The sequence below is a fragment of the Benincasa hispida genome, chromosome 11 (genome assembly GCF_027475165.1).
Source record: "Benincasa hispida cultivar pf3 chromosome 11, pf3_genome.v1.1, whole genome shotgun sequence".
NCBI lineage: Eukaryota > Viridiplantae > Streptophyta > Magnoliopsida > Cucurbitales > Cucurbitaceae > Benincasa > Benincasa hispida.
Window position 1 is genome coordinate 84452856 of NC_143488.1, and position 72089 is coordinate 84524944.

Sequence of the window (72089 nt, forward strand, 5' to 3'; positions counted from 1 at the left end):
GGTCATCCTAGTGAAATGAAGTATCTTTTATGAACGGTGTTACATAATGAGATGTTAACACTTCGTGGTCAGGTCTTATACAAACTCTTTGTATAGGACGCCCCCGCTCGCATGTCTCCAATACGAATGATTAGGATCAAACCATCTGTGACAAGTCACAATACTTGTGACCATTCCACAAAACAGGTCGTATCCGTAGCGTTACCAGGATAAAGTTTCCCTCCTATATCCATATTCTACAGACCATTTTGGTTATCACTCAAGACATGATCCACTTGTATGTCACCACATACATGCTTGAGTCACATATAGATAACCATGAATTTTATTTTTATTGGTTTGTGGTAAAGCAAATAAAAACAAGTAACCAAGCAAAAATACAAGATGTGAAGTAAATATCATATATTAACAACACAAGCGTTCGTACAAACTGTTTATAAACTACAGGACACGAGACTTTAGGGCATCAACCCCAACATAATACAACATAGTCCTAATATGTGTGGACACCTCTCGGACCATGAAAAGGTGTGCGGGGTCACATTGTTCAAGCCCCGGAATCAGCCTTTAAGGGAGCAATCTACTTACCCCTACTACGGGGAAGGAGTGAAACCATATTGTGTAGCTGAGTTCCTAGCTCCCGAATCAGACGAATCACCAAAGTGTTAGGTTTGAGTCGGCAATCTGGCCACTCCTACCCATGCAAATCAAAGGACTACCCCTAAAGGCAGAAGTTCCCAACTCACTTAGGATTATGTCATGTTACCTATGGTAATCCTAGTGAAGTGAAGTCTCTGTCATGAACGACGTTATATAACGAGACTATAACACTACGTGGTCCGGTCTTATACAAACTCTTTTATATAGGACGTCTCTGCTCGCATGTCTTCACATGAATGATCAGAATTAGACCATCTGTAGCAAGTCACAACACTTGTAACTATTCTACAAAGCGGGCTGCATCCGTAGTGTCACCAGGATAAGGTTTCCCTCCTATTTCCATATACTACAGACTATTTTGGTTATCACTTAAGGCATGATCCACCTATATGTCTCCACATACATGCTTAAGTTACAACAACAACCAGGGATCTTAGTTTATTGGTTTGTGGTAAAGCAAATAAAACATCCCATGTTTCATAGACAATAGTGAAGAAAAATATTATATATTATTACATCACAAGCGTTTGTTCAATACAGTGTTTACAAACTACAGGACCTAACGAGAGTTTAGGGCTTCAACCCTAACAATATGAGATGGGTCAAATATATCAGTATCCTAATATGCAAAATTTGCTTCCACATTTTTTCTTTTCTTTTTTTCTTTCATGGAGGTTTGATAGAGGTCAACTAAGTGTTTTGACGTACGACAGGTACGTGATCAATGCCCAGTCATTCCGCATCAAAAGCATTTATTTTCAACACTTTTTGAACTCTTATCTTGTGGAGTTTTTCCTTTGTGATCATCATCTTACGTGGTTGTTTTGAAATTTCAATGATTAACACGAACACCACGAAAATAATAATTATTTTTTATTCTTCCACGGTCACGGCCTCAACCACAATTATTATTAGAATTCACAGCATTCACTTCAGGGAATGGTGTCGTTCCGGTTGGTCGAGATTCATGATTTTTCATCAATAACTCGTTATTTTGTTCGGCCATAAGAAGATATGAAATTAATTCAGAATACTGTTTAAAACCTTTCTCTCGATATTGCTACTGCAGGAGCAAATTTGAGACATGAAATGTAGAAAATGTATTCTTTAACATATCATAATCAATAATTTTCTCTCCAAACTGATTTTAAATAATGCAGAGTTGTAATCACTTACTGATTCGAAATCTTTTAGCCTCAAGTGCATCTACTCATAACGAGCTTTAAGAACAATAACTGTTTTTTTTATGATCATACATCTCTTTCAAAATTTTCATAAAATACGGGGAACCTTTTATTTTAAGATACTCCATTTTCAATCCCTCGTGGATACGATGACGAAGAAAAATCATAGCTTTTGTTTTGTCCTGACTGGATGTCGTATTTCCTTCTTTAATAGTTTCCCCAAGATTCATAGCATCTAGGTAGATTTCGATATCAAGTACTCATGACAAATAATTATTGCCGCTAATATCAAGGGCGAAAAATTCTAATTTTGTGAGATTCATCCTAGCGGCACTATCATAAAATATTGTAATTATGTTAGAAATTTAATAGATATTGAATATACAAAGTAACATGAAATTTATTGATTATAAGGAAGGGGAAAAAACCGACATACCTTTAGGACCTACCTTTACCAGGGAAAACGACAAGAGCTCGTGCTGATAACGTGTTGTGAAATTGAGGAGCACAACGAAAACACGGATATGGAGAAAATATAATATAGTAATAATAATAAAATATAATCATAAAATACCTAAAATTATAAAATTGTATAATATAAAATTTAGTGGAATTTGAAGTGAATTTTTTACCAATGGATGTGTAATTTTAAGTTCTACCAAATACCACTATTTATAGGCAAAGTGGCAAGTAGAATGTGGACTTACATGGACATTAACTACAAAGCACATGGACAATATGAACGATGACACATAACTTTTGAGACACTAAACCATTGACATCTATTTATTATTATAATATTCATAATAACCTCCGATTTTATTATTTTTCTCCTCAGCCTTTTCAATAAATAGTTTGGCAAGTGTCCATACTTTTAACATTTTTTTTTATTAGATAACTTTGATTGAGCACCTAATCCCATTACCGAGCATATCCACACAATCTCACTTCGATAATAAATTTTATTTATTTGTTTTTAAATACACGTGTTTTCATTGATCAATCATATACTCAAATACAATTTAAAAAGATACTGCTTTTTATAAATGATGGTAAACAAGAAATGCCTTATTAATTTATTTAACTAATAAAAATAAATCAAACCCCGAGGAAAATAGTAGCATTTGAATATAAAATAATACCTCGATTTTGATTGCACTTACTTTAAATTATAGTTTTGTCAAATTTATTGTTACCATTGCCTCTACCTCTACCTCTGAAGGTCAAGCGATAATGATAACGATAGAAGTAAATATGTCAAAATTGATAATTTTTTAGATATAACAATAACAATAATGGTAACTGTAACAGTAACTATGCGGTAACAGTAACGATAGGACGTAATTTTCAAGTGTAATCGAATTGAATACTTTTTATTCAGCAATCAAATTGCATTATTTCATTACAGATTTGGATGTGAAGCCCATGTGTTAGTACAAATGCATAACACAAGTAAACAACACCAAAAGTAATTAACCATTTTTTTTATTTCCATTCATCTGTTACGTTTTGGATAAACGTGGCCTTATATTTTTATGTTGAAATTTTGACTAATACTCACTTTGGTTTTTGAGCCGAATCTTTTGTTAAAATTAATTAATCGAATTTAAATTAATTGCTAAATAAAAAATATAATTATTACATCACACGCTTTAAAAATTATTAAATATATAATTATTTAAAAAAAATTGTAAGTGAAAAAATCATTCACTGTGAATTAGAAGATAAATGAATGGATGCCCAAAATAAACGTAAAACTCATGAACCTTAATGCAAATGCAATCTAAATCAAAAACCAAAAAATGTATTTTTTCAAAAAATCAATAGACATTAAAACTAATTACTCAAATTCTCCTCAAGAGGGAAAAAAAACACTAATGACTCAAATTGATTATTTATTGAAAAACAAAAGTTAAAAACGTAATCTTGAAATTAGGGATTAAACAGAAAAAAGACTAAAAAAGATATAAGTAAAGAAAAAAATGTAACATTTTTTATACGCAGAAACAAAATAAAAATTAAACTCATAATTTAGAAGCATGATTTTCCGCATGTGTTTTTAGAGAAACGTGTTTCAAGGTTGAATTTGCATTTATATATATTTATGTTGTGCAGACATGGTTCAATCTCGGTACTTAATCTTTTAAGTCTCTATGTTGAATGTGTAAGTCTGATTTGAGGAAATAGAATATATTGATGTTCTTTAAGTTAAAGTCTTAGAAAATTATTCGTATCCCCAAGAATTTTAATCTTCGAGTGTAATTCGGATTCACGAGTTAGGTAGTCTTTTGATTGTTGAAAGAGTTCTCTTTAGCTATATGAAGTTTAAATTTATGAACCTTTAAATGAAGAATAACTTCTCTATTTATATAGTTCTCGCGTAGCTTGTGGGATTGAGCTTGGTTGGTCCATAGACATAGCCCTTGGGTCCAACGAATTGTATTTTGGGCTAGGTTGCCATTTGGGTCAAATTAACCATATTTTTTGCTCAATTGAAACCAAATTGGACCAAATTAGTTTATTTTATCTAATGGTCATGACGAAAACATGTGACATTTACCAACTTATGGCTTTTATTTCAATTTGACACACATATAAATTTCAGTTAATCCAAAATCCAATCGTTGTAATTTTATTGACGTGATAATAGGTGATTGATCCAAAATTGATTGTGGAACAATAACATTTTAAAACCTTGAAATCATCTAAATCTCAAGGACACGTAATGTATCAATGATGGCTAAAGCGAGCATAGTGGCATACAAGTGTGACCATGAGATTTGTGGTTCAAATTTTTCTGTCTCTAATTGTACTTATAAAAAGTATCAATCATTAAAAAAGGGGGGAAATAAGATTGAGTAAAATAAATGCTAAATTATAAAAAATGTCATTAGACTTTGTACTTTTTGTAAAGAATATCACTTAAAAAATGTTAGAGTTTATGTCCTAAAACTTGTGGTTTTGTAAAACAATAAACTTATTCTGTAAATTAATAAAGTATTTATTGAAGTGTGGATTCAATAAAATTAATATTGAATATATGAATTGCTTATTTTGTTTCAGAAATAAATTTAATAAACTAAAAGATCCATGACTATTACAGGAGTACTTGAACTTTATGTGGTGACGTAAGAGTGGATCGGATTCGAATAAATAGTCAAAACGATCTATAGTATATGAATAAGGTTGGGTGTCTTATTTTGGTAACATTATTGGATGCGGCCCACCCTGTAGCTGTTATAATGAGTTGTAAAATGCTACAAACTAAATGATCCTAATTCGTTCGCGTGGTGACATGAGGAGTGGGGACATCCCGTGCAATGAGTTTGCATAAGATCTGACCAAGAAATAAGTCACTCTTACTTTATAACGATGTTTACTGTTTAAGACTAACTATTTCATAGCGATGACCTAGGTAACTTGACATTAATTCTGAGCTAACCATGGATTCCTATTTATTTGGGATTATTCTTAGATTTTCATATATGAGGGTTGGCTCAACAGCGCCGGCTCAATAAGCCTCCCATTTCAGGGATAAGACCGAGTATATAACTGGGGACATATAGTGCAAGATGGAATTCACTCCTACCCGTTTTCAGAGATAGTAGAGAGGTTCCAAGTGTTGATTCAAAGTCTTGAACAAGGGCCCCCATCCTCTCATTGGCCGGAGGGGGATTATGTTTATTGAAGAGATCACAAAAAAATTGTTCATTAGAGGATCAAGATAGTCATTTGACCCACCCGTTATTATGAACAACTTGTGGATGGTTAACTTACTAATCATGGTTATATGGAGTGAACACAATATATCTATAATGATGAGAGTGCAACTACTAGGCTTCAGTGGAGTGACTTGATAGTTAACAAATGTGTTTCAGTGTAAAAAGTTTAACCAATTAATTTCGGATCGTTGGAGTCCATGATTTGTAGGTCTATTAGGCCCCTCTACTAGCTCACAAACGGAATAAGCTTTAGAACAATATGATAAGTTGATTTAAAATGTTCAAATTCGAATTAAGGGAATTAGTAATTATATGTGATATAATTACATGTTTAATTTTTGAATTAAACGATATTGGAAAATTGATCAGTACTTAAATATATTTTAAATATTAGTTTCATGATTAGAGATTCATGGTGGTGGAATAGTGACAAATTAATTTAATATTTGATATTTTAATAAATAATTAATAATTAACCATTACTTTTATTATAAAATTAATTATCGAATTAATTTTTGGAAGATTAATAAAATTTCAGTTTTAATTAAAGATTAAAATTGAGATTTTTGTTTTTGTTTTTTTTTTTTTAATTTTAAAAAGTATCAAAATAGAAAAATAAATTGGAAGTTGGAAAGACCCCAAAAGTGGGATTTTCCCACATTCAAAAGCTAACTACTTAGTCATCTTCCACTTCAAATTCCACACAAAAATTGAAGTAGGAGCTGAATCTTTGTGAAGCAATCTAATTTCATGTCTATCCTGCATAAAAAACACAAAAATTCAACTTAAAAGCTCATGCAAGATAGTTGATTTTGCTGAGAAAAGATTGAGTTCTTCAGCAGCAGTGATACCAGTGATCTTCTCCCTCAAATTTCTTAAATTCTTACTTGTTTTGAGTTTCACAACTCAATCTAAGGCTCCTAGATGATATTAGGGAAGCTCTAGCGGTGGTCTATAGCAAAAATTGAAAAAGATTGCAGCTGAATTTCGAGTTTGAAGAAGATCTTCAACTGTATGTTTGAAACCATTTTATCATTTGATGAACATACTTAATTCAAAACCAAAAGTGATGAATTATAATACTTTATGATCATATTTTCTTATGTTGCATGTTTTTCGAAACTAACAAAAAATACCCTTAAATAAAAAATAAAAAATAAAAAAAATCCTTTACTATTAGTTTTGGCTACTTTTGACATAAAACACTCATGATTTCCATCAAAACTAACCACAAAGATATTTTTAAACTCATTTTGGAAGCTTAAGGGGGTGTTTGACAACCAAAAAGAGTTGAGTTTGACATTTTTTACCAACTCAATGTTTGACAACCAACTTTAAATGTTGGTAGGGTTGAGTTGGTTATTTTACCAACTCACCCAAACTTTCCCCAATTCTCTCTCCCTCCAATGTTTTAATGGTTTTACCAATCGATCTTTGATAACATATTTCGATGACCACCTTCAGGTGCCCAACTCCGACGACCAACTTCGAGTTCCGACAACCACCTCTGACGAAACTCCAACAAACCACCTTGGTAAAAAAAAACTTGACTTCCATATTCACACGATCAACTTCAACAAAGAACTCCAAGCTCTACCAATCACCTCCGACGACAACTCTAGTGACTAACTCCAACGACTACCTTCGCACAAGCAACTTCGGTGACATACTCTACCTACAATCTTCGTGTGCTTAGCTTTGAAGACCATTGATAAAAATAAAATAGTGGGTTTAATTGCCCACCATTCTATCATTCTCACTGTCACCCGTTTTCCCATGCGTTTTCGTTACTCTCCTAATTCCCTCAATTACTTTGTCGTTTCTCTCTCCCGTGCTCTCTTCACACTTACTCCCATTCTCTCATCTTCTCTCTTCTTGCGTCGTCTAGTTCGTCTTTCTCATCTTCTTTCTTTTTCTGGCTCGTATGGGCTTTATTTTCCTTTTCTTTCTCAACTCATCATTTTTCTTTGTTGACTTTCTTTATATAGTTGTTCTTTTAGATTTAATTATTCTTCTTCTATTTCATTTTTTTTCTTAGTTCTAAACAATATTACATACGACGTCCTATTATTGTTTCACTAAACAAAAGTTCAACAATATGTTTTAAACAACATATCCCTTGATGTTTTCAAATATTACATAATTCTAATGAAATAGTAAAATTTAAAATTATGGCTCAAGTTTTTTTTTTTAAAAGATAGTTTGTACACCGATGAAACATAATAGTAGAAAAAATAGACATTAATATTTCAAAATCATTTCATTGGTTTTAGAAGAAGGTAAATCCATATTCCACAAATTGTAAAAAAAAAAAAAAACTATTAGTTGGTCTTATGATTTAAATTGTAAGATTTTGGTCTTTTTTTTTTTTTTTTTAGATTAATATTTAAGTGTCATCCATTCTATCTAAAACAATGTAAATAGTTTCATTTGATGACACTAATCCTTTCAATTTTTCTTTTTTTAATTTTTACGGTAATTAATGACTAAGATGGGTTTTCGAATGGAATAATCACTTATATTTGAGTATTTAAAAAATTGAATTCAAATTTTTTTGTTATATATATGAATACTTTGTAGATAATTTATTACGTTTTGAGAATAGAAAATAATTGGAAGTTTTTTTAATTTTTATCTTAGAAAAGTAAGAAAAATATATGTATAGTTGAAAATTAAAATCAACAATAGGAAGAAAAATAATAAATTTCATTTACAAAAACACCACTAGATACCCCAACTCAACTAAACCCTACATCCAAACACATATAATAATTACCAACTAAACTAAACTCTCAGCTTTTATTGTGCACCAGAAGCCCCCTAAGAGTATTTGAAACTTTTGAAAGTTTAATAATATTTTTAATAAAGGTAAAAGTTTTCTCTCTATATATATGTATGTATAATCTAGTCTAAAATAAAAAAGAAAAAAAAGTAAAGCATTAAAAGCTATGAAACATAGATAGTTTATGTGAGACAAAGAATCCGTATCATGTATCGGATACCGATACTTCCCACATATGTATCTGACACGCGATTTGACGTATCTATTTCTAAGCATACATTTTTTAAAATAAAAAACAAATAACTCGAGTGTCTTCTGCGTGCTTTGTTCCCCATAAAGGAATAACAGCTTTGTCTTGATGGGCCTCTCAAAACAAAGTTGGCAGGCAACCCAATCTATGAGTAGGTACATCTAATATTTTCCAATCTAAAACTAGGCAACCTATTTAGAAAACTCACTACCCGAGTCCAAAACTAAAAGAAAAAAAATAAATTTCATCTTCACATTTGAGTCCCCATAAATGTACCAAAATATAAACTATTTGGATATCTTCAACAATTAAATGAAGAAGTTATTCGTTTATTTTCATACTTCTCCCTATAATCTTCTTATTATTCTTTGTAGTATGAGTCACTTTTCTATTGCATTTTTGCATTTTATTAACTATTGTACTTCAACATCTTAGATGTTTTTTTTATTATATTTCAATGTTTGTATTTTATTTTGTGCTATTATTATTAACTTATATTCTAAATTTATCTATATCCTAAATTTTTTTAAGAAAAAGAAAATGTATCTTCAATGTATCAACATCTTCGTTTTTTAAAAATATATATATTAAAAAGAAAATGATGTATCTTTACATTTTCGTATATTAATTTTTTAGAAACTAACAAATCAGCTGTATTTAATCGTATCTGTATCGTGTAGCCGTTTTTGTGCTTCATAAATTAAAGGAAATTATGTTGGAAGAGAGAGGGGAGAGAAATTATCTTTACATATCCTCATTTTGGTTCACACTGTGTAATTTTGTGGACTCTGTACAGAACTTCTGGTCTGGAAAGCCTCTCCGTCGGTCTAATAAGTTTATTTTTCCTTCCTTTTTCAACTTTCTCTGATCTGCTCGGAACAACGCCGAGAAAGGCGACAGAAACGGTTTCCAGGCTATTGAAAACAAAAATCAAAGAACATTTAATTTTCCTCTTCTCTGTTTCGCTTTTTTTAACAGCGAGCGGCAATGAATATCGAGCAGTATCTTCTGAAGGACTTCGAAGTTGAGCCAAAACATCCTTCAGAGCAAGCCTTGAGGAGATGGAGATCCGCCGTCTCAATCGTCAGAAATCGACGCCGGAGGTTCCGAAATATTGCAGATCTCGACAAACGCTCTGAGGCCGAGAAAAAGAAGCTCAAAATCCAGGTGTGATTTCCTAATCCTCTCTCTTGTCAAGCTATTCGAATCTCACGATTCATATTCATATTCCTGATTTCAATCTCCACAATGTGGATTTCTTTTATGCCTTTTACCGAGAAAATGCTAGAAAAGTAGATTACGTTTAAACAGTGAACGATGCATAATAGTTTCATTCAAGCAAACTCGAGCAGGTTTTAGGATTTTGAGTTCGTTTTTCCCTTCGATTTCTTCCATTCCTTTTCTACTCAAAGTTAGGGTTTCTTGACGAAATAGCTCTGAGAAAGAAGGTGAGTTTATTACGTCCATTAATGGTCGTAGTGAATTTCTTAGAAAAATCTCCAGCCAACGAGAAATGCCGATGCGGATGCCAAACGGCAATGATAAAAATTTCTGTGGGCCCTTTCCAAAATAAATAAATATATGAAAAATATATGCCCATTCAATGACCACCCATCTTTTAAGGCCATTCCACAAAATCATTCAAATTTTTAATTTGCACTTTCTTTTATATTTTAATTTCTTTGATGTGTTTTGTGAATGCGTGAAAACGCACTTGAGTATTACTTGATAAATAATACTATTGAATTATTATTTTTATTTATCTATTTATTTATTCAAACTAAAGGTAAGAGATTTTTTTTTTAGAAGCTTTACTAAAAAAAAAAGGTTAAGCTCATATTTACTCATAATAACTTTGGAAAGGAGGCTGAGTGCCCAGCTTATTATTAAATTTAATATAGGTTTAAATCCTATTGATTTTTGAATTTTTAAGTTTATTTTATCTTGATTTCTTATTTTTCAAAATGCATTTATTTATTTTTCATTTTTTTAAGTTTGTTTCATTTTGGTTTCCAAATCTTAAAATTATTTTATCTAAATTTTGAACTTAAAAAAATAAAAATTTGGCCCTTACTTTAGTTTAATTTTAACTAATTCGTAATACAACTTGAGTATGTACACTAACATATTCGTATGAGTATAACTTTATGTCAAATAAGTTTGAGGCGAACATTGAGAAAAAGAGATTAAAAATAGAAAAGTAACATAACAAGGGTTAAAATGTTAATATTCCTAATTTTAATACATATTTTAAAGTTTATTTACTATATTAATAGTCCTAATTTTCAAGAACCAAATAGAATTAAAATGTTTTAGGAATAAGACAAACATTTTGGAAGTTTTTAGGAGTCAAAATAGAACAAACTTGAAGGGACTAAAAGGAAATTTAAATTTACCATTTAAAAATTATTCAAATGTTCAACTATATATTTCAAATGTTTTAAAATATCTAAGTCATTAAATATAAATTATTAATATAATAAGGATAAATATCATTTTGTTCCAATTTCTTTGGGTTTCATTCCATTTTAGTTTACATATATTCAATTGTTCAATTCTATTCCTTGTACTTTTTCAATAATCCTAATTTATCCATGTGTTTTCAATAATTTTAAATTTACTCATCTAAAGTTATATATATATATATATATATATTATTGGATTTGGTTAAATCATAATTATGTTTTCCAGGCAAGAAAGGCACTACACCAATATCTTTAGCAAATTATAAAGGAAATGATAAAACAAACTTTTTTTCTTTAAAAGAAATTAACAATATTTTAAAATTGATTTGGAAGTACATAGACCAAAATGGAATGAAATTCAAAATATAAGGACTAAAATGATATTTTATCTTAATAATAATACTAATATTAATAAACATTATAGATTGAATTAGTGGTAAATAAGAGACATGATATTAGTAAAGAGTTCAATCCAAGATGATGTTTTGATATTGTTTTTAAAAATATTTAGCTAGCTTATATTTAATATCTTTCAAAAAGTTTTCAACTCTTAATTGATATTGTTTTTAAAAATATTTAGCTAGCTTATATTTAATATCTTTCAAAAAGTTTTCAACTCTTAATTGATATTGTTTTTAAAAATATTTAGCTAGATTATACTTAATATCTTTCAAAAAGTTTTCAACTCTTAGTTGATATTTTATAATTTTCAATCAAAATATATTTTGAAAAATAATTACTATCTCATTGGACGACTATATTGAACTCGAAAGAAAAATAAAATGCCCTTTCGCAATTGGTCGGTCATGTGACGCCCATTTGTCTGGTTGGCTTTTGGCATAAATTTAGCCGATTAGATCGTGACACACAATATCGAAACTTTTCTAACGAATCATTTTTTTTTTTTGAGTAATTCTATTTAATATATTTGATCATTTAAATCTACCTTTTTCTTAGAAAGCCGCCGTTAAATAGAATAATACTTTTTGTAAAGATGGCATTTAATAGAAAAATACCTTTTAAAAAGCTTTCAAATGTGAGATATTTTATTTTATTATATGAATTTAATTTTTAAAATATGGTAATAAAACAGAAAAAGATGCGTCTTCAATATGAGGTTTACGAGGGAGGACTTTTCTTGACACTGTTTTTATAGATGTAATAAACTCAAACGATTTATTGGTTTTTTATTACATTACCAAATAATTTATACATCTTTTGTTGACTTTTCACCCGACTTTCTATTAAAATTCAAAGCATATTTATAGATATAAATTACAAAATGGCAAGGAAAGGGAGAAAATTGAAATGGGTTTAATTGTCAACCATAGAAAATATCTACCCGAGTGAGAGAATATGGACAATTCTTCCTCTTTGATTTTATCAAATTGATGTCAGCAACATCTAAAAATGAGGCAAGTTTAATTGTAAAGATATATTTATTAATCTATTTTTTAGCCCAATTCTAGGAGAGTCTTCCTCGAAAGAAAATTCTAGAAGAGTTGTACAAATTTTGAAAATGATGGGCCAATATGGAGAGAGAATTAAAAAAAAAAGTCCATTTGAAAAAAAAAGAAAAAAGAATAAAAAAGTCAAAATATTGAGGGAAAGTAGTTGGAAATGGGAACCGCTTTCGTTGGAAACGTTGAAAGGCGCGTGAAAGGAGAAATTTCGTGGAAGTTTCGTGGGGACAGTTTGAAAGGAGAGAAAAATTTGTAAGGATAGGACGGGACTTCAGTGGGAGCTTCGTGGTGTGGGATCCCTGTTGCATTTTATTTGTTCTCCTTATAATTATTGTCAACTTTATTTATTCTTCCCGCCCTTTTAACTTTTTGGTTGGACTCTCGGATTAGGTGTTTAATAACTCAATTTTAATATATTTATCATTCAACTTTGTGCATTTAGAAATTTCATTTCTCTCTTTTACACATTTATAAAAAGATTTCAACTTTCCACTTTTACTTCGAATACAGACTTTTAACTCTTAACATATTAATTTTAAACTTTAAGATTGAACTCAGTATCTCAAACAACTACATGTGATTTTCTAAGTTGTAGAAAAATATTTTTAATTATTTAAAATCAATTTTAATAGCATGAAAATTACATATAAAAGTACAAAATCAAAGACTTATTATAAATACGTTTTGGAGGGGTCAATTGGAGAACCAAGGCTGTTTCTAAAAAAATTGGGAGAAACGGGTTGTTTGAAAGTTATTTAGATAAATAGGGTTTTTTTTTTTGTCATTTGGTGCATTTCACCATTTTAGTACAATTTTTATTTTTATTTATTTTTTATTAGTTTTTTTAATGTCTTCTTATTAACCCTTTGTTTACCTCTTTTTCCTTTTCCTTTTAAATTATTTTTTCGTTGTACTTAGATTGTCTAAGATTATTTTTTTTACGAGAAAAACATATTTTTTATTTCTAGATTTTAGGTCTAATTACTATTTGGTTCATATGTTTCAAAATATTATATTTTTGATTATTCAATTTTGAGTAATTATTTTTAATTTAGTTTTGACATTTCTTAATGTTAAAAATTTACCTTTTCAAATTTGAATTTTATTTGAATTTGTTCTATTGATTTCAATTTAGTTCTTAGGTTTTAAAATATTACAATTTTATCATTTAGTTATATATATATATATATATATATTTACAATATGAGTGAGAAAAAGTTATAGTTAATATATCGACCAAAATTTAAAATATTGATGTTGATGAAAATATGAATATCTTAATTTTATGGAAATATTGATAAAAATATCAATGTCATTAGATACTCTTGAAAAATTCTGAATTATTTCTCATTATATTTCTAAAGTGACAATATATAAAAAGTAATAATCAATATATTAAGAAATTTTATAATTTTATTTACAATAAAAAAAGAAAATTATTTTAAATATCAAAACCGCTGAAAATATTTACAAATGGTAGCAAAATTTCACTGTCTATCTGCGATAGACTATCTATCTATCAATAGACTGCGATACAATAAAATTTTGTTATTTTTATAAATATTTTAGTTTATTTTTCTATATTTGAAAACAGTCCTAAAAAGTCTATAATAACATCTTTTCATCACAAAGATGTATAATTAGTGGATCAAGTTTATATAATTTTAGTTTAATTATAATCATTTTATTTTTATTAAAAGTGTTCGAGTATTTTTATTTATAAAACAAGATATATTAATGGCACTTTGGTTTATTTGAATGATATATTAAATTTTTTGTGTTACACTTTAAAATGATTGATATTGTAGTATTTAAATTGTAATTTAATTATTAATTATATTTTTTTTTATCGTTAGACTACTTTTAGAGTTGAGAATTCAAAATTTGGTTTTCTAATCTATAGCACATACTAATAAAGAAAATATTTTTAAGAATAAAAGAATTAAATAGTTTTCAAATTTGTATTGAGTATTTAAATTAAATTTTAACTATTACTAAAAATATGATTTTAGCTATTATAGTATTAAATAAAAATGATGGACTAATTATTTTTTTTATTGCAAAATTATTAGATTCTTAATATTTAAGATTAAAATTTCCATAAATAAAATGTAAATATTTTTGAAAATTTTCTATTTATAAGAATTTTCAATATTTGTATATCCTAGCAAGGAAGAGACTAGTTATGAAAGTTAGATGGGAGAATTTTAGAGGCAGAATAATCAAAGTGAAGAGATTAGTTTTAGAGGAAGAAAGGCTAGGCACATTATAGGATGTTTGGATTAACTTCCTTATAATCACTTTAACGGATTATCTATAGTCATTGTAAAGGGATTGACAGAGAACTCCTTTGTGTTAATTTTATTATATCGTTATTAAAATATTTTGAATAATATGTTTATTTTAGTAATTGTAAGAAAATCACGATATGAATTAATCTTTTTCCTTTTTTTCTTTTGAAAAAACACGATATTAATTTACTAACTTTCCATTTGGTTTAAATTTTATTTTGGTCTTGAATTTTGAATCTTATTTTATTTTGATCCCTAAATTTTAGAAAAGGTCAATTTTAGTTCTTGAACTTTGGAAAAGTGATTATTTTGGTCATTAAGATTATGTTAACTCTTTAAAAATGAAATCTGTTTAAGAATGAAATTGCATCTAACCTGATTTGAGCAGGATAAAAGTGAATTAAAATATCAATAACCAACGTGCCAAGCCAACATGAGCGTAACTCAACTGACATAGTGTTTGTACTATCGACCTCAATGTTAGAGGTTTGATAATTAGACTTTACCAGCTAATTGAAAATTAAAACTTAGATTTTTTAGCATAACTAACTTATTTGGTAACTTAATCATTCAAAAATACAAGTCATCTCACCATTATATTCAAGAGTTAATAAAATCTTAATAATAAGGACGAAAATAAATCCTTTTTAAAAATTCGGACCTATAATGGACGTTTTTGAAAGTTTAGGGACCAAAATAGGATTTATACCCTTTCCTTTTCAAATTAATATTTGAATTAATTAACATGATTGTATTTCATATTATAATTATTTTTTTTTCCTAAAATAAAATTTCCCGCCATTGTTTTAGAAATCGTAAAAATTTTGAACTTTCTTTTAATTCAACTCTATTTTAAATCTTGAATCTGTATATGCCTAAACCAGTTGTAGCCATTTTTAAATATACCTCTTAGAAAGTGGAAAGAAAAAAAGTTAGGTAGGGAAATTAATTTTAGAGTGGAAAAGAAATTTAGAGTATCCTTTCTAGAGAGAGATTAGAAAAACACAAAGTTTAGGGAGTGAAAAGCAGGATGGATGGGTGAAATTAAAGAGAGAACATGTTTTGATTTTTTTTTTCTTTTTTTGTTTTGATTTTTTCCCCAAGTGAGAGAGAGAAAACATGTTAAAATTAGGAGATAGTGTCAAGAATGTAAGAGTTAAGAGTTTGAAGAAAAGATGATCAAAACCACATTTCTTTCCAATCACCTCACAAAATTAGGCCCACTTTTTTTTTTTTTTTTTAAATTATAATTATTATTATTAGAATAGTAAAATTTGTCCCATTTATGTAATGATATTTTTTAAGGACGGTTCAAATATAGTAAAATGAACCAACTTATTTATAAATATAGCAAGATGTCATTATCTATCAGTAATAGACATCTATTAATAATAATGACACTGATAGATGTCATTTAAAATTTTGATAGACAATGATAATTTGCCGTATTTAAAAATATTTCTAATAGTTGAACCATTTAAAATAATTATCTGATTTTTTAAACAAAAAATATCAATTTTTGTAATTTGGTCCCTCTAAAATCATCCACTAAATATTTTGTTTTAGTTTCTCAAACTTACAAATACTTATAAATTCTGCCAAACATACTGTTTTAGTCGTTATTTATTTTTCATTATTGATTTAGTACAAAATTCAGTTGAATTTCAAAAGTTAAATATTGTTCTACTTTAGATGTAGCTTTCAATTTGTCCAAATTAATAGTTTTGCAGACATGTATTTGTATATTGGATAATTTACTAAATATTAATTGTAAGGATTAAAGTATGATTTTACGCGAAACGTAGAAATGAAAATAAAACTTCTGAAAATTTAGAGATGAAAAAGAAAGGGTTACAATCTAAACAATTAGATTGAGTTTAAAGTCTACCTTAACTTTATTTTTTCGTTTCTTTTTCTCTTTTCTTTTAATAAGAAACAACTTCTCAACCGAACACTGCTATGATGCTATCTAACCCAATCTAAGGCCACGATAATTCTACCAACATAAAATGCTAAGGAAGATAAACTTTCCTATCATGGAATGCATGAGCAGTATGACTATTACTTGAATTTTATGGTCCTAAAATATGATCTACCTTACAAAGATTTCCATTCAGGTAAAGTTAGAAATATTCATATTAGATGATACAAAATTATCATCGATTTTTTTGTTCCATTGATGTTTTAACCATTCATAAAATTTATGATCATAACTTTTAAAATTCGATAAGGATGAATCCTCATTTCATCTCTTTATTCAGAAATAATAGGGAGGGGATCCATTTTGATTTTTGTTCAATCTAGAAACTTAGCTTTTAGCAAATAAACAACTTTGAGTCGCAGGACTTCAGGTTTACTTTTTATATTCGACCAAGTAAACTGCACATTATTAACATGGTGGTTTAACAAAACCGTCTTTAATCAACTTGTTGAAAAGTTTCATACTTTTAGTAGGAGCTAAAGAGTGGAAAAAGGGAACATTATATTGAAGAAGCCAGCTTTCGAAATCCATGAATGGAAAAAGGGAAGGCCGCAAGGTTTTCAGACTCCTTTCAAAATAACTTGCTTAATTGGGTCAAGGAGAGGGGCTTGTACGCATGTGAACCAAAAGAAAGAACAATCAACAAACAAAATATCGTGGGGCATTGTGAGGGAGTTGGTGAATAAGTTGAGGAAGGATTTGGCTAATAGGATTATGATTCTAGAATGTTTGGGCGCCTTTTTTATTGGGCGTCAAATTTTGGACTACGTTTTGATTGTTAACGAGGTTGTTGAAGATTATCGGAGGAAAAAGCAAGAAAGCTTCATTTTAAAGTTGATTTTGAGAAAGGCTATTGGTGGATTGGGACTTCCTGAATAAGGTTTTGGGTTTAAAGGGAGGATTACCTCTCTTGCTATCTTGTAGAACATTTGACTTATTGGTTATTTCTTTTTAATTAAATAGAAATTTTTGTTTTTGTTTTGAATTTTCTGTATTATATTACTTTTAATTATATGTACGTGATTTCTAGATTATTCCTTATTTGTAATGGATGTTTTGAAGAAACTCTATTTGGAAAAATCTAGAACCTCTAGAAGAGAGTTTGACCGGGTTGGGAGTCCTTGAGAGAGATGGACATTATACAATACGGCTTGTGAAAATACCTTCCTTTAGCGTTTATGACCAAGGAGTTCTATGTTGATATTTTCTCTTTTTTGCTTTACGATTTGGTTGCTTTTTATGGCAGGCCAATTCTTTTTTGTATTCATTGTGTGAGTTTTTTCCTTTTTCATAATATAGATCTTAGTTTCTCATAAAAAAATTGCATATTCATGAGTTTTTAAGTGGTCACTTATTTATTTGCAGGTTCAAGTTATATAAGCTCCAGAATTTTCAATAGACACCTTTAAGAACCTTAGTTATATATCGATCTATTCCATTAATAAAAAGAAAAAAGGGAAAACTTTTTAGAAACAAGAAGCACTCTCTACTTATTCGGTAGGGAGTACATCGAATTGCAGCCACAAAAGAGGTATACTAGAGAAGGCAAAATATCCCATTTAAAGTACGTCACTAATTCTCTATATCTAGTCTACCCTCTTAGAGTTCACAAAACAATACAAAACTTGGATTAATTAGATGTAGGGAGTAATTACAAAAAGCAGATGAGGAGCTCCACAATAAACAATCATGCCTAACCAACTCTACCAGAGCTTCCCTCCCTTTACTTTTGACCATTAGACAACCTTTGCTTTCGTCACTTTATTCCACACTCCCAAAAATCACTTCTACATCCTTCTTTTTTTGGTTGCAAATTGGGTAGATCAAACAGAATCTAACCATAAGATGTCCATCTGAAGAGAATGTTCTCCTGCCATTCCTAGTTCTGTTTACTCTCTTTGATAGATGCTTGTAATCATTTTTCAATAAACAATAGTTTAAAGTTAATCTTTCAATTATGTCCTTCCAAAGGCATCTCCAACTAAGTTATTCTCAACGCATTAGCTTTGCACCAGGACCTTTCTGCTATGTCACCCTTTCCATGGGAAATTGATTGAATTGAAGAATTGCTTAGGCTGGAGGCTAGTTTTAAGTCTATAGGTTACTTCATAGATCTCGATGGCCGTGAATACATTTCCATTGCCTTTTCGATCTTGTAGACAGGAAGGGACAGCTTTAATGCCTGTGATGTTCTTTAGTCAAATATACTGCTTGATTTATTTCTCCATGGAACTGTACTACAAATTTGCAGCAATCACTTTATACATAAGAGTATTTTGTCCTTTTCTTTTCATCTTTTTCATCTTTTTGCCTTCCATTTTCTTTACCAGGAAAAAATCCGAGTTGCTCTTTATGTTCAGAAGGCAGCATTACAGTTTATTGATGGTAATGGCTTATGCTTGTTCTCAATCCTTTGATATTATCCTTTCCTTTATGTACGTTGTACTCTTGTGCAGCCATGAATCGGGATGAGTACCATCTATCAGATGAGGCTAGGAGTGCTGGCTATTGCATTCATCCAGATGAGCTTGCATCCATAGTCCGTAGCCATGATTACAAGGCATTGAGATTCCATGGTGGTGTGGAAGGACTTTCAAGGAAAGTTTCTGTTGCACTAGACGCAGGTGTCAGCGAAAAGGATACATCCAAGAGACAAGAAATATATGGTTACAATCGTTACACAGAGAAACCCTCCAGATCCTTTTGGGTGTTTGTATGGGAAGCATTACACGATGTGACATTAATCATCCTAATATTTTGTGCACTAATTTCTTTAGGCGTTGGAGTTGCCACAGAAGGATGGCCGAAGGGAACATATGATGGTTTGGGAATTCTACTCAGTATATTATTGGTCGTCTTGGTTACTTCTATTAGTGATTACAAGCAGTCTTTGCAGTTCAAGGATCTTGACAGAGAGAAGAAAAAAATTTATGTTGATGTCACTAGGGATGGGCTGAGGAAAAAAGTTCCGATTTATGACTTGGTTGTTGGAGATATTGTTCATCTATCCATTGGAGATCAGGTTCCTGCTGATGGGGTTTTCATATCAGGATATAGTCTACTAATTGATGAATCCAGCTTATCAGGTGAGAGTGAACCAATGAACATAGATGAAGAGAAACCATTTCTTCTATCAGGAACCAAAGTGCAAGATGGATCTGGAAAGATGATGGTAACAACAGTTGGTATGAGAACTGAATGGGGAAAATTGATGGAAACTCTCAGCGAGGGAGGAGAAGATGAGACTCCACTGCAGGTCAAGCTGAATGGTGTAGCAACTCTTATTGGTAAAATTGGTTTGACTTTTGCTGTATTGACATTCCTGGTGATGACAGGAAGGTTTCTCGGAGAGAAAGCTGCTCACCATCAATTTACGAAGTGGACTTCAAGTGATGCACTTAAACTCTTAGATTTCTTTGCCGTTGCAGTTACCATAATAGTTGTTGCAGTTCCTGAAGGTTTACCACTGGCAGTGACATTAAGCCTTGCCTTTGCTATGAAGAAATTAATGGATGAAAGAGCACTAGTTAGGCATCTGTCTGCATGTGAAACAATGGGTTCAGCCAGTTGCATTTGCACAGATAAGACGGGGACATTAACCACAAACCATATGATAGTTAGCCGTGCATGGGTATGTGAAAATTTTATGGAGAATAAAGACCATGGAAGTGTAGACAAACTGAAATCAGAGATCTCTGAAGAAGTTCTAGGCATACTTTTGCAGTCCATATTTCAAAATACTAGCTGCGAAGTGACTAAAGATAAAGATGGGAAGAACTCAATCGTTGGTGGAACACCAACAGAATCAGCACTGTTAGAGTTCGGGATTCATTTGGGTGGGGATTTTCGTATGCAACGTACTGAATATAAGATACTTAAGGTTGAGCCTTTCAATTCTGTTAAGAAGAAGATGTCTGTACTAGTAGGACTTCCTAACGGTGGGGTCAGAGCTTTTGTCAAAGGCGCATCTGAAATAATACTACGTACGTGTGACAAGTATATTGATTCCAATGGAGAATCTATGGATTTAACAGAAGAGAAGGTAAATAACGCTACAAATGTTATCAATAGTTTTGCCAATGAAGCTTTGAGGACACTTTGCTTGGCTTTCAAAGATATAGAGGACTCCGGTGACAAATCTATTCCAGATGATGGATATACGTTAATTGCAATTGTTGGAATCAAGGATCCTGTACGCCCAGGGGTCAAGGAAGCTGTTAAAACTTGTTTAGCAGCTGGAATAACTGTGCGTATGGTCACTGGTGACAATATAAATACAGCGAAGGCTATTGCTAAAGAATGTGGTATACTAACAGACGAGGGTTTAGCCATAGAAGGACCAAACTTCCGTAATTTATCTCCAGAACAGATGAAGCAAACTATACCAAAACTCCAGGTTTACTCTCTATCTTGAACTTAGTCATATTTTTTCTTCTTGTAATATGGTTCTGTATTATATACAAATTGCGATGGATATAGGTGATGGCTCGGTCCTTGCCACTAGACAAATACACATTAGTTAACAATTTGCGGAGTATGGGCGAGGTTGTTGCAGTGACTGGAGATGGGACAAACGATGCTCCAGCTTTGCATGAGTCAGATATTGGACTAGCTATGGGCATTGCCGGGACTGAGGTCTGTACATGAGCTAAGTAAATAATAGTGTAATTGCTTGCAACGGGCTGGAATAGAAAGTTCTTTTTGTGATTATAAATGAACTCTTTTTTTATTGTTCTTTAGATTTCCTACTTCTTTTCTGCCTCTGTTATCTGCCTATTGTGCTTGCATACTTAATTATAAGGCAGAAGGAATCAGAATGAAACATTCTTTCCAGTACCGTGCGCAGAGTTTTTTTAAGGAACTTAATTCTACTTAGCAAACTATGGTAGTGATAACAGAGTTTTCTACTAGTTTACCTCCCAAGAATTTCTACTTCAAAGTCATTGTATTCGAATCAAAGCTGATTGAACTCATACTGCAGTTTCTCCCCTGTCTCCATCTAAATTTAGTCTATTAACTTGAACAGTGGCCATTTGTCTTTGCTAACTCCTGATTTTTTCTATTCCTCTATAACATCTTTGTGCCAAGTTTGATCAATTATCCTTATTTGTATATCGTAATTCTATTATGATAATTTTTATTTACGCTAAGAGACGAGCATTACTAGCAAAATTTGGGTGCATGATATGTTGGCTACTTGTGGGCATAACGAAAAAAAATCAAGTCAGATTAATTTATGAAATAATGAAATCCATTTCTATTGAAATACTTCCTAAAACCCAAACTTGGTATGTTCTCCACACGGTTGCCTCAACTACACCATAGACAACATTCCTACAAGGCTGCAAAAGAAAATTCTACTCTTTGAGAACTCTAATTCTATGAATCTACGGTATACATATATTGCTCGCGATAGAGAATTTATGCATGTATAACTTAGCTCAAATATGAAGGAAGTGGATTGAAATATAGATAAGGTCCACCCTCCATATGTTGGTAACATCCTTAGATAATCTTATCACCGTAGATCATATGTAAGTTTGCACACATTAGCAAAGGATCGTGCTTAACAAAATATTGTATTGACACTAGTAGTAATGCACTTGATTTGGGGCCTAAACTAATTTGTGTTGAAATACGTTAAATTAGCCCTAAGGGCATTTTTGTCTTTTTACTATATTTGCTAAATTAGGGTTTCACATTATTCTATTTATATCTGAGGTTGGGTCTATTGTAAACAAGACATAAAAATAATAAGTTCTTTTCTACCGTGGTTTTTCTTCCCTGAATTAGGGTTTTCTACGTAAACTCCTTGTGTCGTCTTCTTTCCCTATTTCAATATGGTATCAGAGCAAGGTGATGAAACCCTAGCCTCGGTAGAAGAAACTCAGTCATCAAACTTGATAGGTGAAGGTACGCTGACTAATGAGGCCGTGATTCAAGCAGCGGTTGACCGCTATCTCCGAACCATCATCCCAGGTGGCTCAGCCGAACAGATCCAGCTGGCGAGCCGAACAGCAGGTGGTGGGATTGCTCCAGCTAGCGTGCCGATTAGCTTCCAGTCTCAGCCGTTCCAACTGAACACCATCGATCGGATCTTTCCAGCCGAACAGCAGGTGGTGGTGGAAGGTCACGCCTTCCAGCCGGAGCACGCGATCGAGTCACAACCGATCGGACCCACAACTTCGCACACAACCGTCTCAGCCTCGCACGTTCTCCAGCCGGCGCACGCGATCGATCTACAGCCGGTTGGTATCTCGGAGTCGCATAGAATCGGATCTACACCAGACAGTCATGGGCTTGCTCTAGCTGCCGGGTCGGGTCAGATTGGCGCGATTTCTTCCGCTTCGCAGCAGATCGCCGAGCCGTTTGTCCGTTACCCACCATCACAGCCGTCTGGGAGCAGCGCCGGTCACGGGTTGCCGAACTTTGCTGTTGGTGGACTTCCGGCAGTAGCTTCTTCACAGTATCATGGTGGACAGCCTCTTCCTCATGTATATCCAGTTCAGCCTCAGTTTCGAATGGGTGAGTCCATTGAAGAAAATCCCATGGTATTTAGACAGAAAAATTCCAGATCTGAATCTCATGGGGAACTCCAACAACAATTAACTAGTCTTCAGCAATAGATGGTCGCCCTGGGAGCCCGATTGAATGGCCATGATTCTTCCCCGATGTATTCAGAAAATCCGGTATCAATGTTTCCTACTCCAACTTCTAATCTTTTATCTGGAACACTTGGAAATTCTACAGGAATGATCATGGGAGAGAAGTTGAATGGGCAAAATTACTTCTCTTGGTCCCAAACCATTAAAATGGTTCTTGAGGGACGCCATAAGTTTGGATATTTAACTAGAGAGATACCACGACCGAATCCTGGGGATCCTCAAGAGCGTGTCTGGAAGGCAGAGAATTCTTTGCTCCGCTCAATGTTAATTAGTAGTATGGAACCACAAATCGGGAAACCCTTACTCTATTCAGCCACTGCCCGAGATATTTGGGATGCAGTCCGAAGGTTATATTCGAGGCGTCAGAACGCATCCCGCCTGTATACCTTACGTAAACAGGTTCACGAATGCAAACAAGGGAGCATGGATGTAACGTCATACTTCAGCAAGATGTCATTGTTATGGCAAGAAATGGATCTATGTCGGGAGATCATCTGGACCTGCCCACAAGATGGAATTCAATACTCCAAGATAGAAGAGGTTGAGCGTGTGTATGATTTTCTTGCCGGGCTACACCCCAAATTTGATACAGTTCGCAGTAAAATACTAGGGCAGAACCAATTCCGTCTCTCATGGAGGTATGTTCAGAGGTTAGATTGGAAGAAGATAGATCGAGTGCAATGAACGGGCCAAATGTTACCACTATAGAGTCAGCTGCCTTCGGGGTGAAGTCCGCTGGAGCTGATGGTGACAAGCAGAATAGTAAAACACCCCTAGTTTGTGAGCATTGTAAAAAACAGTGGCACACGAAGGATCAGTGCTGGAAATTGCATGGTCGCCCTCCAAATGGTAAACGTCGCCCTCCGAATGACAAGTCGAAATCTGGGCGTGCTCTAGTGGGTGAATCAGTTGAGGGGGCTGCACAACCTTAGACACAGCCTCCAGTGACTAATCCTGGTGATTCAGGTACTGTAGGAATCAGAACAGTTGCTCAATCAGGTAGCCCTCAATCCTTTAGTTTCCTTGCTGAGGGGAATGAGTTATGGATTCTAGATTCAGGAGCAACCGATCACTTGACTGGCTCATCCGACTGGTTTCTCTCATACTATCCAAGTGCTAGAAATGAGAGGATTCGAATTGCGGATGGATCCTTCGCTCCTGTTGCTGGAAAAGGCAGACTGTCACCATTTCAGGGATTAACTCTGCAAAATGTCTTACATGTGCCCAAAATTTCTTACAACTTATTATCTATAAGCAAAATAACAAAAGATTTGAACTGTAGAGTTGTCTTCTCACCAGATACTGCTTTGTTTCAGGACTTGAGCTCGGGGAGGACGATTGGCACTGCCCGATATGACAGAGGCCTATATTTCCTTTCTACAGATGCTTCCTCTAGAAGCTTGTTTAGGACTAGTCTTTTATCTTCGTTTGCTATATCTGAAACAGATTATTTATTGTGGCATTTTCGTCTTGGACATCCTAGTTTTCAATATATGCGGTATTTGTTTCCTCATTTATTCCATAATGTGAATGTTTCTTCATTATCTTGTGATGTCTGTATACGTGTTAAACAATATCGCGTGTCATTTGTTTCTCAGCCCTATAAGCCTACCCAGCCTTTCCACCTGGTCCACAGTGATGTTTGGGGTCCCTCGAGCATCGCTACCCTGTCTGGTAAACGGTGGTTTGTAACTTTCATTGATGACCATACCCGACTTACATGGGTATATCTCCTTGCTGATAAGTCCGAGGTTTTATCTACCTTCAAACAGTTCTATACCACTGTATTAACACAGTTTAACACAAAGATTGCCATTCTCCGAATTGACAATGGTCGTGAGTTTGTCAACCACACCTTCCAGGAATTCCTAGTGTCAAAAGGGATCATCCATCAAAACTCGTGTGCATATACTCCACAACAAAATGGGGTAGCTGAACGAAAAAATCGCCATCTCATTGAAGTTGCTCGTTCCTTGATAATTCCAGTGTCTCTTCCTTTGTACCTGTGGGGAGATGCGATTCTTACCGCAGCTCATCTAATTAATAGAATGCCTTCACGAGTTCTAAAGTTTCAAACCCCTCTTGAGTGCTTCAAAGAGTCCTATCAGTCTACCCGTCTTATTCCTGAGGTTCCCCTTCGTGTGTTTGGGTGTACAGCCTTTGTTCATACTCATGGTCCACACCGGACTAAGTTTGCTCCACGAGCTAAAACATGTGTGTTTGTCGGGTATCCCCTTCATCAGCGAGGCTATAAATGCTTTCATCCATCTTCCAGAAAATATTTTGTCACTATGGATGTCACGTTCCTTGAAGACAAACCGTTCTTTCCCGTTAGTCATCTTCAGGGGGAGACCACGAATGAAGAGACTAACAATTCCATGTACTCCATACCCATTAGCCTCAACCTTGAGCCTAGTCTGAATATTCTTGAACCTGAGCTTAGTCCCAATATTCCTGGACCTAGTCTACCTAGTCTTGAATCTAATTCTGCTCCTGTTGTTCCTGTGTCGGTTCTTCCTACTAAACAAGTGCCCTGGATAACATATTATAGGAGGAATCTCAGAAAGGAAATTCAGGAAACCTCTGGTGTTCCATCGGAAAGTGTCCAAGAGTCAGAACCAGCACAAGTTCAAGATCCCGTTGTTTCAAAGGAGAGTCTTGAAGAAAAGTCTGGGAACATAGAAAATGACGAAATGAGCTCAGAGAAGGTTGAAATTTCAGGAAGGGATGAGATGCTGAAAGATCCTCAAGAGGATGCAGAATTGTCTCAAAAGTCCGATACTGAAGAGGGACAGACGAAAACTGACAACTATGATACCACTCTGGATATGCCAATTGCTCTGAGAAAGGGAACCAGGTCATGTACAAAATACCCTTTGCATAGCTTTCTGACCTATAGTAACTTATCTCCTGTTTTTAAGGCTTTTACTACTCAGCTAGATGCTCTAACAATACCTACCAGTGTACATGCGACCATGGAAGTTCCCGAATGGAAAGCAGCAGTAATGGAGGAAATGAGAGCTCTTGAGGCAAATAAGACTTGGGAGTTAGTAGCTCTCCCTAGAGGTCACAAAATAGTTGGTTGCAAATGGGTGTTCACAGTGAAGTATAAGTTTGACGGAACACTTGAGAGGTATAAAGCCAGGTTAGTTGCTAAAGGATTCACTCAGACGTATGAGATTGATTATTCAGAAACTTTTTCCCCAGTGGCTAAGTTAAACACGATTCGTGTTCTTCTGTCTGTCGCCGTGAATAAAGATTGGCCCCTACATCAACTAGATGTAAAGAACGCATTCCTAAATGGTGAGTTGGAAGAGGAAGTTTATACGAGTCCACCTCCAGGTTTTGAAGCTAAGTTTGGGAATCATGTTTGCAAACTCAGGAAGTCTTTATATGGGTTGAAGCAGTCTCCTAGGGCGTGGTTTGACAGGTTCACCGTGTTTGTTAAGTCCCAAGGGTTTGTTCAGGGGCATTCTGATCATACCTTGTTTACCAAAAAATCATCTTTAGGAAAGATTGCTGTGTTGGTAGTGTATGTTGATGACATCATCCTATCAGGGGATGATACGGCAGAAATTGCTAAGCTAAAACAAAGGATGGCAAGTGAATTTGAAATTAAGGATCTTGGTAGTTTAAGGTATTTTCTAGGGATGGAAGTGGCAAGATCAAAAGTAGGAATATCTGTTTCTCAGCGGAAGTACACTATGGACTTGTTAAAAGAAACAGGAATGACCAGATGCAAACCTATTGACACTCCTATTGAGGTCAATAGCAAACTGAAAAGTGTTTCGGAAGGAGTTCCTGTGAATAAGGAGAGGTATCAACGCCTAGTAGGAAAACTGATTTACTTGTCTCATACTAGACCCGACATCTCCTATGCTGTGAGTGTAGTAAGTCAGTTCATGCAGAGTCCATATGAGGAGCACATGGAAGCTGTGACTCGAATTTTGAGATATTTAAAGTCCACCCCTGGGAAGGGCTTGGTATTCAGGAAACATGACACACGAAGCATCGAGGCATATACTGACTCAGATTGGGCCGGATCTGTGACTGATAGAAGGTCAACCTCAGGGTACTGTACCTTTGTATGGGGAAATTTGGTAACTTGGCGGAGTAAAAAACAGGGTGTAGTGGCCAGAAGTAGTGCTGAGGCAGAGTATAGAGCTATGAATCTGGGAGTGTGTGAAGAAATCTGGTTGCAGAAAGTTTTATCTGATCTTCACGAGAGTAGTCCTGGGCCTATGAAGCTGTATTGTGATAATAAGGCTGCCATCAGTATTGCGAATAATCCCGTACAACATGATAGAACCAAACATGTTGAAATTGATAGGCACTTTATTAAAGAAAAGTTAGACCGCGGAGCTATTTGTATTCCCTATGTACCTTCAGTCCAACAGATTGCCGATGTTTTTACGAAAGGGTTATCGAGACAGACGTTTGAAGCTTGTATTAGCAAGTTGGGTCTTGCCGATATCTATGCCCCAACTTGAGCGGGAGTGTTGAAATATGTTAAATTAGCCCTAAGGGCATTTTTGTCTTTTTACTATATTTGCTAAATTAGGGTTTCACATTATTCTATTTATATCTGAGGTTGGGTCTATTGTAAACAAGACATAAAAATAATAAATTCTTTTCTACCGTGGTTTTTCTTCCCTGAATTAGGGTTTTCCACGTAAACTCTTTGTGTCGTCTTCTTTCCCTATTTCAATAATTTGTAATGCTCTTCAAAATTTTTCTCTAATGTCACGAGAGTCACAATTTTGGGTGAATAGGCCTAATTATACTTCCCCTTTAGAATGTATGCCAGCACAACACCCAAGCCACCCATGGAGGAGCTTCACGATGGCTGCTTGGTTCCACAAAGCAATCTATTTGATATCTAGGCTGCCTTCTAAAAGGGGAAAACAAATATCTTCCCAAGAAGCTTTTGTACCTACAAGAATATTGTCCTCCCTTCCCATAGAAAGTTCCTAAGCACACATTCAATCTTCTAAGTCACTTTAGTGGGCAGGATAAATGCATTGCACCGATACACATGGAAGCTTATGAGAAGTGACCTGATTAGTTGGAGCATTTCAACAAAAAGGAAGAGTAGGAAGACCAATTTCACTTTTGGTGTGTAATGTGCTTGATTAAGGGGTTACCATCCCTGGAAGATAATTTCGAAGAGATTGGGTGGAGACCTAGGTTGATTGGAAGAGAGGACAGGCTAGTAATTAACAGTTGGTATCTGATCATCCACATTATGTTGGTCTATCTTGCACGAAAGAAACAAGCTCTTGGATTGATTAGTAGCTAACCCCGATAAGTCCTCAAAATGGTCCAAAGAAGATTTTATGAAGAAAAGTGACGAGGATAAATAGCAGAAAGAGATCACAAGCCATCTGTGAATTAAAGGTTATTTAATGGACCTTACCACACATGGGATGAAATTTTAAATTACATACATTATATAGCATCCAAGCTGTACTACCATATCCATGAAAAAGAGATAGGGGCAGATGGGGGCACCTTGCCTCAGGCCCTTCCTACATTGAAACGAACTATCTCCCATCATTAATAAAGAAGAACATTGAGGAGGTGATGCAACATTTGATCTAGTTAAGAAACCTCAGAATCACAAACAAAATGCCAATGATAATATCCAAATGGATTGAGTCATACACCTTTTGAAGATTAACTTTTATCGTACAGCAAAAGGGCCCTTGTGCAAGTGATAGCCGCTCAAAATAGGGAAGGTAATCAACAATGTTGCACCCTATGACAAATGTCAGACTGGTTGGGGATGATGAAGTGGGGAAGAACATTCCTTATGCCTTTCACTGAAGATTGATTGATTCAATAGCTAAACCTTTACTATCTTAATGATTTCAAATAGAATTACAACTACTAATGATTGCTGATATCTTTATAATCACTAGATGATTGTTTGAACGATTTTAACTATGAGAATTACTATCGTTATTATATTTTTTTGGTTTCATGTTATTGTGTGTTTCATATGGTATTTCATTGGATGACTTGCAGGTTGCCAAAGAAAATGCCGATGTCATCATAATGGATGACAATTTTTCAACTATTGTAAATGTTGCAAGATGGGGACGTGCGGTGTACATTAACATACAGAAGTTTGTGCAGTTTCAGCTAACAGTTAACATTGTTGCTCTAGTGATCAATTTTGTTTCTGCTTGCCTCTCAGGTGTATTCATCGACGAAGTTACTCCTTTATGTAAGACCATTTGAAAATAACTAAAGTTGATGAATTTTTTATGTCTTACCCGACTTTTAGGATCTGCTCCTCTTACGGCTGTACAGTTGCTTTGGGTGAACTTGATTATGGACACTCTTGGTGCTTTGGCACTGGCCACAGAGCCTCCAAATGATGGACTTATGCAGAGACCTCCAATTCCCAAGGGGGTTAACTTTATTACCAAAGCCATGTGGAGGAACATCATTGGTCAGAGTATCTATCAACTTGCTGTTCTTGCAGGTCTTAATTTTGGGGGAAAGCAGCTTCTTGGACTTAATGGATCTGATTCCACAAAAGTTCTCAACACTTTGATATTCAACTCATTTGTGTTCTGCCAGGTATCGCTAGAGCAACACTGTCCATCATAATTGTCTTAAGCTTAGTTCTTATATACCTTGGTACTCATTTTGTTGGGAAAAACCTCTCACTATTATTGTCGGAATAAACAAAAAAAACAACAGAAAAATTAAAAGAGTAGTGAAACTGGAAACGCAAGAATTAATACGAAAAAACTCCAAACCGAGGAAAAAACCACGGACCAAAAAAACTATACTACATGAAAAGTTATTACAATCACATAAAAATCTCTCCCCAACCCTTGTTACAAAAGAAAATACTCTCTTGAAGTATTTGTACCACTCACCCTTTTTCCCACTCTCGAACTTAAAAATACAAAAAGAGAATTTATCTAGAGCCAAAGCCATATTCTCATTTTATAGTACTTGGAACCCATCAATTTCTTGAACTTTTCCAATGTGAGACAACTGCATTTCTAATATTTTGCCAAAACTCAACACATTTTACACCTTTGGATGGTTGTTATTTACAGGTTTTCAACGAAATTAACAGCCGTGAGATGGAAAAGATCAACATCTTCCGAGGGATGTTCAGCAGCTGGATATTTTTGGGAGTAATGGTATCCACAGTGGGATTTCAAATAATAATTGTAGAACTTTTGGGAGCTTTTGCAAGCACTGTACCACTGAGCTGGGAACTGTGGGGATTGAGTGTGTTGATTGGATTTGTGAGCATGCCGATTGCAGTTGTGTTGAAGTTCATCCCTGTTCATAAAGAAGAAGCATTTGCGGCCCATCATGATGGCTATGAACCAATCCCTTCTGGCCCAGAGCTGGCTTGAAATTCCCAGCTCCAAGACTACCAAGCAAGGCTTTGTATTTGTTTTGGGGATGATGAAGAATGGACTTTGTTTAAGCTTGAAGTATGATCACAAATTTTTGTCTCATTAACAAAGGAATGTTGTTAATTATTACAATTTCTCAACTGCTGCAACTGAAAAAATAAACGTTACTTTTTTTCTTCCCTTTTTGGTATCTTTTTGTTCTAGAGGAACAAGAGCATCTTAAGAAGGTAAGTAATGCAAGACCAATTGAGCTATTTGTATGTGCAGAAAAATTATCCATCCAACATTTTTGGGGGAATTTTACTTTTTCTTATTTTAAATTCTTTATGGGCTAAATATATGTTTTGGTCTCTTATGTTTGGCTATTTTTTTCCATTTCCTCGGTGATCTTTTAAAAGTTCCAATTTCATTGAAATATTTAGAAGCTATTGTCACAAAACATAATAATTAATTAACAAAAACGATGATATAATGTTAAAATACGCAATATTAATTAAATGAAGGGATTAAAGTAAAAGGTTATCTCAATGGTAACTCACATGATCTTTTTTCTTGGAGGTTGAACGTTTGATTCCTCATCTTCACAGTTGTATTACCAAAAGAGAGAATTTTTTAATGAAGGGAGATTGGAATGGGAAGGAAAAGACAAGGAAATTAATAATTCAAGCAATAATTTTCTAAATTTGAAAATATAGCAAAAATTTTAATTTTTTTTTTTAATTATTATTCTAAATTTACTCTTATTTGTGCACTAATAGATATATCTAATAGACTTTATATTTAGTATATCAATCAACTTATATACTTTACATTTGTTATATAAAATAAGTTTATAAAGTATATCATTTATCCAATTGATATACCATGACTTTATCGTGTATGATGGATATCATTTGTTCGATTGGTGAATATTGTATTTCTTTTTTGTTACGTTTTGATATGCCGTTTTTCTCATTCAATTAGTTTGATATCAATGGCCTAATTTAGGTTTTAGCATTAGTTATATTAATTAATTGTCTCAAATAGCTTACAAGAATAAAAATAGTCGCCATAAACCAACAAAGATCCTTTAAACATGTTTTGTCCACATTGACATGTTTCATAAAAATATTACAAGATCACCCAACATAGAATTATTTTAAGTCGAACACACTAAATGACGTTAAAAGGTAAAAACATGTTAATATGAATATTTCTCAGTAAAGTATACAAATTTTGAAGCCACCAAAATGATATTTGCACCATTTTCCTGCTTAAGAATTTCTATTGACATACCTTAGATTTACAATTTTAGAAAATATTTTTAAAAATAACAAAAATGAAAAATTATAAAAAATATACTTTTTCACTGACTATCGCTAATCAATAATATAGTCTATCACCAATAAACTTTGAAAACTGAATCTACATTTTTATATATCTACAATATTTTTTATTGGGTTATATTTATTTATTTATTTATTTTTTTTTGAGTGGTTACTATATTTGCAACTGCCTTTGAAATTTAGTTAAAAAAAGAGAAAGAGTAGACAGATTTTAGACAAAAGGTGGGAATGAAAAGTAAGATGGGGTTTCAATCCCATGCAACAAACAGCTTTCTACAGAGATCAATCAAATCTGAACTATATATTCTTCATGATGGAGTGATGAAAATTCAGCTTACTTGATAATGAACAAGGGACAATATCTTCTACAAAAGATAACGTGGAACACAAATGAATAGAACAAAAAGAATTATTACTCAACCGTCTTTCCTATGATTCTAATTAACAATCTCCAACTCTTCTTCACATTTTTCTGATCATCACAAAATAAGAACATATCATCTTCAAGGTGATGATTCCATACCTCGCTTTCTCCATACACATTCAATTATCTATACCTCCGCTTCGCTTCTCCATATGCAACGACTCCGAGAACTGTTATTGTGTAACCACCAATTCCGATGACTGTGACAGGGTTTCTAAATAGAAGAATGGAGATAACAACCGCGACTGCTCCTTTTGCATTCCCCAACACCTGATAAGAAAGGATTTTTTTGGAAGAAGATTATGAGAATGAACAACTGTTAAAACTTCATAAAGAATTCTCAACAGATTGCAGCAGTTAGAAACGCATCTCTCATGGAAAGCTTCTCATTCAAACTGATTTATGGCTTTGAAATGAATAGTGTTACATGCTAACGGGTATCAAGGAATGTGATGTAGGTTCATTGAATTTGGAATACTAATTTTATTTCAAATTATTTATGGAAACCCGGTAAAAAATAAAAAAGAGATGCAGTTTTTATTTATGTTGGTTTTTAAATTCTTTTCAATTCCATGTAGTATACACATTTAACATTAAGTTCTCCTTTTTATTAACTAAAAATAATTATCTATGTTTGAATCACATCATATCTTTAAAATTACATGCGTTATAAGCACATTTAAAATTTAACTAGATTTCAATTGTGTTGTCAAAATGCGAAAAACTATATAAGAAAATATAGGTAGAAGCAGTTTTGACCAATTATTTTCTTTAAAGTAAAACACATTCGATAATTCTACGTGTCCTTATCCTATCTAGCTAAAATTGACTAGTTGAAGAATTAAAACTACACAGAAAACTAAAATGAGTGCATCATGCCAAAGGCTTTGGCCGGCAGTAGAGTGTAGATTTGGGTTTGTATATCTAGTGCTATTTTCTCCATTATTATCAAAGGCAAACTTAAAAGGGAGAGCTCTTACAGGTATTCAATAATGGAACCCAATATCACCATTCTATTTCATTATTGTTGCAAATTACAAAAATATTAAGACTTGAAAAAGGGCTTCAATCAAGGAGGTAAGTCTCTTTATCAATCATCCATGACATTGTTATTTTGTTAAAAGGAAATTAGGGTTTATGACTAATTATTAATTTCCATTATTATTTTCCTTTTTGGGTCTTTTCCATTTATGTATTTTCCTTTAGTAGTTTATTAATGTCTATTTATTCACCTTGTAAAAGGTTGATTATGTACTTTGATTTATTCAATAATATACAAAATCAACATGGTATCAGAGCATTAGATTTTGTCTCATTAAACCTTAGCCGCTAAAGTCCTGTCCGTTCTCCGACGGAGGCAGACCAGTTGCCCATTAGGGTTTTAGTATAGTTATTCCGCACCATCTCCCTGCTTGCGCCAATCAGAAGTTCTCACCAACAGATCAGATCTGTAGATCTGTAGTCCTTTGCTGTCGCAAAGGCTGCTGTTGTCCGTTTCAAATCCTGCCATCGATTGCCAGTGGTTTTTTGTTCGTTCAGATCTGCACTGCTCTCAAAACCAATCTCAGATCTGCTGCATGCCTTCAACTAGGCCAATTTGATTGCATTTTCCCTTGCTCCGTCGCCTGTCGCGTGCATTCAGGTCTGCCGCCCACTCAACCAGTCTAGATTTATCACACGTTCACTCAGCTCCAATTGTCCATATCACTGACCACATCCATCGCCACCATGCTCAGAGCCCAACCGTGCACCTTCGGCCCAATCGCACGCGGGTGTTTCCTCTCAGCCCAAATCCCTCTATTCCAGTTTGCTTCAGTTTCGCCGTGGGTTTCTCAAATCATCGTGTGGGTCTCTGCCGTACGAAAGGTTTCACGAAACATTGGTTTAGTTAGTGAAGTAATTCACTCAAATCAGTTTGTTAGACCAATTTCTTTTCAGTTAGTATTTGGTTCAGTTTATTTGGTTTGGTTTAATTTAGTAAGACAAGGCAAGATTTGGTTTGGTTCAAGCCCAGTTCGATTTAATTAGCCAAGTTTTGGTTCAGTTTTATTCCTTGGCTCATTTGATTTGGTTTATTTGATTGTTTGGTTCACTTTGCATCTGTGGATTTATGTGTCTAACCCAGAAGTTTGTTTCCGTTCTTCGTAGGTTTATGTTTCCAGCCTACTTTGTGGTTCAGGTAACTCAGCTGGTTAGAGCAAGGGGCTGAAAATCCTTGTGTTCTTTGAAACTCGTTGAACGAGAAATATCTGTTCTTTCCAACATTTGATCCTTAATTGACCTAGGAGTTGTTCCCGGGTATACTAAAAAAAAAGGTTTTTATACATCCCAACCCCATCCCTTGGAAAGAACAAGCCAGTCCAGTCGTCAGCTCATCTTGCTAAGGATGTTGACACTGACGCGAGGGGCTAACAAGTCATTCTTCGGGGGTTTCTATTTCCATCCCAGATCTGCTGATTTATTTCAGAAGTTTTCTTCATAAACTCAAGTTGTTCGTCATTCTACCACCTTGAGTTTGAGAGAGGGTATTAGAAGGAAATCGGGGTTTATTACTAATTATTATTTTCCATTACTATTTTCCTTTTTGAGTGTTTTCCATTTATGTATTTCCCTTTAGTGGTTTATTGATTTCTATTTATTCACCTTGTAAAAGGTTGATTATGTAATCTGATTTATTCAATAATATACAGAATTAACAATTTTCTCCCCTCTTAAAAGCAGTAAATAAACAATGTATTGAAACACTATCCCTATCTTTGAGGAAGCATTCGGTCCCAATATCAATTATGTGGCAAACCCAAATAATTGTGTATCAAATGTTGTGAGGACTCACATCGAACAACCCGCTTTAAAATCTGGCCTAGCAAAAGGCTTCCTTTAATGACACAATCCACATTGACTCTTCTTGTTGGGCTCCTATATTATTCAGAGAACTGACAACGAGCTCCCAAACGGAAAACTTTTTATATGAAAAGGACGGCACCTCACTCTTATAGATGCTATCCTCTCCAATCTCTCCATCCATGATCTCTCTCCAATGCTTTGAAGAAGCTTTTTACAGACTTCCTTGGGGAAGGAATCAACAAAAGAAACCATATGACATCGATAAAACCAGCTAAGTAGAAAGCATGTCCCCTCCGGGAAAAAGGGAGATCATCCTTCATCGTCTTGTGACTGCTTGATATGCACAAATGCTGAACTAAAACTCTCCCATAATAAACAACAAACTAGTGGTAAAAGCAGCAGAGCTAAAATGATTAAGATCCTCTCTACTCAATTCCTACACAGAACAGAACACGCAAAGTTGAGCCAAAGACATAAGAGAATACTTTCTGTAGAACGTCAATGGCATTAATCCTTCCTAAGGCAACCAACCAAGCAAAGAATTGAATGAGAAGAAACAAGTATGGAAAAAAGTAAAAAGCGGAGTCAATCAAAAGAAATAAAGAGTTAGAAGAGAGATCCAGATGGCCTAGTAGGCCATAAATGTTGGTCTATCTCTATATACCAAAGAAAGAATGATAGAACAATCCGCTGAAGTAAAGACAAACGGAAGCTAACTCCTTAATCTCTCCTTCAAGGAAAGGCTAGATTGAAAATCAACGGAGGTTGTTTCTCCCTACAAACAAAAGACCAAAAGTCTTTTGATGAGAGCAAAGAACAGAGAAGCACAAAGGGGAACTCTAAATGAAGCCAAGAAATTCTCTCAGAACTAGACTCTACCTATATTTCCCGTAGAAAAGGTGATAGATGAGCAGAATCCCAAAGGAAGAGAGGGATCATTTTCCACAAGTTCCAAAAGGTGCTCTTAGAAACTAAGCGACAATTTTGGTTATTGGAACGAAACACATACTTACAGTAACTCCCACAAAACTTGAAGTTGATGTTCTGATGACCAGAACTAATTGAAGAGGAGGCCCATGTTTTTGCTGCCCGAATTTCCTATACACAGACCACCATCCACGAGTTTCGACACCATGCTCCAATTTGCTAAATGAGAGTACGAGATCCACCTCCCTCCTCGACCTTGGAATCTTAATTTTTTCTATTTTACCTTAATTGACCTAGGAATCTTGAGAATAGATGAACCCTCTTTTTGGATTTTAAGGTCCCTAAAGATGATTTCCTGGAATCTTGGAATCCCTGATCCTAGAAATGATTTCCTGTTTTTGGATACTTAGGTCCCTAAACATCTTCCCATTCTATTTTTCCAGCTTCAGTTTGAGGGACTTAGGTTTTATCATAAATCTAATACTCTCCCACCTTTCTTCAATACCCTCTAACCATCCACCTCCCAAAGAAGATTTACAGGAGGGCGAACATTAGTCGGATTCATTCTACTAAAAAGAGCCTTTGATAGAAAAGCAAAAGAAAGAAGAGGTGGCATCCCAAGGTTTTACAAAAGGTAGTAAAGGATCTCCTACAGAACCATGCTCCTTCTCATGCCCATTTGTCAACATCCAAAAAAAGCTTCTACATTGTCTTTTTGATGAACCACTTTTATTGAGGAAAAAAAGTGAAGGAATACAAGGGCATCACAAAGAAAAAAAACATTAAGCCCAAAAAAATGGGGATTCTCACTAAAGAAAGGGAGTTCAATCGAGCCAAATAAAACCAAAAGTATAATTAAAATGAGAAATTTATAATGACATCCAAAGAGAAACATAGAACCTAGCAAGGGACCAAACTTTCATAAAAGCTTCTACATTCTTCCACTCTGCAGTTTATGATCGAGTTTTTTTTATTTTGTTAGAGATTTTAACTTACATGTTTGTGTTTGATATGAATCAATAGGAAGGGGGTTGGATGCCTTGCAGGCACTATTGATTGGACTGTTGGCAACAACACTTTTGAGTGCCCCTTAATAAGTCTATTCATGAATAGTCCTACTAAAGTTTATATGAATGTTGTCTACACAATATCAAATATCTAAAAATAACCCAAGTCAAGGTATCTTCTTTGAAAAGAATACTAAAAGTATTGGATTATTTTCTAATGTTGATTGGGTAGGATCTATTAACGTATTGAAGATCCACTTTTGGCTATTGTACATATGTTTGAGGCAACCTCATAATTTACCAAAGCAAAAAAAAATCAATTGTTTTGCAAAGCAAATGTGAAGGAATGTCATCAGCATGAGTTTTAATGGATTTGAAGATTCCTACAGAGAATACCATAAGATGATATGTGAAAATTAAGCTGCCACAAACTTTGCAAGAAATTCTGTCCACCACACAAAGCAAGTTGAGATTGGCAGATGTTTATCAATGAAAAAGTTGTCAAAGGAGTAATCCCACTGTCATTCATCAAAACTCCTCCAAGTTTGTAAGCTTTGATAATTTCACCAAAGCTCTTTCCAGAGTCAAATAGGAAATGAAGAAAAAAAACCTTGTTATCAAACAAAATCTACACAAATCCCTAGTTAACAATCTTTTTTTTTGATATCCGTGAGTGTCCGGACCAACTTACGTGCACTTCGACTAACCTCATGGGATATCCAGTCTGTCCTACAACATTTGGGTGTCAAGGAAACTCGTAGGATATTAAATCCTAGGCAGGTGGTCCGCCATAGATTGAACGCATAACCTCTTAGCACTTTATCAAGGGGATGTTCTCTTATTTACCACTAGGCAAATCCCTAGTTAATAATCTGTAGAAGATCCATGCAAATCCTCAAAATTATTTAACTCCTTCCTGGCTAGAGATACCAAAGGAGGCATTGATGTGAATATTTTTAGTAGGTGGGCATTCTTACAATGTTTTAGTTTTTCATAATTTGAGGATGAAACTTTTATCTCATATTGTAACTTTTCAAATATCAATGATAGTTTTGTTTTCTTCTAAAAAATTGAACAAAAATAATAATGATAACAATAATGTGGATCTGTAATTTCTCAGGTTGAGGGGATGTCCTTTTTCACTATTTGCAACTTTTCAAACATCAACGACGCACCCAAAACAGAAGGAAAAAGTGTCTAAGCTTCCTTTCTTAAAAAAGTAAAAATTGAAGTTTTGGAGAATAGAATCTTTAATAATTCTATGGAAGCGATCCTTCTCGCAACATATTGATGAGATTTTTCCAGCAAGTCACTATATCTTCTGAGTTTTTCGGTCTAATATTTTTTGATTCGCAGAAAAAAAAAATCATCTGACAAGTTTAAAGGCTATAGTCTGTCATCCTTTATGTCACTCTTCTTGGAGATAAGACATCTATAAGTTCCAGTCAAGTTTAGGTTTCCCCACTCAAAGTACTGTTTTGTTTGATTAGACTCCTTTTCTTTAGTGCGGTTCTCTTTTTGTAGGCTTGGTTTTTTGAATGTCCTTGTATTCTTTCGTTCTTTTTTATGAAAATGGTTGTTTTATTAAAAAAAAAGAAAAGTGTTTCCTAAAAACCCTTTAATATCATCCTTAACAATGGCCCAACTCTAATGGAGAAAGGATTACAGAAAAAAACACACCCATACAACGAACCTTGTCCCTGTTCTTCCCAAAAAACCACCTCTCTAATCTCTTACAATAAAAGTCGTTTCTAATTTTTTCCTTTTGAAGAAAGGAAAAACGAACATAAAATTAAGAAGTGGCATGATCAATCAAATTCAATGAGATCTCTTCATGGATTTCTGGGAGAACTGATGTAATGAAAACTAAGTAATATGGGCTTATGGATATCCTTGAACCAAATAACAAGAGAAGAAGATCAAGAAGATATCTTACTTGAAGTGTCAGTGCGCTGGTATGTTTAGTAACCAAGAAATTCAACAGATTTGCAGAATAAGCCATAACTGAATTCAATAAAAGAAGAAGCCACATGAATCTATGGTCCCTTCCAAGTGCTAAGGTAACATCCCAAACATTTGGTTCCATAATAAGTGCTACAGGTAACAAGGCCAGAACTGCAATTGGGGACATATAGAGCAGCAAATTCATTGAGTTCAACTTTTCCCTGCCAACAATCAACAGACAATAAGCATATAATTTTGTCACTTAGAAAGTGAAGAAACAGCTAGATGAACTGACGAAGGTGACAAAGTTCTGCAGAAGAAGGAGCAGAAACTTTATGATGCAACAAAAGCAACGTCCATAAGGATGGAGGATGTAGGCCTCTTAGGACATGGGCTTTGTTATACACAGAGAAAAATTTATCCCATCCTACGTATGAATTTGTAGCATTTAAATGATAACTATGAACATAGAATACTAAACTAATAAACACACAAACTACTCAAGGAAACATATTGGTCTATAACATCAATTGCACGTCAGTGTTTCACATTTTTCATTTTTTCTTACTTATGAGTCAACTCCATGCAAGCTTGACTCTTGCACATTAACATGTTCCTCGAGAAAAAAGTAAGATCAATCTAATTTAATTATCAAACGTGGGAGGGGGATTCTTCAAAGATTTGAATTCTTATATGGTATTTCTATGAAATTGGGGGAATAGTTTGACAATAGAAAATTTATCGAGAGGAAAAAGAAAGGTAGTTTCTGACAATTACAATTACCCTTCAGAAGACAATAGGATACCCTGAAGAACAGACTTGAATGCCCTTGCAGCAGTTGCACTGATGCACATAATAAATCCAAACAAGTGAAAACCCGGCTCACCCTGCCATCACCCATAGAAAGTCTTACGACTCCATAAAGAAAATAGAACAAAAATACATTATTATAATATAAGCATGTAAAAAAAAATCAATTTATTTGTAGGAACAGTATTCTGAATAGAACGCTCAAATGCGAACTACTACAGTCAAACAGGTAAAGGCTTTGTCTCAGCAATCTGCTAGTTTGAAGGCTGATCCTCTATTCTTCTCTAATAAACCCCATAAACTATCCCCCTCAAGGTCACAAACACACTGAACAGGCTAATTTGAGCCTGCCCTGATAAACGTTAACTTTGATATGTTTATAACTAATGATTCATAAATGGCCTATTTGAAAGTGGAAGACAATATCATAGCTTGAACCAATCAATGAGTACTGATGGCATTTAAGATTTGGGATCCCATTCCTAAATATTGAAATTATTCCGTGCAGCAAATAATATGAGGCTTTGCATCCAGCATTATATTAGTACATATGCAATATCCAGCATTATATTAATCCATAAATAATATGGATAGGGACAACCTTGAAAACAACAATGGAGAAGTAGCTGAGAATGGCGCAGGCGGACATATGGTACATTGTGAGGAAGATTGGGAATCTGAAGCCATAATTGGAGAGCAAAAACTTGTTCAAAAGAAGAACACCAATGTTAGATGAATACCAAAAGATTACAAGGGATAATAATACCAGAAGAACACCAATGTTAGATGAACAGCAAATAATATGACCCTTGTAATCTTTTGGTATTCATCTAACATTGGTGTTCTTCTTTTGAACAAGTTTTTGCTCTCCAATTATGGCTTCAGATTCCCAATCTTCCTCACAATGTGCCATATGTCCGCCTGCGCCATTCTCAGCTACTTCTCCATTGTTGTTTTCAAGGTTGTCCCTATCCATATTATTTGTACAAAGAGTTTTTTCTTTGCCTATTTGATGATCCTCACAATGTGGAAGACAATATCCAGCATTATATTAATCCATAAAGGAATCTTAATATTTCTTTGTACATATGCAACCAAAAGATGCACAAAATAGATAAACACAAAAGAGAATTAGAAGTAGTCCAAGAAAAAACTCAAACATACCCCACTGGCGATGACAACCCCAGCAACAACAGGAACAAGAGCAGCATAAGTGACCCAAGCCTCCCTCTTAAGGGTCATCAAATAGGCAAAGAGAGCGGTGAAAAACGGCGTCGTCGCACCGACCGCTTGATTGAAGGATACAGCAAGGTAGCGAAGGGAAACATTGCCACCGACGACAGAGCCACAAAAAACAAGGCTGAGCGTGGCGATTTTAAGGAATTGGGACCTGGACTTAAGCATCTGGATAGGGACAACCTTGAAAACAACAATGGAGAAGTAGCTGAGAATGGCGCAGGCGGACATATGGCACATTGTGAGGAAGATTGGGAATCTGAAGCCAAAATTGGAGAGCAAAAACTTGTTCAAAAGAAGAACACCAATGTTAGATGAATACCAAAAGATTACAAGGGATAATACGAAAAGGGTCTGCTGATTGGAGGCCATTTGTATTGGGCTTTCTTCAATTTCTAATTTGATTATGGATTGTGGTTCAAAGGGTGGGTGGATTTGGAAGGGAAGCTCTCAACTGAGCTGCAATGGGATCAAAGGCATTTCCCTTTTGGGATCTCTGAGGGAAGGAAAAAGAAAAGAAAAGAAAAAGGGTAATCTCTAATCTCTACAGAATCGTTGCGAGCGAGTATGGGGGAAGTTTGCTGGTGATGGAAAAAACTGAAAACAGAGAAAATTTCTGTTGTCTGTTTGTCCGACATGTGTCAAATTAAAAGAAAAAATTGGTATTATTCGATCCATGAAGCCATGAAGATGAATGATGAAATGAAACAAAGAAATTTGTGTAATTTTATATAACAATAGCAATAGTTGTTTGTAGTCTTCAATAAATACAAAATACAGATTGATCTGGGAAGAAGAATAACTCAATTTCTGTCGGTGGAGAAATAGCCTTCCTTTCCTCACCGATCATATCATTCCTTTTAAGTTTAAATCAAGAGCGTGAATTTGGATCATGAACCTTTTGATTTTCAATAGTTGAATTAAGTTTAGATGGTGAAAAATTTTAAATAAATGAATAATAAACCTTTTGAGAATCCCACATTACTAAAATTTACATTGAAAACCTCCTTTGTATATCCCTTATTGAGTTATAGATTTAGGCCCTAAGGGTACCCATGTTTTAGAGGTAATTGACAAAAATGTCCTATTTAGAGTTTTGCAATTAGATCCCTTTTAAAAACATTATTTTTTTTTTATCTAACAATTACTGTAATGCCCTTAAACATTTCAAAAGTCACAAATCCTCCCTCCCACACCTACCCGTTTGGCCTTCCTTCTATTTCCTCACTCAGTTTCGACTACATGTCAGATTTTCCTGCCATCTTCCTTTTCATTTGAAGATTATTTTGGATTTTTTATCTAATCAGGTATAGATCTTCATTTTTTTTCACTCAATGTTAGTTTATCTTAGATGCTATAAAATGTTTGCTTTAAATCTATGTTAGATCTATGTTGAATGCTAATTTTTTTCCTTAGAACATCATGGTTGCCGTTTTCTGAATAATTTGCTGGCCTAAAATTAACTTTTTTTCCAAAAAAGTTGGGCCATTTTTAACGAAAATCGGTCTCTACCTAGTTGGGCTTCATACAAGGGTGACCGGGTATGTGACCGGGCGGGGCTAATGGTAAGATGAGGGCGGAGGGGGGAGGGGATAATTGGCGCCCAACATTAGACCAGCCGGTGCGACATGAGATTTGACCGATCACTATGGGTGTAAGGGAGGGGTACCCGATCAGGCTTCATACGAGAGTGACCGGGTACGTGACCAGGCGGGGCTAATGAAAAGACGAGATTGGAGAGAGACTGGGAAAAGATGAGGCAAGATTGGGCGTCCGACCGAAACTAGGAAGAGGCAGGACAAGGAAGGGGTTGGACTGTGTGGAAATGGGGAAGAATGCCACTGTTTTTTGGCCCGGGTGTCGAGACCAGGCCAAAAAACAGAAAAACGGGCGTCGAGTGAGAAGAGACAGGATTGGGAAGGGGACTGGGCGCCCGACCGGGACTGGGAAGGGGCAAGATCGGGAAGGGGCGGGTGTCACGCCCCCACCCAGACTATCCTATTAACCTGGAAGAAGATATGAGTGTAGCAGTTACCAACCCTTTTGTGGTACTTACTGCCAACCTAACTTGCTTATCCTGTTTAGGAAACCCTGAACATAAACACACATTCACTAAAGAACTAAAACTTTAAACATACTCAACATCAATAGGGTTCTACAACAACAACATATAAACAATTCTTATACAAACCCAAATTTCAAGGGGCCTTAACAAACTACAGTTGTCCCTTTTTGACCAAAACATGTGTACAAACGTTTATAGAACTAACATCTATAATTTACTTCTAGCTGGATCCTTGAGTGGCAGGGTAGTAGCAGAATTATCTTCTGGGGAGTTGACCGCTACCTGGGGAAAGGAAACATATAAAATGAGATGAGCTATTAGCCTAGTGAGTGACTAACTTAAACATAAATCTCATGCATAACTTTGAAATTAGTAATTTGAATATTGAAAACTGAAAATTTGCTAAACAAAAATGTATGTAACTTAAAACTCATTATTTTTGGAAACATAGCTAAACTGATTCCTAGTTGAGAGAGAACCTCTTGCTCGATCCCTCAACATTGGATATCCTTGGTTAAGAGAGAACCCTTTAGCTCAATTTCTTAAACATAAAACTAGGATGTGGTGAGAACCCCTTTTGTTTAATCACCCTACAACCAATGCTGAGAAAGAACCCTCTTGTTCCATCCCATCTACATCACTAACCTGTCATACGTGCACGCAGAGTAAATTAGGATCCGGACCACCTTACCATGCCTTTGGTGTCAAGGATCATTACTGAGCAGAGTACTATTGCTTATCACTAAAACTGAGTGTGCTACTCTGATACCTTCTCTAAGTACTTTAGTATCAGAATCATAACATAACTGTAATTGGGTATTACAATTCAGATACCTTCTCCTTGTACTTCAGTATTGAGCTGAACATGCCTTGTAAGAAAATATTCATAAATCAAGCTTATTAAACTTGGTCTCATAAACATAGTTTTTAGCATTCAAGCTCTAAACATAACTATCAATGCATGCCTTAGGTTCTTGTAAGAGTTTCTAACTAAATCATATCATAAAGCTTCACTTTGAAGAATTGGTATGCGTTTGAAAACATTATACTTCATAACTTTTAAACTAGCATGCGTTGGACTCATACATTTGCTTGGAAACTCTTGTAAATTAACTTAGCATGAGATAAAACTTTCATTTGAAACTTGAATTTCTAAAAAATTATAAACACTTAGTCACTCACGTCTTTTGGCAATCCCTTAGTGGATGATAAGCTTCCTCTATTGGTGTCAATCCGTGGACACAACATTATACTTTAGCTACTAAAAATGATCTTCCTTTTAAGACTAACTTTCATAAATAAACTCATTTCTTTCTTGAAAACTTAAGTCTTACCTTCCAACTCAAGTTTCCCTATGCGTTGAGTACTTAGGAAAATTTCTAAGTTTAAGCTTTGACTAGGCGGCAACAATAGTGTCAACGCATGCCCCACCTTCAGCTCTCATTGTCTCAGGCATTCCCTTGTTGCACCTTAATGCTTAGGCCTTCCCTTGGGCATCCATGACACTTATGGTCACCTACACTGCCCAACGTACAGCTCCAATGCATGCCAAGGCTTGCCTCTGTCCACACGCATGCGTTAATCCTCGAGCTGCTACTTTGTTCCACTCAAGCAGCTGCCTACTTATTCAAAGAATTCCATATTCAACTTACTCGTTTAATAACTTATTTACCAGAGATTTTCTCAAGAAAATTCCTTCTACAAACTTGCTAAAAAATGTCTTAAGATATTTACCTCAAAATTTGAGCTTAGAATTTTTCGTAGTTTGGCCAAGATCTTTAGAACTCTAGCACTGGCTATGGATTACCCAAGAGCTTGACCTTCTTGTACTTTCTTCAAATTTCTAGCAAGTTCTTGATGGTTTCTTCTTCCAGCAGCCCTTCACCATCAACTAGACTTCTTTAGCTTTTAGTTGGCTTTGAAATCTCTTCAAATTCTTGAGTGGTTTACTCAAAATAGCTTTTTGAATTCAGCTTCCCCTTTGATACTTGAATCTGCCAGCCATTCATCCTTAATAGGCTGCCACAATAACCACTTAGTGTCTGATCCCACTAAACCGACCCAGCATGCCTTCTTAAATGGTGCTTAAGGTTGATCACTCATGCAAACTCGATGCTTGATCCTTTCCTCACTCACGCATGGCCTTTACTCGATGCACGATCCTTTTCTCACTAACGCATACTCGATGCACGATCCTTTCCTCGCTCACGCATACTCGATGAACGATCCTTTTCTCGCTTATTGATGCTTTGTTTTATGAAGTGGAGATGTGGATGGTATGCGTTGATGAAATTACGTTATGCACTCAAGTTTCCCCAGCGGAATCTAAGTGTAAATTCCTCTGAGTTTCCTGGTAAGTCCAGGGTCGAACATAGGGACTTGTGAAAACAAATTGCGTTGGTAATTTTTATGAAGAACTTATCGGTAACCGAATAAATAAAGAAATTTTTGGGTTTGTTGTTTGCGTTGATGAAAAATAAATAAATGCGGCGGAGTTTGAAAAGAGTTGGTAAATGGAAGATGCGATGAGTATGCGGTGAACGGGTTGAGAAAGGGTTCGGTTAACACTTCCTAGAATGCGTTCATGCAACATGCATACAATAGAAAATCATCTCTCGATGCGAATGCTACGGCTTCTAATAGTAGAACGCATGCGATATATGCGATAAGTCTATAGGTCTTACATATAAGTCCCTATTCTTATTTATGCGATGACAGGATAACACACACACAAATAAGGTGACCACATAATATCATTCTCATCTCTAGGATGCATGCGATGCAAGTTGACAAACAGAGCTTATCTCTAAGTCCCCATCTCTTGTTTATGTAGTTCTAATCTTGCTCTCTCGAGTCCAGATTCTAACCTAGCTCTCTTGAGACATTAGGTTTCTTTGTAGACTCTCTCTCGAGTAACTCTAAAGGGTATTTTGCACAGCACAAAACAAGACAATCGCAAGCAATGAACTTCCTAGGTCATGTTAATGATAACTTATAGAAATACAAGTTATTTATATTGTTTTATTTAGATATTGCAGCCAAAAGAAAGGAAAGTTGTGTCAATTGTATAGAAATTAGCTAAGAAATGCGAGAATTATAAATTGTTGTCAATACACCCACTGACACCATTGCGATGGTAGAAAAGAATATTTCAAGTCTGTTTTATAGGAAATCAAGTCACCGCATGCGTTCATGGTTCAAGATAAACTGAACAACGCATCTACATCGCATTGCACCAATCATTTAGAAATGAATAGATGATCAACGCAATGACGGCGTATGCGACAATTGATCAAGAGCTAAGCGATAAACGCAATCTCAACCGCATGCGGTAATAAAAAACAACACTACATGCAGGAAAATGATCAAAGATGTAAATAGCAACGCAAATGCGGAGGATTCTTATGTGTGTACAGCTGACCGTTGTGCATTTCGGATGGGATTGATTGCATAACAGAAGGAATATTCACTCCACAATTTTTGGAACTGCCTTAACAATAAAGTGGAGACCACAAGTCAGAGAGTGAAAGCTTAGCCTATAAATAGCTTCGACCATTCCACTGAAAACATATGCTTGAATACAGAGAAAAGTGTATATACTGATCTGAGAGAGAGACTGGTTGAGCGACTAATCAGAGTAGATCTGGGAATAATTAAGAGACAAAGCTGAGAGATGAGTCTCCGAGCAAGAATCGTTCCCATCCCTGCCATCGAAGCTCTGTATGAGGTCACTTCTACCAGAAAAGCAAGCTTGAGAGGGAAGCTCTTCTCTTCATTCATTCCACACGCCGGCAAGCAAAACCACCGTATAGATCTATGTCAAGACGTTGACACTCTTATGTATTTGTTTCTATCTCTTCATCATCACTTGTATGCATCTTCTTAATCTCTATCATTCACACCATGTATCAGACGCTTAATCTTAGTATTGAATGTTATGATCATTTCCATTATCATTTCTTTGTCTATTTCCGTTCACCCATAATTCATTTTCTCCATGATGTTTTCTTAATCCCATGGGCAATTAGCAAGAATTAAGCAAGTAAATTAATTGGATTAAGGAAATAATTATGTTTAGTCAAAGTGTGCTAGATGACATCTTCACCTGTGAGAGCAGACGTGAAGATGCCATTCTGCCTATCGAGAGAGGGTTGGAAGAATGCGTTAACTAAAACGAGAAGTACTTCTAGAGATGGAAGCAACCTTGCGTTCATCACGTTCATCCCTGTTTCACCATAGAGATATGGGAATGTGACTGATCACCGAGAGGTGTACGCTAAGGGAAAGCATAACCTTAGTTATATCTTTAATGCAATTAACAACCTTGCGATGTTTGTACTAATTATTCCTTCCCATTTATGATTCATACATAAAGACTTGCCATCACATACCATGATCCTTTGTATAAACTTCGCAGTCGGTCTCGAACTCAGCATCATGTATATCATGTATCTTATATCTTGCATCACGTTAACTTAGGTTTATTTTTATCGCACTTTATTTTATTAACCCAACTTTAGTTTATCTGTACAATTTTACTTTACCGCAATTTAATTTTCTGTACAAACACAATCTTTATTAATTGTAAAATCACTGGTCGCATATATCACAAATGTAACACACTAACGACAACAATCCCTGTGTTCGACCTCGGATCAATCCGAGAAACTTGCGTTGAATTATACTTGGTTTCAGCGTGAGGAAACTTGTGACAATGCATTACTCCATAGCATGCTATAAGCATTTAGTTAACAACGCATATATCTAGAAGTAGTCATGCATAACACAGTATCCATATTCCATTTCCATCTTTACGTCATCAATTCTATGGCAAGATGAGCTGGTATGATTCATTCATCTGTATTCACATTTGTCCGCATGCTGTAAGTAGTGTGAATAAGCATAAGATACACAATTTTATGCACAACAAGTTTATGGCACCGTTGCCGGGGATTGATAACGGTTATTGTTGAGTATGTTTGTGATATTTTGCAGGACAGATCTTTTTGTACTGGTTGCTTATCACGAAGAGCAGTCTGACAGTTTATGAGTACTAGAACTGATACAGAATTTGAGGCTGACCCAGAGATCGATCATACATTTCGCGCAAAGGCACGCCAGAACCGAGCAAGGCGAAAAAGAGCCAACATGGCAGATAATAACAATGATAATGTGGCACCCAAAGTAAATCAAGGGGTGGGAAGGCCAGTGTAAGATCCTGTTTTTCTTGCGGCTGACCGCAATATCCCGATGAGGAACTACGCGGTGCCTAATCTGTATGATTTTTTGCCCAAAATTTCAAGGCCGATAGTTGAGGAGAATGCAAGATTCGAGATCAAACCAGTCATGCTCCAAATGATTCAGAATGCGGGGCAGTTTGGTGGTCTACAAGGTGAGGACCCACATGCCCATCTGACCAGTTTTGTCGAGATGTGTGGTAACTTCTCTATATCTGGCGTTATCCCAGAAGGTATCAGACTATACCTCTTCCCTTAGACCTTGAGGGATGAGGCTAAGAGGTGGGCTCATTCACTAGAGCCAAATGAAATAACTTCCTGGGATCAATTGGTTGAACGATTTATGAAAAAGTTCTTCCCTTCGACAGTCAACGCAAGAAGACGGAAGGATATGTTGAACTTTGAACAAATGAATAACGAGACCCTTAGCACTGCCTGGGTGCGATTCAGAAGATTGGTGAAGAATTTTTCGCATATCGGGATACCCGATTGCGTCCAGAGGGAAACATTCTATAATGGCCTGAACAGATCAACGCGGGTTGTTGCTGATGCCTCTGCGACAGGAGGTTTTATGGATAAAACATACACTGAGGCCAAGGTCATCATTGACCGCATCTCGCGGAATATGGATGATTGGGTTGACGATAGGTACGGAGGAAGAGGCTTCGAGAGAAGAAGAAATGATACTACCATTGTGCCTGCGGAGACAATGACAACTTTGGTGCACAAATGGCCGTGGTAACCTCTATCCTCCAATCGATGGCACTTAAGCAAGGTGCCCTCTCCTAAGAATCAGCGCAACCTAATGCGTCGGCACAAGTGGCCACAATCAGTTGCATCAATTGTGGAGGAGGCCATGCGATGGAAGTGTGCCCATCGAACCTGCAACAAGTATGCGCTATCCAAAACAATTTGTACAGCAACACGTATAATCCTGGTTGGAGGAATCACCCTAACTTTGGTTGGGGAGGGAATCATAACCAAGGTGGGCCAAGTAACCATCAGAATAACAACTCCAGGAATCGAGAAAACCCTCCACCTTTTCACCAAAACCAGAATCAAGGGCAACAGAGACAACCGCAACATCAACCATCCTTCTCTAACACCTCTAGTAATTCATTGGAGTCCCTGCTCAAGCAATACATGGATAAAAATGATGCGGTGATGCAGGCGTAGGCGTTTTCAATTAGAAGTTTGGAGATTCAAGTAGGGCAGCTAGCATCCGAGTTACGTAATAGAACATCTAGAACCGAGCAATTCTGATGCCCCTGAATCTCATGAGAAGGAAAAATGTCCTTGAAGACATTGTGCAGGCAAGTTGGACCGCCTGTGGAGGTGTGGATTGCGTCCATCATGGAAAACTAGAATTCAGATCTCTGAATTCTAGTTTACATGCTTTCTTAATTCCTGTCTTTATTGCTTTATGAACTTTGTCATTTATTGCTTCATTTAATTTTCTTTTATGACTTTATGAATTTATGCCTCAGTTAATTCTCTTGTGTTTATTTCTGTGCTCTCTTTAATTTCTTTAACTTTTCTGTCATAAATGCGTTATTCTTAAAACTTGGTGAATGATTGTTTAATAAGAAGAGAATTATTACCGTAAGGTCTTTGTGACTTGCGTTGATGAAAAAAAAATTAATAACAAAATAATAAAACAATCAACATCCAGTATACATTGTGATGATGTGTGCATCTTGTACCAACAAGATACACTTTGCGTTCATCTAACTCAAATGCAATATGCTGAGGGGTGTGTTGCACTTGTATGTGTTCTTTGCTCGTCCTTAGCAAAAATGCATTATGTTGAGGTAGTGTTGCGCTGGTAGAGATACTGTGCGCCCGTCCTTCAGAAATGCATTGAGTTAAGGGGTGTGTTGCGGGAATACATTTTTTGTTGTCCGTCCTCTGCAAAAATGCATTTGCGTTGATGAATTCATTGTGTTGATTCTTAACCTTTTACCCATCCGAATAAAATACCAAAGAAAATTCTTTTTGCAAATTGAGAAGTCTAATCGCTTCAGCTTCCAAGGACATGATGAATTTTCAATTGAAAGGACGTATGTCTATGCAAATTCATAAATGAGAGAAGCGTGGTGGAAGACCTTTTGAGGAACTCGAGGCTTGCCACCGCAGAATCCATGTTGGGCCCATCAAGGCCCAACCTATAAATTCTATACTCTTTGTCTTAGGTCGTTTACTTGCTTCATTTTGCAAACAAAAACCCTAGAGCCTCTGCATACCATACTTTCTTCCTTCCCAAAACCCCAAAGAATTTCCCAGTGTTCTCACTCCAGCATCCATGGCAGACCAGTCTTCCCAACCATCTTCTTCACCTTCATCACCCTCAAAAGCTCAACTCACTGCACGAGAGGCAACATTCCTTGCAGCAAGCCGTCGTCTCGCCGCCCAGCCATAAACCATCCCTCGAGTTGCCGAAAACCTCGGTGAAAGCCTGTAGCAGCCGTACCACTCCAGTTTAAAAGGGGGTAGAGCTCAGAGAGTACCCCATTCCTAACATTTTCCTCTGAAAGTGAAAATCAAAGAAGGGACAATAAGGAAGTGTTTGGGAGTATACTCAACAACATGGAGAAAGAAGGAGGACTGCTCGAAGCTGGGGTTGTGAACCAGCCACTGCCTTCAGAGGAGGAGATGGAGGAGGCATCAAGGAGAAGCGCTCTGGCAATCTTGGATCCTAAGGAAACTGCTAACGCAAAATCCTATGAGGGACCCATCAGGGTCGCTTTGGAGGAAGCGGCAACGGAGAAGTAGCCTGAAGTGGATGAAGAGAAGAAGAAGAAGAATAAGAAGATCAAAGAGAAGAGGACTGAAGAAGATGAGGAAGCCCATCCAATCAAGAAGAAGGAAAGGAGGAAGGATGAGAAAAAAGAACATAGGCGGGAGGAGAGGCGCCTAAAGAAGGAGGAAGAGAAGAGAAAGAAGGCTGAGAGCCCAGAACTGGACAGAGAATCCACCTTCGTAAAAGGGGATAAGGGGGAGTCAGTGCAATTGAGAGATTCAGCAGAACCGGAGGAGGAAACAATGCAAGTAAGATTGGTTGTGACTGATGATGGAGAAGATGCAGACATCACCCTCTTGACGCTGCGTCGCAAGGAGAATGCGCCACAAGGGTCAATAGTTGACCCGCCAATTTTGATAGATGCGTTAGAAGAGTAAGAGAAGAGAAGAAAGGAGGAGAAAGAGAAGCATGAGAAAATGTTGCGAGCACAGCTAATCATCGCAGAGGGTAGTCAAAGAAGAAAATTACAAAATGAGGAGGTGCACCGCAACAATGAGATTTTGGTAAAAGAAGAAAGGAAATGGCTCGAAGAAGGACAGTGCATTTTGCTGGCCTCCGAGCAGTTTGAAAAAGAATTTGAAGAAGAAGTGAGAGAAGAGGCAGAAGAAGAAAGGAAGAAGAAAGAGGAAAAGGAGAGGAAGCGCCAAGTAAACGTTCAGCGCATTAGAGAGAAGAAGGGCAAGGAACTTGCTGAACGGGAGAATGAGGAACAACGCAAGGTAAGGGAAAGGAAACAAAGGCAAGAATCCCGCCTTGTGTTGACCAAAGAAAAGGGCAAAGCAGTTGTAGAAAGCAGGGAGCTCACGTTGGCTAAGGGGCGTCCATCGAAGAAGAGAGAAAACGATGATATGCTAATAAAGATGGGATTTTCCCCGCACCAACGCCACTACCAGACCTGATTACAAGAGTTGTACTAGAGCACAGATGGGAAACATTTTGCCAGTGCCCAGCCATCGTCATTCCAAAGGTAATGAAAAACTTTTACAACGGACGGCTATATGGCACCAAGGATGTGGTGACCATAAAAAGGGAAATGGTGTCTTTCAGCACAAAAAACATCAATGAATTATACTTGATGAAGAGCAACCCAGAGGCACTGGGTAATAAAATTATTGATGATCCTACTGAAGAGCAGATGGAAGATGCGCTGTAACATTAATGCAACTGGGCATTAAGTGGATGGTTTCATTAAAAGGCATCAGAACTCTGACGTCCAAGACACTGCTTCCCAAGGCGCGGCTTTGGGTATATTTGGTAAAACAACGACTCATCTCGACTTCCCATGAAAAAAAATTTCGAGGGATCGAGTCATGGCTGCTTATTGCATTGCGCGCGACATTCCAATCGATGTGGGCCAGTTGATCGCAAGACAAATTCGAGGTTTTGTGGGGCACATAAGAGGTCATTATTTCTTCCCGTGGATGGTTTTAAGCTTATGCCTATCATTGGGTGTCGGTATTGATGAAGAGCCAATGCCAGAAGTTCATGGCCTCATAAACGTCAAGATTTTGAGGTTGTTACTCAAAGATTCCCCACACTGCCCCGAGCTCCCATTGAAGAGGTCTGTCATTGATTTAAATGCATCGCAGCAACCCAAGCCAAAGAAACAATGCAAAGATGACAAAGGAAAGGGGAAAGTCGAAGACTCACTAACGCAAGAACCAGAACTCTTGGACCCTTTGCCTTTGATAATTCACCCTCTAAGTCCTCCCGCACAACCTTCTTCTTCACTTCCCGAGCATTTCACCAACCTTCTCCTTGCCCCTGATTCTCCAACCGCATATCCAGTATCTTCATCCTCACTTTCATTATCATCACCGCAACTTCCTTTTTCACCGCTGCATGTTGATGACCCACGCAATCTGGGTGAAGGCACTTCTGCCCAACCCCAAAACGTCGATGGCGAAACATCGCAGGTACAACCCACCATTGCCTTCTTAGCTGCTGAACTAGCTGATATGCAAACCCTTCTTGCCCAACAATAAGAACTCTTCTCCCAATAACAAGCCTTCTTCTGCCAGAGAATAGATGCAGTAAACGAGCGAGTAGAAGGTTTACAATGCAATGTTGCCATGACAAGGCAGATGATGATCAATATTTAACGCAACATCTATACGATCCACCTGAACCAGAGGTAACTAGCGGAGCGCAACCATGAGCTTCAGCTTCTTGACAGCGTATCTTTATGGTCCCATGGTGCCTCCACATCTCCAGCAGCATCTACATTTCGAAAAAGCTCCTCACGTACCTCGTCAGAGTCCTCCACCAGAACCTCCTCCTCCTCAATAACTCTACATTTTTTTATATTGCGGTCATTCTTTTATTCATAATTTCATTTATTATTTCTCTATGTATAGAAGCTAATTCTTTGATTCTTTGTATATGATAAAAAATTTTATATCGCATTAATTGTAATTCCTTGTATACTTAGTTAATTTTTAATACAACTAAGTAATAATTCTTTCAAGTATTCAATAGCCTTTTCTTTATCATCCTTTGTCATTATTTGCGATATTCTTGATCTTCTATTTTGCGTTATTCACTGTGCTGCCATGTGAGTTATATGCATACACTTAGAAACATTTCCCACACTAACACTTAGTTAATTCGTGGCTATAACACTATTTTACCTTTTATCCTTCAAAACTCTGCTCAAACCTTCTTTTTGAAATTTTGTCTAAATGTTTGTCTATTCTGTCCAAACAATACAATGAGAACCTTGCGCATCTCGAAATTTGAGGGTGAGGAAGGTCTGAGCAGATACGATCAAGTGATGTGATCATTAAGAAAAATGCGTTCATTATTATAAAAAAAAAATGTGTACAAAACTCCAATGTCAGCGCAAGGGAAAACTCAAAAACAATCCCAACCTGATAAGAGTTAAGTTTTGAAAGGAGTCTGCTCGTAGTTGGATGTTCGCATGACACCCATGGGAGCAAGCCAAAACGAAGGTGAGTTTCCAAGAACAACACAATATGAAAAGAGAAAAATGAGAAAAAGGACTAAAAAAAAAATAATAAAAGAAACAAGAGACAACTCCTCTGAAAATCAAGAGTTAAAGTTGAGATTGGCACACAATCGTAGTTGGATGTTCGCATGACACCCGTGGGAACAAGCCAAAATGAAAGGTGTAACCATGATCAATAGTCTCTAATAAATGACACAAAATTTGACCACTGCATCCAGACGCATCAAGTTGTTTTAACAAGAAGAGGTAAACATTCTTTTTAAAACTAGAAAAGCATTTTTTAGTAGAAATTTATTGTATAGAAGAATAAAATAGGGCTTTACTAGGAATTTTGAAGGATAGAAAGAAATTGCGATGTTAATTAATGTGCCTAGGTGGAGCATTTGGAGCAACCAATTGATGTAAAATTTAGGATAGGAATTGAGCAATATTGCCTTAGTTGAAGATATGCTTGAGGACAAGCATATATCTAAATTTGGGGGTGTGATGACTTGTAGAAATACAAGTTATTTATACTGTTTTATTTAGATATTGCGGCCAAAATAAAGGAAAGTTGCGTCAATTGTATAGAAATTAGCTAAGAAATACGAGAATTATAAATTGTCATCAATACACCCACTAACACCATTGCGATGGTAGAAAAGAATATTTTAAGTCTGTTTTGTAGGAAATCAAGTCACCGCATGCGTTCATGGCTCAAGATAAACTGAACAACGCATCTACGTCACATTATGCCAATCGTTCAGAAATGAATAGATGATCAACGTAATGATGACGCATGCGACAATCGATCAAGAGCTAAGCGATCAATGCAATCTCAACCACATCCGGTAATAAAAAACAACACTGCATGCGGGCAAACGATCGAAGATGTAAAGAGCAACAAAAATGTGGAGGATTATGACGCATGTACAGCTGACCATTATGCATTTCGAACGGGATTGATTGCGTAACAGAAGGAATATTCACTCCACCATTTTTGGAACTGCCTTAACAATAAAGTGGGGGCCACAAATCAGAGAGTGAAAGCTTAGCCTATAAATAGCTCCGGCCATTCCACTGAAAAAATATGCTTGAATACAGAGAAAATTGTATATACTGATCTGAGAGAGAGAATTGTTGAGCGACTAATCAGAGTAGATCTGGGAATAATTAAGAGACAAGGCCGAGAGGTGAGTCTCTGGGCAAGAATCGTTTCTATCCCCACCGTTGAAGCTCTGTACAAGGTCACTTCTACCAGAAGAGCAAGCCTGAGAGGGAAGCTCTTGTCTTCATTCATTCCATAAACCGGCAAGCAAAACCACCGTCTAGATCTATGTCAAGATGTTGACACTCTTATGTATTTGTTTCTATCTCTTCATCATCACTTGTATTCATCTTCTTAATCTCTATCATTCACACCATGTATCAGACACTTAATCTTAATATTGAATGTTATGATCATTTCCATTATCATTTCTTTGTCTATTTTCATTCACTCATAATTCATTTTATCCATGACGTTTTCTTAATCCCATGGGTAATTAGCAAGAATTAAGTAAGTAAATTAATTGGGTTAAGGAAATAATTATGTTTAGTCAAAGCATGCTAGACGACATCTTTACCTATGAGAGCAGAAGTGAAGATGCCATTCCGCCTATCGAGAGAGGGTTGGAAGAATGCGTTAACTAAAGCGAGAAGTACTTCTAGAGATGGAAGCAACCTTGCATTCATCACGTTCATCCTTGTTTCACCATAGAGATATGGGAATGCGACTGATCATCGAGAGGTGTACGCCAAGGGAAAGCGGAACCTTAGATATATCTTTAACACAATTAACAACCTTGCGATGTTTGTACTAATTATTCCTTCCCATTTATGATTCATACATAAAGACTTGCCATCGTATACCACGATCCTTTGTATAAACTTCGCAGTCGATCTCGAACTCAGCATCATGTATATCATGTATCTTGTATCTTGCATCACGTTAGCTTAGGTTTATTTTTATCGCACTTTATTTTATTAACGCAACTTTAGTTTATCTGCACAATTTTACTTTACCGCAATTTAATTTCCTGTACAAACACGATATTTATTAATTGTAAAAAACACCGGTCGCATATATCACAAATGTAACACATTAATGACAACAATCCCTGTGTTCGGCCTCGGATCAATCCGAGAAACTTGCGTTGGAATTATACTTGGTTTCAGTGCGAGGAAACTTGTGACAGCACATTACTCCATAGTATACTAGAAGCATTTAGTTAACAACGCATATATCTAGAAGTAGTCATGCATAACACAACATCCACATTCCATTTCCATCTTTACGTCATCAAGTTTATGGCAAGATGAGCTGGTATGATTCATTCATCCGTATTCACATTTGTCCGCATGCTGTAAGTAGTGTGAATAAGCATAAGATACACAATTTTATGCACAACAAGTTTATGGCACCGTTGCCAGGGATTGGTAATGGTTATTGTTAAGTACGTTTGTGATATTTTGCAGGACAGATCTCTTTGTACTGGTTGCTTATCGCGAAGAGCAGTCTGATGATTTATGAGTACTGGAAATGATCCTCAATTCAAGGATGACCCAGAGATCGAGCGTACATTTCGCGCAAGGGCACGCCAGAACTGAGCAAGGCGAAAGAGAGCTAACATGACAGATAATAACAATGATAATGTGGCACCCAAAGTAAATCAAGGGGTGGGAAGGCTAGTGCAAGATCCTGTTTTTCTTGTGGCTGACAACAATATCCCGATGAGGAACTATGCGACGCCCAATCTGTATGATTTTTTGCCCAAAATTTCAAGGCTGATAGTTGAAGAGAACACAAGATTCGAGATCAAACCAGTCGTGGTCCAAATGATTCAGAATGTAGGGTAGTTTGGTGGTCTGCAAGGTGAGGACCCACATGCCCATCTGACCAGTTTTGTCGATATATGTGGTAGCTTCTCTATATCTAGCATTACCCCAGAAGGTATCAGACTATACTTCTTCCCTTATACCTTGAGGGATGAGGCTAAGAGATGGGCTCATTCACTGGAGCCAAATGAAATAACTTCCTGGGATTAGTTGGTTTGAATAGTTTATGAAAAAGTTCTTCCCTTCGATAGTCAATGCAAGAAGACGGAAGGATGTGTTGAACTTTGAACAGATGGATAAAGAGACCCTTAGCACCGCTTGGGTGCAATTCAGAAGATTGGTGAAGAATTGTCCGCATATTGGGATGCGCGATTGCATCCTGATGGAAACATTCTATAATGTCCTGAACAGATCAACGCAGGTTGTTGCTGATGCCTCCGTGGCAGGGGGTTTTATGGATAAAACATACACTGAGGCCAAGGTCATCATTGACCGCATCTCATGGAATATGGATGACTATGTTGATGACGGGTATGGAAGAAGAGGGTCTGAGAGAAGAAGAAATGATACTGCCATTGTGTCTGCGAAGACAATGACAACTTTGGTTGCATAAATGGCCGCGACAACCTCTATCCTCCAGTTGATGGCATTTAATCAAGGTGCTCTCTCCCAAGGATCAGCACAACCTAATGCCCCGGCACAAGTGGCCACAATCAGTTGCGTCAATTGTGGAGAAGGCCATGCGGTGGAAACAGTGTGCCCATTAAATCTGTAGCAAGTATGCGCTATCTAGAACAATCCGTACAACAACACGTGTAATCCTGGTTGGAGGAATCACCCTAACTTCGGTTGGGGAGGGAATCATAACCAAGGTGGGCCAAGTAACCATCGGAATAGCAACTCCGAGAATCAAGGAAACCCTCCACCTTTTCACCAAAACCAGAATCAAGGGCAACAGAGACAACCGCAACATCAACCATCCTCCTCTAACACCTCTAGTAATTCATTGGAGTCCCTGCTCAAGCAATACATGGATAAAAATGATGCAGTGATGCAGGCACAGGCGTCTTCAATTAGAAGTTTGGAGATTCAAGTAGGGCAGTTAGCATCTGAGTTACGTAATAGAACACCTAGAATGTTGCCGAGCAATTCCAAAGCCCCTAGATCTGATGGGAAGTAACAATGTCCTTGAAGACATTGTGTAGGCAAGCTGGACCGCCTATGGAGGTGTGGATTGCGTCCATCATGGAAAACTATCTTCCGGTCCATATCTCTGAATTCTAGTTCACATGCTTTCCTAATTCCTGTCTTTATTGCTTTATGAACTTTGTCATTTATTGCTTCATTTAATTTACTTTTATGACTTTATGAATTTATGCCTCAGTTAACTCTCTTGCGTTTATTTCCATGCTCTTTTTAATTTCTTTAACTTTTCTGTCATAAATGCATTACACTGCTTTCTACTCGTGCTCAAATGATAATCTCGCTCTCTCGAGAGTTAACCTGCTCTCTGCTTCTTCGCCTCAAGATTCTCTCTCGAGTTGCCCTGAGCGATCTCCGGCGTCACCACTCTTCTCTTGCTCCACCTTAAAATGAAAGGAAAACTATGAACAAGGATGTGTGAACTGAAGTATGAAATCTCTAACTACTAAACTCATGAACTGATCAACCCCTTTTCTGAAGGCTGCCCTTGGTATTTATAGAGCATCCATAGTGAAAGACGACTTCTCTCTCATGGTTGTACAGATGGGACGTCTTTAATTCCTGACTGATGCGTCGAATATTTGTCACCGAAAAGCTAAATGTACTCATGATTGTTATCGGCTATCAACTTAATTCGGATTCGACTATCATCAGCTTTCTGTCCCATCGCGATTAATTAGCCTTTCACCCAGATGCACCCACCATGTTGCGCTGACCAAGTTGCAGCGATCCTTCTTGGGTGAATGTTTGTGAACACAATCATCGCAAAGTCTTGCAGTGAAGTTGCGTTCGTCCAAAGATTTCCTATGATCGCAATTCTTGATTGCGTCAATGCATATTCTGCACAAAAATACAAAAATCAGCTGTTCTAATGCAATGAACGCATGCGACCGCAATATTATTAAATTGATGCTTAATGGATGCAAATTAATATATTTCATCAATGCAATCCAACATTGTTTAAGAATTTAGCACTATGATAACGTGCATTTCTGCCCGTTATCACTCATGCATGACCTATACTCGATGCACGATTCTTTCCTTGCAAACGCATACTCGATGCACGATCATTTCCTCGCTCCTTGATGCACGGTCCTTTCCTCGCTCATGCATACTTGATGCATAATTCTTTCCTCGCTGACGCATACTCGATACACGATCCTTTCCTCGCTCATGCATGGCCTTTACTCAATGCTCGCTCAGTGTTTACTGGATGCTCGGTCACTATTTCCACGACCAACACTTAGACAAAATTTCTTCTTGCTAGGCTAATTTATAAACACTCGAGAGCCAAGTCTCCAATACTTAAGCATTTTCCTTCTTCTTTTCCTTATCCTTTACCCATTTCCCTACAATTTCACAGTAACTCAAATATTAAACTCATTCTTTTATTAATCTCAACAAATAACATATTTAAGTAGGCAAAGTAGGGTTTGGGTTTCATTATGGGACCGGGTGGAAAAGGGGAAGAATACCACTATTTTTTTGGCCTGGTCTCATACCCGGTCGGGTATTAGACTGGGCCATAAAATAGAAGAAAGGGTGTCGGGCGAGAAGAGGCAGGATAGAGAAGGGGATTGGGCGTTCGGGTGGGACTGGGAAGAGGTGATAACTTGTAGAAATACAAGTTATTTATGCATTTTTCTTAGAAATATGTGACAACAGAAAGGAAAAATGCGCCAATCATGGTGAAATTATATACGAAAATCAAAATTGTGCTAAGGTACACACCTGATGACCGCATTTCATGGTCAAAATGCACCAAAGTTTATGTTTTCCAGGAAAACAGGAATCAATGCATGCTCCAGTTCTTCAAGGAGAAATACAATCAATGCAAGCCTCTGGATTTTTGAAATCGTACAATGGATATTCTAACATACTCCCAGATCATTGACCATGATGCAACACTGACATTCGCACCTACCTTGACAAATGATAGCAACCGACAACGCATGACATTATAAATAGAGCCTCAACACATCAAGTGAAGGAATCTGGAAGCTGACATTCGGAGAGAACATTCTATTCCAAATTCCATTCCTTTCTAGAAGGCTCACTAGAGAAAGACCTTGAGAAGGGCTTTCACCACTCCATCCATCACATATAGCCGATAGACATTACCACCAGCATATCATATCGAGAGATTGATATTGATCGTGAATCCATTTCATTCCTTGTGTATTAACGAGTTGTAGAATTTGCTTGATTGATTTCCTAAACAACTTGTATTCGATATATTCTCTTATCTTAATATTATCATTATGTTCATCTTCACTTTACTCCATATTCATGCATTCATCATGATAAGAGTATTTCAAGGGATCGAGTCATGGCCGCTTATTGCATTGCGCGTGGCATCCCCATTGATGTTGGACATTTGATTATGAAGCAAATCCACGGATATGTTGGCAGACCTCATGGGCAGTTGTACTTTCCTTGGACCATCACCAGCTTATGCTTATCGGTGGGTTATGGAACAGAAGAAGACCTATGGCTGAAGTTCACGGTCTGATCAACACTAAGATTTTGCGAATCTTGCTGAAGGATTCACCGCCATGTCCTGGGCCTCTGCCCAAGCATCCAATTATTGAACTAAATGCACTGTAACCACCTAGCCCCAAAGGCCACGTCGAAATAAGAAAGGGAAAGAAATTGTGCTAGAAAGCCCCGCGTGCATCCATCTCGATGAGCCTACCAACCAACCTTCCTCTTTAACCATTCTTCCTCCTAGCCCATCTGCTTCTTTATCTCCTCTCCCTAAAGCTTACACCAATATTCTTCTTCATCATGACTCTCATCATCAATCTCCAGTAGCTTCGCCTATCAACCATTACAATCCCATTCTTCACCGCATACCATGCCTCATGTTCATGACCCATACGATTTAGAAGCTGGTCCTTCTAATCAGAACCAAACCGAAGTTAATGAGACATCGATGGCACCCCCTTCACACCCACATTCCATGGAATCCTTAGGTGTTGCTATTGATGAGATGCGAGCAGTGATGGCCCATGGTAGTCTCTTGCAGAATTGCACGCAAATATGCTGCACCAGGTGTTGGTCAATATGCAATGCAATCTATTTTCTATCCGTTAGAACCAACACCAACAAGCTGAGCGCAACCACGAATACTTCAATTTCTTAACAGCCTACCTTCATGGGCCCGTGGTTCCCTCTCATTTGTGACAACCTTTATTTTCCCAAGAAGCACCAGCAACAAGACAACAAACGTCTCCTAGCAACGTGCCTCCCAACACTTATCCCCTCCGCAATTGTAAATTTAAGGGAGTGCTTCCCGGAGTTCATTTTTTTCTGATCATTTTTTTATTTATTCTTCTAATAGTGTTTATGTACCTTACAACTTATTGATTCTTTTATACAATTTCAATGATTATGCAATATTTTCACTGTTTATATTTGCCTTATGTGTCATTTTATCCTATTGAAGTTCATTCTTTTGCGTTGATAGTTTACAACTATGATGACTTGTATGCCAACACTTAACGAATCTCATTACCATCGCATGCTTCTTTTGCTCTTAGAACCTTCTTCATTACTTATCAGTTTTACCTTATTTTTGCACAAGCCTTTGCTCAAACCATTTTTTTTTTTCAAAATTTGGACTAAGTTTGTTTCCCTTTTTCTTTTAGCAGTGCAATGAGGACCTTGCACCTCTCCAAATTTGGGGGTGAGATAGGCCTAAGCAGATGCATTCAATCAAGAAGATGCATTATCCTCTCACTTTAGAAAAACTTTAAAAAAAAGAGAGAGAGAAGAAAAATGATAATAATAAAACTCCACTATCAGTGAAAAGAAAAAAAAAAATCCTACCTGATATAAGTTAAGTTGAGAAAAGAATTTGCTCGTAGTTGGATACTTCGCATGACATCCGTGCAGGTAAGCCAAAATAAAAGTAGGTTACTAAGATCAACACAATTTAAATAATGAAACAAAGACAACTCCACTGTCTAGCAAAAGTAAAAACTTAGCTAAGATAAGAGTTGAGTTGAGCCTAGAACACAACCGTAGTTGGATGTCTGCATGCATTTGTGGGGGTAAGCCAAAACGAAGAGTGTAACTAAGCCCAACGTTCTTTGAATCGAAATGCAAACTAAGCCCCTTTGTAAGTAACACATACTATTTTAGAAAAAGGGACACAAAAAAATTGTCTAAATCAAGAAAAGGAATTTTGAGCAGAAGTTTGTTGAATTTAAGACTAAGAAAGATTTACCTGAATAGAAACCAAGTGTTAAAAGGAACAAATGATTTTAAAGAGATTATATAAAGTTGAAGCATTCTGAGCATCTAATTGGCACATTACGATGATGTAAGTGAATCTGAATTTCTTCAGTATAAGATCTGCTTGAGAACAAGCATAATTCTAAATTTAGGGGTATGATAACTTGTAGAAATACAAGTTATTTGTGCCTTTTTCTTAGAAATATGCGACAACAGAAAGGAAAAATGCGCCAATCATGGTGAAATTATATATGAAAATCAAAATTGTGCTAAGGTACTTAAGACACACCCGCTGACCACATTTCATGGTCAAAGTGCGCCAAAGTTTATGTTTTGCTGGAAAATAGGAATCAACGCATGCGCCAATCCTTCAAGGAGAAATGCAATCAATGCATGCCTCGGGATTTCTGAAATTGTACAACAGATATAATGACATGCTCCTTGATCGTTGACCATGATGCAACACTGATGTTTGCACCTACCTTGTCAAATGATAGCAACCAATCAGAGTGGGATTCCAGGATAGGACAGTGCAGGACATTATAAATAGAGCCTCAACACATTAAGTGAAGGAATCTGGAAGCTAACAATTGGAGAGAACATTCTATTCCAAATTCCATTCCTTTCTAGGAGGATCATTAGAGAAAGATCATGAGAAGGGCTTTCACCACTCCATCCATCACATATAGTCGGCTAATAACTGGTAGAAATGCTAGTTATTATGAGCCTTTTATTTAGAATGATGAGGGCTAACAAGTAGAAAATGTGGTGATAATACTTAGAATTTGTGAAAAATTGAGTTTTGCATTGATTGGCACCTAAATCCTCACTGCCAATATTATGCGTTACTCCATGCCAAAGTGTCTATTTTTGTAGCTATTGCAGGAATCAAATGCATGTGATAGAAATAAGCAATCGAAATCAAACGCATGCGCTAAAACCAAGTGACCGCAAAGATAAATGCATGCGTTGAAAGCCGAGTTACCACAAAGACGAACGCATGCAGTGATCGCATGGAAGTTATGGTGATCGAATGCATCCATCACATGGAAGTTGCGGTGATCAAGAAAATGCGGTAATCACTTAGAGATTGCGGCCACGGAGTGATAACCATAATAGAAGGAAGATTGTAAGATCGGTAGAATGTGTTGATACTTCAGTTGAATCAAGCTCGGACGCATACCTTAGGAGTATCAACAAGATAAGATGATGTGACATTGCCTATAACGCGACAAGGCAGCAGTGAGACATAATACAATCATGATAACTGTCGGCGTTTAAACTCTATAAATAGCCCATTGGACCTTCATTTCAAGGATCCAAACTTCTGCCTTGAGGCAGGGGTTTACTATCACAGATGAGAGCATGAGCGAGATTTCAGTAAGAATTCCTCATCTCCACGAATTAGACTGAGTGACGACTGGAGCTTTCGCTAGAGATAGAGCTCGAGAGAGACATCTCCACCATTCATCCATGGCACCACCAGTAGCTTTGACGCAGAGTCTTTCATTTCTCCTCTTATCTCTATATTTTATTACATTTTAGCTTAAGATATTAAGACATTTTGTAATCAATGCGTATCTTGATTCTTTCAACACTATCTTCTTCATCATCTTTATCTTTATCATTGTTTATCTTCATCGTTTATTTATCAAAGGTGATCGCATACTTAATCGTGTAGCCTAGAGATAGGACGTATGTAGCAACCCACCGAGAGGTGTATGTTGTGCGAGTATAGTGAGTTAATCCTCTTTGCTTGGTGAAAGGCTGTAACAATGCTTGTCAATGGGTTGTTGCAATGCTTGTCTATAAGTTAAATAGCCACGTCTAACTGCTTGAGAAGGTAAGAGATGGAACGCACTAAAGCAAAGTATGCATTGTTTCTAGAGATAAGCACGGTCTTATGCTCAACGTACCCATGCACTATAGAGATATAGTCATGTGGCTGACCACCGAGAGGGGTGCAATGTGTTAGTGTGACGAGCTGGGATTACTCAAGCGATTTAAGATAATAAACATTACTATGCGTTAACGGTTGTTGGGTATCTACCAATTCTAATCGCAAGTCTTACATTGCTCAATCTGTTTAGTTAGGAGTAGGAGTAGCATGTAATCCATTAAACTTCTTCTTTTTATTTTTATTCATCGCCTCAAACGCATTGCTTCACAAGCATTATTGAGTGACAAGTCCCTGTGTTCGACCTCAGATTACTCGAGAAACTTGCATTCTCGTTATACTTGGTGCGAACATAAGAAAACTTGTGATAGGAATGCGTGGTCATTGCATACTAGATTAACGCATATTTCCATTCTAATGCATGGGCATAAACATATAACTTAAGACATGCAACATAATGAACAATTGCGTTCAACCCCATCATTTTTCTCATCCAACAAGTTTTTGTAGTATAATGGTAAGTATTCCCGCTTGTCACACAGGTAACCCGGATTCGATCCCCGACAACGGTGCCAAATGATTAACATAATGATAATCAATCTCCAAGTGATTACCGCATTTTCTTGGTCACCGCAACTTCCATGCGATGGATGCATGCGATCACCGCATGTGTTCGTCTTTGTGATAACTCGGCTTTTAGAGCATGCATTTGTCTTTGTAGTCGCCTAGCTTCAGTGCATGCATTTGATTGCGATTGCTTATTTCCAACGCATGTGTTTGATTCTTGTGATAGCTACAAAAATAGACACTTTGGCACGGAGTAACGCATGATATTGGGGTCAGTGAGGATTTAGGTGCCAATCGACGCAAAACTCAATTTTTCACAAATTCTAAGTATTATCACCGCATTTTCTACTTGTTAGCCCTCATAATTCTAAATAAAAGGCTCATAATAACTGACATTTCTGCTAGTTATCACCAACAGACATTACCACCATCATATCATATCGAGAGATTGATATTGATCGTGAATCCATTTCGTTCCTTGTGTATTAACGAGTTTTAGATTGCTTGATTAATTTCCTAAACAACTTGTATTCAAAACACTCTCTTATCTTAATATTATCATTATATTAATATTCACTTTACTCCATGTTCATGCATCCGTCATGTCTTCTCTCATGAATCACTAAATCCTTAGGGTAAGGGGGAAGGCCACTTTTATGATTTAAATCGCATCTTAAGATATTACCACGTTCGTTTAGCATATGTCAAAAGATACTTGCCTATGAGAGCAGAGTTGAGTCATACAATCAGCTTCTCAAAAGAGAAAAGTTGATAGAACTTGTTAAGCGAAGCAAGAAGTATTTCTAGAGATAGAAACAACCTTGTGTTCTATAGCATTCCTATTTACAACTTATAGAAATATGACTATTGAGGCAACCACAGAAAGGTTTGCGCCAATCGAGAATAAGAATTGTGGTAGTATCTAAAATGAGATTTATTGATTCTTTAGTGCCTTCCCTCTAGCCCTTCCTTCTCCATATAGACCTTTATTTAGTCTGCGGCTTTACTCACCCATCTCAACCTTACGATTGTTAGGCATTCAGTTATTTAGAAATCTATTATTTGTATGTATTTTATTTTCATCGCAACAAACAACGCATATTTACACATTTGCATGATTCACTTTACTTTAACAACATCACATCAAATCCCTGTGTTCGACCTTAGATCATTCTAAAAAACTTGCAATCTCGTTATACTTGACGAGAGAGCGAGAAAACTTGTGACAGGAACGATTGATTATGGCATATTCACTTGACGCATAACATATATTTTTCAAACCATCACATGATCATCACATGACAATTAACGCATATCAACAAAAAAATTTATCTTCAACAAGGGGCAAGACTGGGAACAGGCAGGACCGAGTGGAAATGGAGAAGAATGCCACTGTTTTTTGGCCTGGTCTCATACCTAACTAGGTATGAGATTGGGCCAAAAAATAGAAGATAGGGTGCCGGGCGAGAAGAGGTAGGATTGGAAAGGGAACTGGGTGCCCGACCGGGATTGGGAAGGGACAGAACTAGGAAAAGGCGGGACTAGGTGGAAATCAGGAAGAATGCTACTGTTTTTTGGCCCGATCTTCATCCTGGCCGGGTACGAGACCGAGCCAATAAACAAAAGCTTCCAATATATATATTTTTTCTTTTTAATATTCTGACTCATTGTTGTGTTGACTTGACTTCTCATTTATCTATTTGAGGAAAAATGTAGGTTATAATGGAACTAGAGATGAAGCTTCATCCTAATGATCATTTTCTTGCTGCTCTTTCATGTTGTTCCCATATAGGAAAGACTATCCCTAAACTTAAGAAAAAACTAACTTCGACACAACATGTTTAGACAAACAGGTTTTGGTCCTCTCCTTGACACAAACTGAAGGAACTCTTATTCAAGAGTATCTACAAGCGAAAGTGGATCTTTTCAATTCATTGTCACAGAATTTCCACATATACATTCAAACATACTAATATGCATTCATAACACTAAATTACTGGGCATGCTCAAAGGAACAATAAATAAGAGATCGAGAGGTCATACCAGTTGAAGACTTTTCTTCATAGAAAATCTCGCTTTCACTAGAACGGCAAGTTATCGTTCAGCAAATCCCAATTGTCTACCTCGAACAGTCGCCACACGAATAGAAGGAAACGGGGATGTCACCACCACTCAGAGCTCTCAGTATTCTTAGAGTGAGAATCCAAAGGGTGGGCTTTGTTCAGATTTGGTAGAGGGGAGGAGGAAGGGAGATCATATACAACGATCAAGCAAGTGGGAGAAAGGCTCGTCTATCTTATAAACAAAATGCTTGATCGTTTAGGTGAAATATACGATCGTGTAGGAAAAAGTAAGAGATCGTCTAAACGATCGTGTAGGAAAAGCTAAATGATCGTCTATACAATCGTTTAGTAAATATCGGGTGCTAAACGATCGCTTATGAAAAGGTAAATGACCGTTTTGTAAATAGCGCGCACGGGTGTAAGTGTTAAGCGATCGCTCAACACTATCGTATAGGTAAGCAATCGTTCAACATTATCATATAGGCACTGATTTTACTAAGCGATGACACACTTCAATACTATGTGTGCGCATCCAATGCTCAACACACCATAAGCTATTTAAGCGTCTCAAAGCGATTTTTAAACTTACTCAGCTGTTATGAAAACAGAAGAGACGCTGACCTATTATCCCTTAATTGTCCAATTAATAGACAATGAATATAATCACATTATATTCATAACCTATGGATTAATTTCATATATTAACCATAGTATTTTTCCTCCACTAGATATAAATCATATTTACATCCAATTTCCACTAAGTTAATGTATCTCATACATAAAGTTAATTATATCATATATAATTAACTAGTTCAATTATATCATATATATATAATTGAATTCTCTCTTGTCAATTTGAACATCTCAAACTGACCCAAAAACTTATTCTCAACTTGTATCCAAGCTACAAAGGGGACCTTATGGACCTATGACTCGAAGCTCCAATGGTACGCAAATAACTGACTAAACTCTTTAGCCACGATATCCACCATCTGTTAACTGCCAGGCATTCCACTAAAGACCCATAGTTGAACTTTTCTTACCATAGATATATTTTTATGTCCATTAGATATAACCAATCATCAGTACGATGACCTTTCACAGATGCTTGTAAGTATAGCTGGGCCAATTTACCGTTTTGCCCCTGTAGTTACATCTTACTCCTTAAGTACCACTGATCCCTCTAATGAACAATGCAACACAGTCTACTATGTGTGAACACCTCTCAAGCCATGAGAAGGTGTGTGGTGCCACATCGTTCAAGCCTCAGGATCATCCTTTAAGAAAGTAATCTATCTACTTACCTTTGCTTCGGGAAAGGAGTGAACTCCATCATTTGAAGCTGAGTTCCCAGCTCCCAAATCAGACGAATCCTCAAAGTGGTAGGTTTGAGTCGACATTTTGGCCACTCGGACCTCTGAAAATAAAAGGACCGCCCTCAATGGCAGGAGTTCCCAACTCACTCAGGATTGAGGTCATATTACCTATGGTCATCCTAGTGAAGTAAAGTCTCCATCATGAACGAAGTTATATGACGAGACATTAACACTTCGTGGTCACGTCTTCTACAAACTCTTTGTATAGGACGCCCCTTGCTCGCATGTCCCCTACACGAATGATTAGAATCAGACCATCTATGACAAGTCACAACACTTGTAACTATTCCACAAAGCAAGCCGCATCCATGACGTTACCAAGATAAGGTTTTCCTCCCATATCCATATACTATAGATCATTTTGGTTATCACTTAAGACATGATCCACTTGTATGTTACTACATACATGCTTAAGTAATATAAAGACAACCAGGGATATTAAGTTTATTGGTTTGTAGTAAAATGAAAACATCTAAATGTGCAAAGTCAAGAAGTGAAGCAAATATCATATATATTACATATCATAAGCGTTCATACAAAATTGTTTACAAACTGCAGGACAGACTTTAGGGCACAAACCCCAACATAAACATCATCTTCAATGGACTACTGATTCATTGTATTTTTCTTCGAGAGGTAGAGGAACCTAGGAGAGATGTTATTAGTTTTAATCTTCTAGGGAATAAGGTATCATTCAACCAAATAGAGTTTAACCTTATTATAGGATTGAAACATCAAACTAGAACTTTAAGGGGAGAAAATTCTTTTATTAGACTTAGAGTTATGTATCTAAATGACAATGAGGGTATGAAGGCATATGAGTTGGACTCTATTTTTCCATCCCTTGAGTTTGAAAACGATGTTGATGTAGTGAAAATTGCATTGTTTAGTTAATTTGAAAACGAGTTTCCCTATGCTTTTCAGGTAATTTAGTTAATTTGATTTAATGAATATTCATTGAATTATGCCACTACTACATACTTACATTCTATATAGGTATGGACACACAAAACTATTTCATCATTATCCAGTCGCATTGTAAACAAATTTAATGACAATGTGATACAACGCATTTTGAGATGGTCCTGCTCACATTCTCCTCCATATAGAATGATTAGAGACGAAGTCTTCGGATCAGATGCAATATGTTCCTTTTAAAGTTTTTGAGTTAGAATTTTTTCATAATTATAACCTCTTTGTTTATTTATTCATGATTACAATTTTTTGTAGGTAAGGATCACATTGCAACTCGTTCCATCTGAGGAAGAGATTCAGTTTATGAATCGTGTTATGGAGCCACCCATCTCTCCACTTGCACCACCTGCACCAACCGCATCATTGGAACTACCTCTACGCATAAATGATGGCAATGATGTCGGACTTTCGAACACTAAGGAGGTTGATCACAATGATAGTGAACAAAGGCATCACAGGAAGACCAAGAAGAAGTGGAAGAAGTACCGCAAATTGATTAAGTTAATCAAAGGTCTTGCTCGTCGCATGGAAAGTTTGGAGCATGACCTAAAAAGCATTAAGAAGTACTTGTGACAACTATTGAAGGTAAGGATCTATCATTATGATTCTTGTTGTCTGTTCTCTTCATATATAATTTATCCTATCTAATACCTATGCATGTAGGTAAAAGGCGTTGATTGCACTAGAGGTGGAGACCATAGAGGTACGAGTGATCATTCTGTGACAAATGATGCTCATTCTCATAGAGCTCTAGTTACTATAGATGGTGATATGTTACTTGTGGTTCTAGGTGACGATGTTATAGATGAAGGGTCGTGCATTGATGGACGGAAGGACGAGGTATGACCTCGTTGAGAAGTTATCGATCAAAACTATTGATGTAATTCTTACTGTCGTATTTTTATTAAATTTATTGTTGTAGTTCTTATTCATAATTGAAATTTTATTTGGAGTCTTATACTTTTCTCCAATTTCATTATTTCTTTGATTGAATAACACTATAATTGACATAGAAGTGTAGCCATCATCTATAAGTTCACAAGACTTTATTTATTATGTAGGTTGATCGAATAACACTATTCTTATTAATAATAGTGTAGCCATTATTTACTGTGTAGGTTGTTTTAGATATATGCTTGTCCTCAAGCATATCTTCGACTAGGGCAATAAAACTCAATTCCTATACTATATTTTTGCGTCGATTGGTTGCTTCGAATGCTCCACTTAGGCACATTACTTGACAATGCAATTTTCTTCTATCTTTGCTAAGTCGTATCAAAGCCCTACTTTATTCTTCTATACTACAAATTTTTGCTCAAAAATGCTTTTCTAGTTTCAAAAAGAATGTTTACCTCTTCTTTATAAAAAAAAAACTTGGCGCGTCTGTATGCGGTAGTCGAACTTTGCGTCATTTATTAGAGACTATTGGTCATGGTTACACTCTTCGTTTTGGCTTGTTCCCATGGTGTCATGCGAACATCTAACCACGGTTGTGTGCCAATTTCAACTTTAACTCTTGATATTCAGAGAAGTTGTCTCTTGCATTCTTTTATTTTATTAATATTATTTTTTTCATATTGCATTGTTCTTAGAAACCCACCTTCGTTTTGGCTTGCTCCCACGGGTGTCATACGAACATCTAACTACGAGCAGGTTTCTTTCACAACTTACTCATATCAGGTTGGGAATGCTTTTGAGTTTTCCCTTGTGCTGACATTGGAGTTTTGTATGAAAATTTATTGAATTTTTTTAATTTAATTTAATTTTTTCTTTTGGAAATGAAAAATGAATGCATATTTCTTAATGATTGCATAATCTTGATCTCATCTACTCAGACCTTCTCCACCCCCAAATTTAGAGATGCGCAAGGTCCTCAATGCGTAGACAGAATAGAAAAACACTTAGACAAAATTTCAAACAGAAGGTTTGAGCAAAATTTTGAAGGGTAAAAGGTAAAGTATTGCTAAGCTACGAATTAATTAAGTGCTAGTTAGAATTTACAAAGTGTGGGAAATATTTCTAAATGAATGCATATTATACATCATGGCAGCGTAATGAATAACATAAAAGTAAAAGATCAAGAACATCGCAAATATTGACAAAGGATGATAAAGAAAAAGGTACAGGCAAATGGAGAGAATATTTACTCAATTGTATTGAATATTAACTAAGTATACAAATAATTAAAAATTAACGCAATACAAAAATTGTTGCCTGTACAAAGAGTCAAAGAATTTAGATTAACTTAGAAAAATAATGAATTGAATAAAAATACAGAATGGCCGCATAAAAATGTAAAGATTAATGTTGAGAAGCAGGAGGGTCTAGAGGAGGGTTATGATGCGGTACGGGTGGAGTCTCTTCGAAAACCAGATGTTGCCTGAGATGCGGAGTCATCATGGGACCATGAAGATATGTTGTTAGAAAATTAAAGTACTCATGGTTGCGCTCCGCGGGCTGTCTTTGGTGGCG

General features: G+C 36.2%; 2 protein-coding genes and 1 long non-coding RNA gene across 3 annotated transcripts; 2 read left to right on the forward strand and 1 right to left on the reverse strand.

Moving 5' to 3' along the window:
* The first annotated feature begins 9172 nt into the window (after positions 1 to 9172).
* On the forward strand, positions 9173 to 31108 carry LOC120091704 (calcium-transporting ATPase 4, plasma membrane-type-like). Its single transcript, XM_039049816.2, has 7 exons — positions 9173 to 9765; positions 19129 to 19183; positions 19255 to 21194; positions 21278 to 21433; positions 29491 to 29662; positions 29753 to 30051; positions 30543 to 31108. The coding sequence occupies exons 1-7, from the start codon at positions 9586 to 9588 to the stop codon at positions 30849 to 30851; spliced, it is 3111 nt and encodes a 1036-aa protein (XP_038905744.1). The 5' UTR covers positions 9173 to 9585; the 3' UTR covers positions 30852 to 31108.
* A 1390-nt stretch (positions 31109 to 32498) lies between these two features.
* On the reverse strand, positions 32499 to 42202 carry LOC120091646 (UDP-URONIC ACID TRANSPORTER 1). Its single transcript, XM_039049748.2, has 4 exons — positions 41300 to 42202; positions 40109 to 40212; positions 39318 to 39546; positions 32499 to 32873 (listed from the first exon to the last, which is right to left on the reverse strand). The coding sequence occupies exons 1-4, from the start codon at positions 41741 to 41743 to the stop codon at positions 32727 to 32729; spliced, it is 924 nt and encodes a 307-aa protein (XP_038905676.2). The 5' UTR covers positions 41744 to 42202; the 3' UTR covers positions 32499 to 32726.
* Positions 33476 to 35302, forward strand: LOC120091647 (uncharacterized). Its single transcript, XR_005485766.2, has 2 exons — positions 33476 to 33680; positions 34752 to 35302. It is a non-coding gene; the product is annotated as an uncharacterized LOC120091647 (long non-coding RNA).
* Positions 42203 to 72089: the final 29887 nt, after the last annotated feature.

What these genes read in the sequence shown, in the direction of transcription:
- LOC120091704 (XM_039049816.2), top strand. Translation starts at nt 9,586, where the DNA reads ATGAATATCGAGCAGTATCTTCTGAAGGACTTCGAAGTTGAGCCAAAA. An exon ending in AAAAGAAGCTCAAAATCCAG is followed by an intron (nt 9,766 to 19,128) that starts GTGTGATTTCCT and finishes TTTCTTTACCAG; the next exon opens with GAAAAAATCCGAGTTGCTCT. An exon ending in TGGGCATTGCCGGGACTGAG is followed by an intron (nt 21,434 to 29,490) that starts GTCTGTACATGA and finishes GATGACTTGCAG; the next exon opens with GTTGCCAAAGAAAATGCCGA.
- LOC120091646 (XM_039049748.2), bottom strand. Translation starts at nt 41,743, where the DNA reads ATGGCCTCCAATCAGCAGACCCTTTTCGTATTATCCCTTGTAATCTTT. An exon ending in ATCCTATTGTCTTCTGAAGG is followed by an intron (nt 39,547 to 40,108) that starts GTAATTGTAATT and finishes GATTGTTGGCAG; the next exon opens with GGAAAAGTTGAACTCAATGA. An exon ending in CCAGCGCACTGACACTTCAA is followed by an intron (nt 32,874 to 39,317) that starts GTAAGATATCTT and finishes CTTTCTTATCAG; the next exon opens with GTGTTGGGGAATGCAAAAGG.